Source organism: Pan paniscus, chromosome X, assembly GCF_029289425.2.
Source record: "Pan paniscus chromosome X, NHGRI_mPanPan1-v2.0_pri, whole genome shotgun sequence".
Taxonomy (NCBI): domain Eukaryota; kingdom Metazoa; phylum Chordata; class Mammalia; order Primates; family Hominidae; genus Pan; species Pan paniscus.
The window spans coordinates 2,746,326-2,818,414 of NC_073272.2; the positions used below are offsets into that span (position 1 = coordinate 2,746,326).

The 72,089-nt window shown below is 40.9% G+C and overlaps 1 protein-coding gene across 1 annotated transcript; it reads left to right on the top strand.

Moving 5' to 3' along the window:
• Positions 1–1,046: 1,046 nt before the first annotated feature.
• Positions 1,047–29,079, top strand: ARSH (arylsulfatase family member H). Its single transcript, XM_034951350.3, has 9 exons — positions 1,047–1,205; positions 4,534–4,655; positions 7,540–7,665; positions 9,471–9,894; positions 13,044–13,180; positions 18,267–18,401; positions 21,551–21,713; positions 23,489–23,610; positions 27,229–29,079. Exons 1-9 carry the CDS (start codon positions 1,114–1,116, stop codon positions 27,594–27,596), a joined length of 1,689 nt encoding a protein of 562 aa, XP_034807241.1. The 5' UTR covers positions 1,047–1,113; the 3' UTR covers positions 27,597–29,079.
• Positions 29,080–72,089: the final 43,010 nt, after the last annotated feature.

Consider the following 72,089-nt stretch of genomic DNA (forward strand, 5'->3'; position numbering starts at 1 on the left):
GCAATCCTGACCTCTCAGGCTCAAGCAATCCTCTCATCTCAGCCTCCTGAGTAGCTGGGATTATAGGAATGCATCACTATGCCCAGCTATTTTTGTATTGTTTGTAGAGATGGGGTTTCACCATGCTGCCCAGGCCAGTCTCAAACTTCTGGGCTCAAATGATCCACCCGCATTGGCCTTCCAAAGTGCTGGGATTACAGGCATGAGTCACAGCACCCGGCAAAATTCAATTTTTAGAGCTTACCTTCAACTGTAACCACTGTTATAAATTTTAAGCCTCTGATGTCACTAAAACAATATCAAAAGATGTTATAAGAGTTAAACCTCATCATGCTTGCAAAATGAATTGGTAAAATATGATGCCATATTCGTATAGAACAATGGTCTCCAACATTTTTGGCACCAGGGTCTGGTTTTGTGGAAGACGGTTTTTCCACAGACAGGAAGGGGGTGCAGGATGGTTTCAGGATGATTCAAGCACATTACATTTATTGTGCACTTTATTTTTATTATTATTACACGATAATATATAATGAAATAATTATACAACTCATCGTAGTGTATGATCAGTGGGTGCCCTAAGCTTGTTTTCCTGCGACTAGATGATCCCATCTGGGGGTGATGGAAGACAGAGAGATCATCAGGCATTAGATTCTCATAAAGAGCACACAACCTAGATCCTTTGCATGCACAGTTCACAATAGAGTTCTCGCTCCTATGAGAATCTAATGCTGCTACCGATCTGACAGGAGGTGGAGCTCAGGCAGTGATGCAAGCAATGGGGAGCGGCTGTCAATACAGATGAAGCTTCACTCATTTGCCCACCACTCACCTCCTGCTGTGTGGCCTGGTTGCTAACAGGTATAGAACATTAGTTTTTGTTGTTGTTGTTTAATCTAGTTTCTGAGTAAGACAACACAGGTACGTTGTACAGTGAGAACTGATAACGAATATCACTGTTTCATATGTTAAGTTATCTAAAATGCAAATGTTAATTGATAGTGCCTGGTTTTTTGCTTGCTTGTTTGTTTGCTTATTTCTAAAAATGCTTTCAGGAGCTGCTGGCTGTCAGTGTCCTTGTGCTGTTTGTTTTGCGGTGTTGATGGCACATTTATGACAAGAAACGCCAGACCCAACATTGTCCTGCTGATGGCAGATGACCTTGGAGTGGGGGATTTGTGCTGCTACGGTAATAACTCAGTGAGGTAAAGATGGACTCTGACCCCCTCCCTGTATGTGGGAGTCTCCCTTACCACAGTGTTCATGTCTTTGCCGTTGCAGAGAAGGGTTTCTGGAGAGAAGTCATTGTCTGATGTTATCGGCAGGAATAGCAGAGGTCACTGGGGAAAATTGCAAAATGTCAGGAGACCACTTAACCTCCCAGTTTCCTTAGTTTCTAGCTGTTGGTGGTGGCGTTTTCATTGTTGGGCAAAATTTACATTTAAAAATTGGCCTTTTTTGATCAGGCATGGCGGCTCAAGCCTATAATCCCAGCACTTTGGAAGGCCAAGGTGGGAGCATTGCTTGAGCCCAGGAGTTTGCGATCAGCCTGGGCAACACAGGGAGACCCCGTCTCTACAAAAATAATAAAAAAAAATCTACTGGGACATGGTGGCGTGTGTCTGTGGTCTCAGCTACTCAGGAGGCTGGGGCAGGAGGATTGCCTGAGCAAGGGAGATTGAGGCTGCAGTGAGCTATGATCCCACCACTGCACTCCAGCCTGGGTGACAGAGGGAGACTCTGTTTAAAAAAAAAAAAAATCACCTTTTAACCATTTTAAAGTGAACAATTCAGTGGCATTTGGTACATTCACAGTGTTGGACAACCGTCACCTCTGTGTAGTTGCAGAATTTTTCACCCCCACAAAGAAGACCCCCATTTCCCATCCTATCCCCATGCCCTGTTAACCACAAATGTACCCTCTGTCTCTATGGATGTGTCTCTTCTTAGAATTTCATATACAAGTAATCATATAAAGTATTTATTTTCTCAGGCTGCCGTGACAAAGGTCCACAGACTGGTTGGCTTAGATAACATCAGCTTATTCTCTCACAGTCCTGGAGGCTGGAAGTTCAAGATCAAAGTGTGGGCAGGGCTGGTTCCTCCTGAGGCCTCTCTCCTGTCCTTGTAGATGCCGTCTTCTCCCTGTGTCTTTACAGGGTCGTCCCTCTGTGTGGGTCTGTGTCCTCATCTCTTCTTCTTATGAGGTGTCTTAGTCTATTTCAGGCTGCTATAAAAGAATACCATAGACTGGGTGGCTTAGAAACAACAGACATTGATTCTCCCACAGTCTTGGAGGCTGGAAGTCTGAGATCAAGGTGTCTGCAGGGCTGGTTCCTCCTGAGGCCTCTCTCCTGGGCTTGGAGATGCCGTCTTCTCCCTGTGTCCTCACAGGGTCATCCCTCTGTGTGTGTCTGTGTCCTCATTTCCTCTTCTTATAAAGACCCCAGTCCTATTGGATAAGGGTCCACTTTAACGACCTCATGCTACCTTAATCACCTCTATAAAGACTCCATCTTCAAATACAGTCACATTCTGAGGTCCTGGGGGTTAGGACTTCAGCACAGAAATTTGGGAGGGACACAATTTAGCTCATAACATATGGTATGTGGTGTTTAGTGACTGGCTTCTTTCACTTAGCGTAATGTTTTCAAGGTTCATTCATATTGTAGCATGTGTCAGTACTTCATTCCTTTCCATGGCTGAATACTTTTTCATTATATAGATACACCACATTAGTCTACAGTTTTAAAAATATCTTCCTTGAATTACTTCTAAAGTCTCTGGTACCCGGGGCTCTTTATTTCTCTACTCTCTATCGATAGACCAATCTGGCTCTTGTAAAAATACATAGCATCTTTTAGTGTGGATTTAAATAACATTGTTTCTTCTTGGAATGCAGATCACAGTCTAGTCCTATATTTTAAGCATATATTTGTTGATTGAAAGGCATTGGTCTTCTTCTTATTATTTTCTTTCTTTCTTTCTTTCTTTCTTTCTTTCTTTCTTTCTTTCTTTCTTCTTCCCTTTTTCTTTCTTTCCTCTATCTCTTTTTTTTTCCTTTTATTTTTAAGACAGGATCTCATTCTGTCATCCAGACTGGAGTGCAGTGGCATGATCTTGGCTCACTGCAGCCTTGACCTCCCAGGCTCAAGTGATCCTCCCTCCTCAGCCTCCTGAGTAGCTGGGACTATAGGCATGAGCCCCCACACCCGCCTAATTTTTGTGGTTTTTCTTTTGTTTTGTTTTTTTTTTGTTTTTTGTTTTTGTAGAGGTGGGGTTTTGCCATATTGCCCACCCTGGTCTGAGCTCAAGTGTTCAGCCCCTCTTGGCCTCCCAAAGTGCTGGGGTTACAGGCGTGAGCCATCACACTCAGCCTCCATTATCATCTTTCTGTGGGATTATGGAAAAAAAAGTTATACCCATGGGATCAAGATTGGATATGGTTTAGCTTTTAGGAGAACAGGCACGTCTTTTTTTTAACCTATAAGTTTTACAAAATTTTTGCAATGTATTAGACAAAAAAAAATGGGAAATAAATTAAACTCCAAAATGTCACAATTTGGTCATAAAATAGGTCAATTTTACCGTAAGATATATATTAACGGGAGGCTGAAGTGGGAGGATCATTTGAAGCCAGGAGTTTGAGACCAGCCTGGGCAAAATAGCAAGACATGTATCTCTGCATAAAATTTTAAGGCCAGGTGTGGTGGATCACACCTGCAATCCCAGCAGTTTGGGAGGCTGGGGAAAGTGGATCACTTGAGGTCAGGAGTTCAAGACTAGCTTGGCCAACATGGTGACACCTCATCTCTACTAAAAATATACCACTGGGCGTGGTGGCTCATGCCTGTAATCCCAGCTAGTCAGGAGGCTGAGGCAGGAGGATCACTTGAATTGGGAGGCGGAGGTTGCAGTGAGCCGGGATCGCACCACTGTACTCCAGCCTGGGTAATAGAGTGAGACCACGTCTCAGAAAAAAAATTAAATTAAATAGAAATTTAAATAAATTAGTAGGGCATGGTAGCACACACCTGTGGACCTAGCTACTTGAGAGGCTGAGGTGGGAGGATCACTTGAGCCCAGGGAATTTAAGGTTGCAGTGAGCTATAACTGCACCACTACACTCCACCCTGGGCAACAGAGCAAGAGACTGTCTCTTAAAAAAATATGAAACACATTAAAATTTTACTTAATCTAAATTACCCATTAATTTTAGGTCCTTGATAAGAAGAAATTGGCTAATTTTTCCATTGAAATACATTTTTTTCTCAGACTCATAAAACTGTATACCGAGTGACCTGTATTCATTTGTAATAGTTTTGACTAAAGATATATTTTAAACTTATGTTTCCATTTGCTTCTAACCATCAATGCATATAAGGAAATAGACAGATTAAAGTTTTAAAAAGATGGATTTTAGGTTTACCAGAAATAGAGTCAACTTGACCCAAAATAGAATAGCTTTGATCCTTGATCATTGTATTGAGAATTTTTAGAAACTCACCTGCTGAATTCTTCTTTGGTCTGCAGCACACCTAATATTGACCGCCTGGCAAGTGAGGGAGTGAGGCTTACCCAGCATCTTGCAGCTGCTTCCATGTGCACCCCAAGTCGGGCTGCCTTCCTGACCGGCCGGTACCCCATCAGATCAGGTGAGGCAATAAAAAGGCAGCAACATTTCAGTCTCACCAGAATGCATTCTAATGATTAGTTTTTGCAAATCTTTATAAGAATTCTCAAAAGGTCACTCAGAGTATTAGGGATCTAAATTCAAAGGTGGTTGTTATCCCTGGGCAGCTTAAATATGTGTGCCTCTCACCAGGTACCACTGCACCTGCTCATCTCTGTGCATATAGCGACAGGGTTTAGGCCTCTTGGGGGCAATTTGCCAACTTATGGTCAGCACTCCCATTTTCAGGTACTTGTGCTAAGATTTCTCAAGAGACCCCTGATGTCTTTAAGCTAGCAGAGACCATGCAGTGGTTCTGAGATAAGTGGATCAAATCCGCCTCTGCGGATGAGATTGGAAAACTAGACACAGTTGGGAAAAAAGGTATAACTGAGAAAACAAAAAGGAAATGAAACTTTTACATACTCCCTTACTTGACCCCATCATTTCAAGATTTAGACTTACCAAGTTGATATAACGACAATTAAATGTGTTCCTTTGCTGCTTAGCTTAGGATCAATACCTACAAACATCCACTCAAGATCAATATTATGAACAACAATTTTTATACCCAGCTAAAATATAGTGGTGCCCTTAGACACTATTGAAGTGTTCATGGTTATCAGACTCTATGTGAAATATCGTGTCGTGCTGTTGCATTTTGTTTAATTCTAGTATTTGCTTGTCATAATTTTAGTATACCTGCCTTCACAGTTTAATTTTTCAGTGAAAAATTTTTCTGTATGAATTTTCTTCCTCCTAAGTAGTAGATTCTCATCCAATACATTCAAGGAATGAACTAATTAGGTTAATGAGAATTATACTAAAATTAAGAGTAAACATTAAAAGTTTTTGTCCCATAAATATTGATTTATTATTATCTTTTTTTGTTGCCTAATGACCTTCTTTCATAATTCAAGGTTCTCCATTTTATTCAAAATAGTTTGGTTTCTAGATAAGCAGTCTCTATATAACACAGTACCGTGTATGAAGAGGGATAAAGATATGAATTTGTATGAGTTTCCAAAAAAAACTACACTTATAATTTCAGGATTTCAGGATTTTTTTTTTCTTTCTTTCTTTTTTTTTTTTTTTGAGACAGACTCTTGCTCTGTCATCCAGGCTGGAGTGCAAGGGTGTGATCTCAGCTCACTGCAATCTCTGCCTCCCTGGTTCAAGTGATTCTCCTGCCTCAGTTCCTGAATAGCTGGGATTACAGTCATGCACCACCACACCCGGCTAATTTTTGTATTTTTAGTAGAGATGGGATTTCACCATGTTGGCCAGGCTGGTCTTGAATTCCTGGCCTCATGTGTGATCCACCTGCCTTGGCCACCCAAAGTGTTGGGATTACAGGAGTGAGCCACCATGCTCTGCCTAATTTCAGGGAATTTTAAGTATTGATTATGGTGAAATAAAATTTATTTTAAAAAATTAAGAAAAAAATTAGATGATGGGTGGAGAGATTTCAAGTCATTGCCATGTGTATATTTTTAATCATTTGACACAAACGGTTCAGTTTAATTCATTCTACTTATCAAAAATTTCAGCAAAACAGTTCAACAGCAAGATAATGGTCTAATGCTTCCCTTAATAAAACTGTTTCTCTTTCCTATCAATGACACTATCTAGAGTCTACTTTCTTCTTCTTCCAAGGTAGGATTCTTGAAATATACTTTTTTCTTTTGAGATGGAGTTTCCTTCTTGTCACCCAGGCTGGAGTGCAATGGCATGATCTCAGCTCATTGCAACCTCTGCCTCCCAGGTTCAAGTGATTCTCCTGCCTCAGCCTCCTGAGTAGCTGGGATTACAGGTGCCTGCCACCAAGCCCAGCTAATTTTTGTATTTTTAGTAGAGACAGGGTTTCACCATATTAGCCAGGCCGGTCTCCTGATCTCAGGTGATCCAATCACTTTGGCCTCCCAAAACACTGGGATTACAGGCGTAAGCCACTGAGCCCGGCCTGAAATTATCATTTATTTATTTCTTGCTGATCTTCACTTGTGGTTTTCTTGTGAATTCCTTTTAAACTATAGGTGTATAATATTGTCCACCAGTATAAATCTACATAAAATTATATGGAGGCCAGGCACGGTGGCTCACATCTTTAATCCCAACACTTTGGGAGGCTGAGGTGGGTGGATCACTTGAGGTCAGGAGTTAGAGACCAGCCCGGCCAACATAGTGAAACCTCGTCTCTACTAAAAACACACACACAAAAAATAGCCAGGTGTGGTGGCGCACATCTGTGATTCCAGCTAGGGAGGCGGAGGCACGAGAATTGCTTGAACCTGGGAGGCGGAGGTTGCAGTGAGCCGAGATGTTGACACTGCACTCCAGCCTGGGTGACAGAGTGAAACTCCATCTCAAAAAAAAAAAAAAATATATATATATATATAATATATATATGTATATACACACACACACATATGAAAAAGAAATTGTCACTCCTACACTTCTTCATTTCAGATTCTCAAGGATACTTTTGAAAAATGTATTTATACCCAGCTAAATACTCGAGTATTTATACCCAGCTAAAATGCAGTAGTGTCCTCAGATACTATTGAAACATTGAAGGTTAGCAGCCTCTATATGAAAAACTAACGAAGGCTATTTGTTGTTAGTCTGAAATTTAAATGGATATAACGAAGTGTCCCGTATTTATTCTGGCAACCCTAATTCCAAGGGAATGTTTGCATTTAGCAAGTGAAAAAAGGAGGGTCAAGGACGTACAGCCAGAAAGCAACAAAAAACTTGGGGAAGAATGGCTTTGAGGAGGTGCGGGAGGAGAGGACTTTAAGCATGTCGGGATAAATTCGGTATTAGCAAAGACTATGGTGCTAACTTATTGACTTCTGTGAATTTAGGGATGGTGTCTCCCTACAACCTGAACCGTGCCTTCACGTGGCTTGGTGGGTCAGGTGGTCTTCCCACCAATGAAACGACTTTTGCCAAGCTGCTGCAGCACCGTGGCTACCGCACGGGACTCATAGGTATGGCGCCGGAACTCTGCCCGTGGAAACGTGATCCTGCAGCCTCTCTGTCATCGTGTCTAAGGTGTTTCCGGGGATGTTGGCTTTGTGCACGCCAGTTTGACCGACTTCTCTTTGAGATAAGACACTTGGAGAAGGAAATGATCACACATTGATTGAGCATGTGTAGAATCGAGGGCATAATATTGGAAAAACAATGAGAACAGAAAGCAAACAAGTGTATCCAAAGTTGCCACTAAAATGGAATGTTGTGTTGGAGGGATACGATGTTTGTGACACCAGTATTAGCAGAAAAACTAGTAAATTTGTAGAGAAGTACTGTTGAAATGGAAAACTTACAGCATTAAGAGTTGTCAAATGGAGGCAATTGCTGGTCGATTTAGATCACTTAATATTCTATGCCCTTTTGGCGGGGGTGGGGGTTTGGGGCGGGGGGACATGAGCTTGTGAGGGAGCCTTTCACTGAAAAATAAGTTTGTAGAATTCCAGTCCTAGAAGATAGTCCTCTAAGAATAACTTGTGTGATCAAATCCTTTTGGGAAATGCTACTCAAAAGCATTGTACGGTCCACCATTTTTGAGGATTCCTAATGTGAATTGTAAGCCACAGCTCCGAGATATCCTCAGTTAAAAAAAAGGTTAAGAAATTTTCCATCAGTAGGGCATGTATTCCCATGCAACTCCCAGCAGCGTCCAGTGAGTGGGAATTCTCTAGATTAGCTTTGAGCAGCGTTCTTACATCATTAGAGCACGGGATTCAGATCTGACTCTGCTATTATTTATTAATGTGACTCAGGCTTCTGAATAAATCTAGATAGCTGGGCACAGTGGCTCAGACCTGTAATCCCAGCACTTTGGGAGGCTGAGGCAGAAGAATTGCTTGAGGCCAGGAGTTCAAGACCAGCCTAGGCCACCATAGCAAGACCCTGGGTCTACAAAAATAAAATGTTAAAATTAGCTGGGCATGGTGGCACGCACCTATAGTCCCAGCTACTCAGGAGGCTGAGGCAGGAGAATTGCTTGAGCCGAGGAGTTCGAGGCTACAGTGAGCTATAATCATGCCACTGTGCTCCAGCCTGGGCAACAGAGCAAGACTCTGTCTCTTAAAAAAATAATCTAGACAATGTGTTTTTTATTCATAATAAAGGGTCTGGGAAGTGTTGAATATAATAATGTGTGCGGACAAATCAGAACGTGACCTGGCCCCCTAGAGTATGTGCTTGATAAAAGGAATTACTTGCATTATCAGAATCATTTGGTTCTTGATGAAATTCTTTGGCTACTTTGTCATCCCTAGCTTGAGGACCTAGAAGAGGTGTTCCATCTATACATAAAATCTCGGTTACCTTTCAGTGAGATGGAATAAGAGGGTCGGAAGGCACTGCTAGATAAAAGCATGAATGTGCAAGGTGCACTGAAAGTCCTTGGTATTGTCCCCACCAAACAACCAAGACATCGATTCTGCCCTCCTAGCAAGCTCCAGATACCTGGAAAGTTTCTCATTGTTCATGAGGTTGTTTGGTACCAAGCAAAAAGTTTCTTCTGAATGAACACTAGGCTCCTCTCCTTGTCGCAAGCAAAGAGGCTCCTGCTGCATGGCTTTTGTCTGAAAGAGGCATATTGTAGGGAGAAGGCTGTTGGTGGCATGTCTATACCAGGGAGGTATTTGGGGATACCAAGAAAAAACCATGATGACAACAGAATGAAAGTTATATTTGACTTTTCCAAAGGGAAGCCCACATTCTAGAAACAGACCGGCATTGAATGCTGCCATGCTGCCATGGTACGATTCTATTTTACTTTTAGGCAAATGGCACCTGGGTTTGAGCTGCGCCTCTCGGAATGATCAATGCTACCACCCGCTCAACCATGGTTTTCACTACTTTTACGGGGTGCCTTTCGGACTTTTAAGCGACTGCCAGGCATCCAAGACACCAGAACTGCACCGCTGGCTCAGGATCAAACTGTGGATCTCCACGGTAGCCCTTGCCCTGGTTCCTTTTCTGCTTCTCATTCCCAAGTTTGCCCGCTGGTTCTCAGTGCCATGGAAGGTCATCTTTGTCTTTGCTCTCCTCGCCTTTCTGTTTTTCACTTCCTGGTACTCTAGTTATGGATTTACTCGATGTTGGAATTGCATCCTTATGAGGAACCATGAAATTATCCAGCAGCCAATGAAAGAGGAGAAAGTAGCTTCCCTCATGCTGAAGGAGGCACTTGCTTTCATTGAAAGGTATTTAGCCATTTCTTGCCTGATTTCCTGCATGGAAATTTTATTTTTATTTCATAGCAGGTCATCACACCTTGATAACATGGGCCTTTAAAAGTCTTTTGGAGAGAATGTGCGGCATTTGGCTTTCTGTTCCTGTATTAATTTGCTTAGAATAATGGCCTCCAGCTGCATCCATGTTGCTGCGAAAGACATGATCTCATTCTTTTTCATGGCTGTGTAGTATTTTGTGGGATATAATGGGAGCTAAACATTGAGCCTCCATGGACATAAACATGGAAACAATAGACTGCAAACTTCTAGAGGAGAGAGGGAGACAGGGGGACCAGGGGCACATGGTTGCAAGACTACCTATTGGGTGCTCTGCTTACCCCCTGAGCGCAATAGACTCATGTAACAAACCGGCACATGGAGACCCTGTATCGAAAATAAAAGCTGAGGAAAAAAAAACTTTAGGTGACATTTGTGATAGACTTGAGTCTCCTCTTAGGTAGAATTAAATAGTTAAATTTCCTGCAAATTTTGAATGCTCAAAAGGCAAAAAAACAAAAACCAAAACCAAAACAAAACATAAAAACATATTTTGCTCACCTCCCCATTTTTAATGTTTTAATTTTTTTTTTTTTTTTTTTTTTTTTTTTACTTTTTGGGACAGGATCTCACTCTGCCACCCAGGCTAGAGTGCAGTGGTGCAATCATGGCTCACAGCAGCCTCGACTTCCCAAGCTCAAGTGATCCTCCCACCTCAGCCTCCAGAGTAGCTGAGACTACAGGCACCTACAGGATGCCTGGCTAAGTTTTGCATTTTTTTTTAGAAATGGGGTTTTGTCATATTGCCCAGGCTGGTCTCAAGTTCCTGGGCTCAAGTGATTCACCCACTTTGGCCTCCCAAAGTACTGGGAATACACTATGCCTGGCCACTTACCCCTTTTTAAAAATGAAAACTGGAGTTGCCATATTTTAATCTATATTGCTTCAGTGTGGATTGTTATGTAAATTGATTAAACCTGAGGGGTAAAATTTTTTTTCTCTGTCTCAGACACAGCCAGAAGAGCTCTCTGTCCATAAACTATTGGATAGTGGCTCTGTATTTACAGATACCTAGTTTTAAGTTTTCTGTGTTCAACATAAGCTATGCAGGCATAACTATAATGAGCTCTCATCATCCCATACCAGCTCACTTCTACGTTACAAATTATTACTATTATTATTTGGAGACAGGGTCTCACTCTGTCACTCAGGCTGGAGTGCAGTGGTGCAATCATAGTTCACTGAAACCTCAAACTCCTGGGCACCAGTGATCCTCTCACCTTGGCTTCCTGAGTAGCTGGGACTACAGGTGCACATGACCACACCCAGTTAATTTTATAAAATTATTTTTCCATAGAGACAAGGTCTTGCCGTGTTGCCCAGGCTGGTCTCGAACTCCTGGGTTCAAGCGATCCTCCTGCCTTGACCTCCCAAAATGCTGGGATTACAGGTGTGAGCCATTGTGCCCAGCCTGGGTTACAAATGAGAGGCACATTAAAGTTGTTGGTGTGGATTCTCATTGACACTGTTTGTCACCTTCCTTAGTGGGGTTGGCAGGGAGTGGAGAGGGGAGGATATTTTGTTACTCCACCAGGCTGAAGGGTATGCAGTGGAATATCATTCACTCATATGCCCCTGTGCCCATCAGATTCATTATTTATTCCAACACAACCATGAGAACAGTGATCAGCCACCCACTCAGCTCTCCATTCATCTTACCTGCCCTTCCCGTCCCAACCCATTTGCTTGGGCTATCTTTTTGGGAATATATTCAATCTCCATCTCCTTCCCTTCTTTCTATGCTGGTTGTGAAAAATGTGTAAAGGAGTAGCTTTAGAATGACTGCATGTGACATTAAAATGCAAAACACAAGGTCAGGTGTGGTGGCTCATGTCTGTAATCCCAGCACTTTGGGAGGCTGAGGCAGGAGGATTGCTTCAGCCCAGGAGTTTGACACCAGACTGGGCAATATAGTGAGCTCCCATCTCTACAAAAAATGTACAAAATTAGCCAGGCTTGGTGGCGTGTACCTGTGGTCTCAGCTCCTTGGAAGGATAAGGTGGAAGAATCACTTGAGCCCAGGAGGTTGAGCCATGATTGCACCACTGCACTCCAGCCTGGGCAACAGAGTGAGACTTTGTCTCAAGATAAATAAATACATAAAATGCAGAACACAAAAAGCAAGATGTAAATGAGGGGAATTTATTTCTCTCTTGGGGTAGGCAGGCTACAGATACAGTGAGGTTATCTTGTTCTCTGCCATCCTTTGTGAGCAGCCTCATGGCCCAAGGTAGATGCCAAAGCTCCAGCCATCAGACTTATGTTCCAGGAACCATGAAGGAGGTGGAAGAAAGAAAGAAGGGAAAATGGAGAGTAAGGAGCATCAAATCCTTACTGTGGCACATCTGAGTCTGTCCTTAAGATATGATTCTTCTGAACTCATACCTAAAAGAACACTTTGAAACAATAGATGAGGAGAATTCATACTTTTTAACCCATTCAACAAAGATTAAAAGATTTATTAAGCTGCTACTTTATGTCAGATGCTAAACTGGACACAAGAGAGTATAAAATGAACTGCGTTAAACATTTTTGTTGTTGTAGTTAAGACAGGGTCTCACTGCGTTGCCCAGGCTGGAGTGCAGTGGTGTGATAATAGCTCACGGCAGCCTCCACCTCCCAGGCTCAAGCGAACCCCTTGCCTCAGCCTCCTGAGTAGCTGGGATCACAGGTGTGCCATTAAGCACAGCTATATTTTTGTATTTTCTGTAGAGACGAGGTCTTGCCATGTTGCCTGGGCTGGTCTCACACTCCTGGGCTCATGCAATCCTCCTGCCTCAGCCTCCCAAAGTGCAAAGAATATAGGCATGAGCCACTGTGCCTGGCTACATGAAACATTTTACTGGGAACACAAATGTTCTGTTATCCTTCATTCCTCCTCATATCCTTTCAACATAAATCTTGTGGTATTTACGACTCACAGGAGCGGTATTGTCATCTAAAGTACATAGAAAACCTCCACCAGCTATTATGAGATCTTTTCATCAGTGCAGAATCGCATTTAAATGATGGAAATGACTTCATATTTGTGAAGGTAATTTTGGTAACTTTCTACCCCTTAGGTACAAAAGGGAACCTTTTCTCCTCTTTTTTTCCTTCCTGCACGTACATACTCCACTCATCTCCAAAAAGAAGTTTGTTGGGCGCAGTAAATATGGCAGGTATGGGGACAATGTAGAAGAAATGGATTGGATGGTGGGTAAGTATTCAGTAACAGAACTGTAAATATCTGAAGTACGGGCTACAGAAAAACAAATCTGTACTAACTGTCTCAAATTATGTCCAGCCCCTTGCATAGCATAGATACCTGATAAGTATCTGTTTCATCCCTTAATTGGATTAAAAGCTGGCTTTTAATTGTTCAGCAATACCAGTGAAATATATTCCCCAAGATAAGTCACAGTTTGTAAATACAAGTTTTCCCATCTTTAAAATAAAGGCAGCCACTTTTCTGAAAAACTCATTGGCAAGATAAAGAAAGCTGCACTGTAAAGTATATTGTAATTCCTGGCCGGGCACGCAGTGGCTCACACCTGTAATCCCAGCACTTTGAAAGGCCAAGGCTGGCAGATCACTTGAGGTCAGGAGTTCTAGACCAGCCTGGCCAACATGGCGAAACCCCATCTCTACTGAAAATACAAAAATTAGCCAGGCATGGTTATGCGGGCCTGTAGTCCCAACTGCTCGGGAGGGTGAGGCAGGAGAATCACTTGGATCCAGGATGCAGGGGTTGCAGTCAGCCAAGATGAGACCACTGCACTCCAGCCTGAGTGACACAGCGAGATTCTGTTTCAAAAAAAAAAAAAAAAAAAAAGAATATTGTAATTTCAATTCCCAATTATTTTGATGGATATAAAAGGGAACGTTATTCTGATTAGTCAGTTCTACAGGAAATACATAGAAAATTGGGATGGGGATTTAACACAACTAAAGCAACTTATTTCAAAGGCATAGTGTTCACTATAAAGAAATGCTAAGGATAATAAATGAGCAGGTGGGAAGAGGTACTGTATGCATTCCAGAATAATAAATAGCTGTGCTAGTTGAATTGCATTCTCCCACCCCCGCCTCTATGTACGTGACAGAGTTGTCCTTCCTCTCAGCGATGGTGTTTCATTTTGGAATACAGTACTTTTCTTCTTCTTCTGAGTGCAAACTTCTGAAAACGGTGCTCTGCCAAACCATTGAAACGAACAATCTCCCAGTTATCAGCCGCCTCTGTTGACTTATATGGAGCGCCTTTGAAAGAAACAGAGCTATTTTAATTTAAATGCATTTAAGGGGTGTTAATCAATCACATTTTATTATAAATAACTTTCTTTTCTCTGAAAACCACCATCTAAGTGAGCTATAAAATACTAGTTAAAATTACTGAAGAACTAGTGGTGTCGGATAGGACAAAGAGGGGAATCTTGTCATGGGATAAATTTCTCTTGTATATTTCCACTATGTGTGTTTACCTCTAATTATAGGTACCATTGTAACATTTACTGTCTATATTTAATCCCAAAGAGGAGATAGAATACAGAGAGGGGCCAGGCGTGGTGGCTCATGTCTGTAGCCCCAGCACTTTTGGAGGTTCAGGCGGGAGGATCACTTGATCCCATGAGTTTGAGACCAGCCTGGGCAACATACCAAGGCTCCATCTCTACAAAAAAATACAAACATTAGCCAGGCATGGTGTCACACGCACGCCTTGTAGTTCCAGCTACCTAGGAGGCTGAGGTGGGTGGATCACTTGAACCTGGGAGGTGGAGGTAGCAGTGAGCCGAGATCGCGCCACTGCACTCCAGCCTGGGCGACAGAGCCAGACTCCGTCTCAAAAAAAAAAAAAAAAAACAAAAAAAAGAGTACAAGGAAAGTCAGTGCTGCCAGGCTGCCAGTAAGGCATTTAAGCAGAAATGGGGAGAAAAAAGGGATGTGTTAAAGGGAAAAGCTTATGGGCTTAGTTAAAGGGAACTAACCCTGACATCCAAACCCTTTTGAAGCTTGTTGAACTAAAGCTAAGCTCTGTATTTCTTAATTTAATCTTTGCTGTGGGATGTGTATGTGTGTGTATATATATACACACCCAGCTGCAGTTATTTTATTTGCACGGTATAAATTACAAATCACTTTTATGCATAATACTATAGCCAGACTTAATATGAATTAAGCTATATACACACACACACCATATGTTATATACATATATATATACACACACCCCATATGGTTTATATGTATACACACGTTATGTTTTATACATATACACACATAGCACTGTATGTTGCATATATACACATTTATTATATATAGTTTAATTCCTTGGTAACGAAATACAAACACTGAAAGGTGTTACAGTTAAAAATAGCTATAACATTGTAGCCTTTATGGAATTATATAATTGGGATTTTTTTTTTCTCTGCTTCTTTTGAAATCGCTTACTATAGTTGTACTTAGTCAAAGGACAGTTTCCTGTAAAGGGATTTTCTGTTAAAGTCTGTATCTGAGTGTTTATCACTAAGAAATAATTATGTTTGTTTTACAGTATATGTAAATACATGATGAAGACGTGTTACAAAAGCTAGCAATTGCATTATTAAATGGCTAATATTATTTGACACAGGAGAAATGATGAGTAGCTATTTTTCTGCGTAACATCTCCCAAATATTCTGAGTTTTCTCTGTCATTTCTTATAAAAATTCTACCAAAATAAAGACATATTGAAAGTCAGACAGGTATCTCTGTGGGTATTATTTTACTATTTAACAATATGAGTATAAAACTCAAAGGTTTAGTAACTTATTAACTTTATTCAAAAATAAGCCATAACAATGCTATACTCATGCAAATGCAAATACAACGTGCAAAATGAACTTAATGAATCTTCGGGAATTCAGTAACATTTTAAACTTTCCAATGAAAGAAACTTGTGCCTATTAAAAAACACTTTTAGTCCTTTTTTTTTTTTTTTTTTAAGACACAGGGTCTCACTCTTTTGCCCAGTCTGGCTGGAATGCAGTGGTGCGATCACAGCTCACCACACACTTGACCTCCTCGGCTCAGGTGATCCTCCCACCTCAGCCTCGTGAGTAGCTGGGACTAAAAATGTGCACCACCATGTCTGGCCAATTTGTGTGTGTGTGTGTGTGTGTGTGTGTATCTCTGTGTGTTTTTTAGTGAAGGAGTTTTGCCATCTTGCCCAGGCTGGTCTCGAACTCTGGGACTCAAGCAAACTTCCCACCTCGGCCTCCCAAAGTCCTGGGATTACATGTGTGAGCCACCAGGCCCAACCTTAATCACTTTTCATTATTGGTTTCTTTCCAGGTGTCTTTGGTAGGAGGTCTTATAAGTGACCTATTACCATTAGTATTTATATATTCATATGCATCTGTGTGTTTTCACTTTAGACACTATACAGACAATTATTTGCAAATATATTTGTTCTGGAACAGAAAAAGAATTTGCAGCTACTATATTTGCACAGTATAAATTACAAATCACTTTTATGATTTTTTTTATACTATAGCCAGATCTAATGTGAATTGATAATTTACATATAATTATGCTGTTCCCAGAAAGCCTTTACAATCTTTCATCTTACAAACCCTGGGCTTTAAAATATCTTAATTTCTAATTATAGCATTTCTAAAAAATAGTATATGTCACTTCTAAAACAAATCACTGAGTTTACGTATAAACAGTTTTCTGTGCAGCTAGTTAAGCTAGTTACATTTTCTTTTATCTTTGAATGGGACAAGAGCATAGCACAGAGATGATCTAGTGTAAACTAGAAATGCAGTGTGACCTCAGGCCCAGGACGATGTTATCTGTTGATTAGCAAATGCTCAACAGACATCAGAAAGGAAATGAATGTTGTTTGGAATTTTGCTAGAACAGCTTTCTACTTATTATTTTAAAAAACTGTCCTCCTGAGGGATTGTCAACACATTAAAGACAGTGTCTGCTGAGTCTAGCGCAGCATTAATTGTCATTAGATCTTAACCATAACCCAAACAGCAAGAATAACCTGCAATTTCCATGTAGACTTCAGATAGCAGCCAGGACAGCAAGTCTCTAAGGGAGGTGGTGCTATGCCCTGGAGTACGGGGATGGCTTTGCTCATATGTTCCTGGAGGTGTCATTTTGCAAACTGTATTTTTTTAAATTAATGTTCATCAGTTTACTTAACTGCTGGGCCTTCTTGGCACTGTCTATTTGAATCGTTTGGGGCAATGATGACCTTATGTATTATTACATGATTTGTATAATAAAATAGATTTTATTATATATTCAATAATAAAATAGATTTTATTATATATTCAATAATAAAATAATGAACACATTATACAATAAAATTGTATAATAAACCAGTACTTTATATATTGTATATGAACTATTCTACATTTTAAATTAATATAATTAATGTATCTAGTATATTTAATATAATTTATATAATTACATTAATATAATAAAATTAATTAAAGTAATATGTGACACATATCATTCAATTATATAAAATAATATAGTATATATTTATATAAAGATATAAATTTATGATAAAATTTAATATATTAATTAGACATATATTATAAAATTTAATATGTTCATTATATATTATACATTTATTACATATACTCATATTTTATCTTATAGTTAATATATTTTCCTATGTCAATAAACATATTTTTACATATTGCATTGATATACAAAATACTATATAATAAAATAATAGTTACATGTTATTATATAATTACATAACAATTTTTACACAATGATAAACTATTATATAATGATATGTTTCTAGTATTGTAAAGTCATATGGTATAATAATACATAGTATGTATTGATTATACATATTACAATATATTTTGTTCTATTCCATAATTGATTATATTTTAATATATAACAATTCTTTATGCATTTTTAATACATCATGTTATATATTAATATGTATTTTTAAGAAATATGTACTATATATCATACAATATATAATAAATATATAATTAGTAATTCAAATGTATAAAAGTATGTATTATAGTAAATATAGCATATATTATACATTATTACATTATATATTAAATATTTTAACTGCTGGATATAATATATATTATATACACTATATTACATACAGTTTAAAATAGTATGTATTACAGTATTATATGATTAATTATACAATATCGTGTAGTGCAGAATAACATTGAAACGCTATGTGTAATAAATACATAGTAGCAGATATGTAATAAAGCAGTGGTGATCTGCATCAAGAGGTCAACGTCTTTGTGTCTCTGACCCTCTCCAGGTAAAATCCTGGATGCCCTGGACCAGGAGCGCCTGGCCAACCACACCTTGGTGTACTTCACCTCTGACAACGGGGGCCACCTGGAGCCCCTGGACGGGGCTGTTCAGCTGGGTGGCTGGAACGGGATCTACAAAGGTGATTGTGTGTAGAGAACCAATGCCTGTCCATTTTAAATCAGTAGTCTCTATTGGCTTTGTGTTTGCTTGAATTCATTTGCCATGATGTTCAGATATTTTGATGTGAGTTAGACTCTTATTAAGCTAGACCGAAAAAAAAAAAAAACTGCAAATTTTGGGGCAGTTTCCAAGAGCTTCAAAGTAAAATGTTTGAAGCAACGCCAACCCCAGGAGACAGCACAGCATCTCAATGACCATCTGTGGCAGATGTCCCAGCCTCCGCACGATTGACATTTGAGGCTGGAGGATTCTCTGGCTGGGGGCATCCTGTGCCATTGTAGGTGTTGAACAGCGTCTGTGGGCTCCACCCACACATGCCAGTAGCACCCACCGCAGAGCAGCGACAACCAGAAATGTCTCCTGACATTGCCCAGTGTCCCCTGGGGACAAGGTCATTTCTAAGTGAGAAGTGCTCCTTTAGATTAATCCTCACTTGGATTCTCAGATGCAGGTTTTTAATTCAATCACACCAATGATGCTATTCATTATGCTTTAACTAGTGTTATGTGGATCAGAAAAAAGAGTTTTTTATTTGACTGGGGTGCCTAGCTCCTCATGGCCAGCAGATTCTTCCAGCTCACTTTGATAGACTTCATGCCGGGTTGTTCAAGAACTCCATGGCACCCACTCTTAGGCATCACCAAAGGCATGCCAACAGAAAGAATAATTTAAAAAAGAATTCTGCATTCGCTATTTTCCCCCTACCCCCTAACCTTCCAAGTAAAACAAAAAAACTAAAAGGGTATCAAAATCATCATCATTATAAAATCAGAATGTTTGAACTTCCTTATATTTCATTAAAAAGTTCTGTGTGTGTGTGTCTTATATATGTATTTTCCTAGAGGTATAATCACTATGTATATATATTCACCGTATTAATTGTATGTAATATAATATAGAATCATATATATTCATCATATGTGATATATAATCCTATATATAGTCACTATGTATATATAGTTACTATATTCATTACACATAACACATATAATCCTATATATATTCGCTATATTCATTATATATAATACATGTAATTTTACATATTTACTACATATAATATACATAATCCTGTACACATTCACTATGTATATATAGTCATTATATTCATTATATATACACACATAATTCTATATATTTACTATATTTATTGTATAGATCATTATATATAATTTTATATATTCAGTATATATAATATAATATATAATACTATATATTTACTATGTCTATAGTCACATATTAATTATATATAGTATATAGAATTCTATATATTCACTGTATAGAGTATACATAACCCTACACATATTCACTATATGTACTCACTATATTCATTATATATTACACATAATCCTATATATATATTCACTATATTCATTGTATATATATAGGATTGTGGATACTGGATTATATATTGTAAATTAATAGAAGTGAGCTCCTGAAAGCATTCACCTCCTCTGGCTTGTCATGTGGACTTGCTGTAGTCATAACTGTTAATTAGCAAAGACTAAATTGGTGCTAAACCTAGTAGAAAAAGTGAGGAACAGATCTGAGTCACCATATATATGCTATCTAACGAAGTGTGATTATTACAGTCATGATGATTCTAGCAACTGTACCTATTATATATTATAATAATTATTATAATTGCATGAGTATGTGTGAGTGTAAAGCCCCTGTCCTTAAAAAGCACACATAACCCTGGAATAGGACTGGCAAAATTGTTGTGAGCATTTCTCAGGCTTTGGGACAGGATGCCTGTTTCTCAGGGTGCTTCCTGTGAAGCGATGAATTCAATGGATAGAGAGATTTAGATCTCCTGGGTAAGCAATGGGTTTTGTTCTAGTCTAGTTACACCTCGCAGCTCTGCCCCACAAAGACACAGGTTATTAAATACGATGAAGAAAACATCAGGATGGCTTTATGATTGTATGTTAAAAGCACATAGATTTGGTTCAGTGAGCTTGTCGAGTTTTTCTTATAATAAAGAATGGTGCTACTTGGGAGGCTCAGGAGGGAGGCTCGCTTGAGCCCAGGAGTTGGAAGCTGCAGTGAGCTATGATTGCGCCACTGCACTCCAGTCTGGGCGACAGAAGGAGACAGTGTCTTAATTAAAAAAAATAAAAATAAAAAAAGAATGGTGCCAAGAAGCTGAGCTGCCTTTCAACACTGGTTAGATTGGTTAGATCAGTGAATGTGTCAGCAGTGAATTTTACCTCATTTTCTGCTAGAGGCTTCCGGTTTTGTGTTTCTTTGTAATGCTGCCTGTCAGACAGGTGCGCACGTAGAAGACATTCAATGAACATTTCACATAGGAAGAGACGTTTTCCTCCAGAGAGGTTCCTATTTTTTCTTAAAGAGTCTAGACATATGGTCTTGACACTGGCATTTGGCATAGGGCCATTTTTCTATTCTGTAACAACCACCTCAGTCTCATGATTGATCGTACAGCAAGGGCTTCATTTTTGTTTTGTGCTCAGAAACACCCAAGGGGACTTTTGTCTAAGAAGTGATTCTCAACTCTGCCTCTGGCCATTTTTCTACTCACACTCCTCTCTTTCTTCCTCTATATGGGAAATCACGGGGTAAAGTTTTTTAGCTTTTTCCTCAAGGATCATTATAATGTGGATAAAACCTGTATTTTTCTTTTCTTTTTCTTTTTTCTTTTTTGGAGACAGAGTCTCACCCTGTCACCGAGGCTGGAGTGCAGTGGCACAATCTCAGCTCACTGCAATCTCCACTTCCTCGTCTCTGATCCCCCGACTTCAGCCTCCCGAGTAGGTGGGACTACAGGAATGCACCACCATGGAGTGCAGTGGCATGATCTTGGCTCACCACAACCTTCGCCTCCTGGGTTTAAGCGATTCTCCTGCCTCAGCCTCCCACATAGCTTGGATTACAGGCGCCCACCACCATGCCCAGCTAATGGTTTTGTATTTTTAGCAGAGACGGTGTTTCACCATGTTGGCCAGGCTGGTCTTGAACTCCTGACCTCAAGTGATCCGCCCACCTCGGCCCCCCAAAGTGCTGGGATTACAGGCGTGAGCCACCGTGCCCGGCCAATATGATTGGGTTTTAACTCATCTTTGGTTGTGTCGTAATCTTTGGTTTTAGGTGGCAAAGGAATGGGAGGATGGGAAGGAGGTATCCGTGTGCCAGGGATATTCCGGTGTCCGTCAGTCTTGGAGGCTGGGAGAGTGATCAATGAGCCCACCAGCTTAATGGACATCTATCCGACGCTGTCTTATATAGGCGGAGGGATCTTGTCCCAGGACAGGTATGGAAACAGTGTTTGCTCCTAACCTAGGGTGATATATTTGAACATAAGTGGATATACTTGATAATTCTATGTGTGTGTGTATGTACATAGTATATTACTTAATTATCAATATTCTGCCCATAGGGCCAGATGTCTTTCTCCCCTTGGTGCATGGTGGAATATTTTGTTTTCTTCTTAGCGTTTACCTTAATATCCTTTGTCATATTACACTTATGCCTGTGTGTGTTTGACTGTTCTCATGGATGGGATCTGATTCTCATACATCATCACATCCCTCACAGCTTCTAGACCATTATGCAATTAAGTGTTAAATGATTACTGAATAAAAACATGTATGCATAGAGCAGGTGCGGTGGCTCGTGCCTGTAATCCTAGCACTTTGGGAGGTCGAGGCTGGCGGATCACTTGAAGTCAGGAGTTCGAGACCAGCCTGGCCAACATGGTGAAACCCCCATCTCTACTAAAAATACAAAAATCAGTCTGGTGTGGTGGCACGTGCCTGTAATCCCAGCTACCTGGGAGGCTGAGGTGGGAGGATCGCTTGAACCCGGGAGGTAGAGATTGCAGTGAGCCGAGATCTCGTCACTGCACTCCAGCCTGGGTGACAGGGTGATGCCCTGTTTCAAACAAAAACAAAAACGACAACAAAACACGTATGTGTAATTGCATGTGTGCTAAATGATATTATTCTTTCTGGTTTGCACTTTGTCTATGAGCTTATTTTTAATTTAATTTAATTTAATTTTTTTTGAGACAGAGTCTCGTCCTGTCAGCCAGGCTGGAATGCAGTGGTGTGATCTCGGCTCAGTGCAATCTCTGCGTCCCGGGTTCAAGTGATTCTTCTGCCTCAGCCTCCTGAGTAGCTGGGACTACAGGCGGGCGCCACCATGCTCAGCTAATTTTTGTATTTTTAGTAGAGATGGGGTTTCAGCATGTTGGCCAGGATGGTCTCGATTTCTTGACCTCATGATCCACCCACCTCGGCCTCCCAAAGTGCTGGGATTACAGGCACGAGCCACCGGGCCTGGCCTTGTCTATGAGCTTTAAAATGAACAAATACATCCTGTGCTTTAACGATTTAATTCCATGTGTGTGGGGTGATATCTATTCATTAAATGTGAAGTTTTATTGGAATCAAAAGAGCGTAAATAGCTTAATTTTTCCAATCCACAACAGTAACTCATATTGTCTTGCAAGGTATCAGGATAATAGTTCTAGCTGTTCTCTTCTTCCATGACCTCAGAAAATGAATGTTTTGTTTCTCTTTCTTTTTGTTATAAAATGAGGGAAAAGGAGAAAGTTTTAAGAATTCCTCCTTCCGCCAGGCGCCGTGGCTCACGCCTGTAATCCTAGCACTTTGGGAGGCCGAGGCAGGCGGATCATGAGGTCAGGAGTTCGAGACCAGCCTGGCCAACATGGTGAAATCCCGTCTGTACTAAAAATACAAAAATTAGCAGGGCATGGTGGCGTGTGCCTGTAATCCCAGCTACTTGGGAAGCTGAGGCAGGAGAATTGCTTGAACCCGGGAGGCGGAGGTTGCAGTGAGCAGAGATCGCACCATCGCACTCCAGCCTGGGTGACAGAGCAAGACTCCATTTCAAAAAAAAAAAAAAAAAAAGAGAAAAGAAATTCTTCCTCTTTATCTTTCGCCTCCTTCTCTTCCTCCCCTTCCTTTTCCTCCTCCTCCGCCTCCTCCTCTTTCTTCTGCTATAAAATGCGTGACTGAACCATGCCTCTCTCATCACCTTCTACACACCCCCTTCTCTCCCAAGAGTGATTGACGGCCAGAACCTAATGCCCCTGCTGGAAGGAAGGGCGTCCCACTCCGACCACGAGTTCCTCTTCCACTACTGTGGGGTCTATCTGCACACGGTCAGGTGGCATCAGAAGGACTGTAAGTATGAAGGCTGTGGACACGTGGAAAGACGATAAGGGTCCGGTTCCGGTCTCCTTCCTCTCCTGGCGGAAGCTGCACCATGTGCAGATATTGCCCAGCTATGATGGTTCTTTTTCGCTGAGAAAGCCACATAAACAGTGCACTGCAGTAGGATTTTATTGTATTTTATTTTATTTTGAGATAGGGTCTCACTCTGTCACCCAGGTTGGAGTACAGTGGCGCAATCTCGGCTCACCACAACCTCCACCTCCCAGGTTCAAGTGAGTCTCCTGCCTCAGCCTCCTGAGTAACTGGGACTACAGGCACCTACCACCATGACTAGTTAATTTTTGTATTTTTAGTAGAGATGGGTTTCACCATGTTGGCCAGGCTGGTCTCGAACTCCTGACCTCAGGCGATCTGCCCACCTCAGCCTCCCAAAGTGCTGGGATTACAGGCGTGAGCCACCGTGCCTGGCCTGCAGTAGGATTTTAGAGAGATGTGTTTGTGAGAGAGATTTGTGCCCAAAGGGTTTTATTTTAAATTTTTAAAATATTTATAAAATAGAGACAAGATCTTACTATGTGGCCCAGGCTGGTCTCGAACTGCTGAGCTCAAGTGATCCTCTCTCTTTGGCCTCCCACAGGCGTGACTCACCACAGCCGATCCACTCAAAGCATTTTAACTTAGGGAGGTGAGTGTTGACACAGACAAACCAATGCCATTGCAATATTTTCATGACTTAGATTTCCCGAGAGAAGGGGATATGCCCTACCACACAGGTTCACGGTGGGAAGCACCAGGGCTTGGCTTGGAAGCAGAGGCAGGAAGGAATGAGGAGCCCAAGCAACAGCCTTTATTATTAGGCTTTCCAAGGGAAAGGTCAGGCAGGGCAGGGTGAACAGCTTCACACTGGTAGTTTGAGTAATTACAGTAAGTTTGGAGCAACAGAGACTGCCCCTAGCTGCCTGGTACCCGGTGCTGGGTTGATTTAGGACAGAGAAAATATCAGCTTACTGTGTGAGAGTTAGATAAAGGAGGTGGATGCTTGCATAGGTAGGGTGTGTTCCTAAGTGAGTTGTTACTATTTGTATTAGTCCATTCTCACGTTGCTAATAAAGACATACTCAAGACTGGGTAATTTATACAGGAAAAAGTGGTTTAATGGACTCACAGTTCCACATGGCTGGGGAGGCCTCACAATCATGGTGGAAGGCACATCTTACATGGTGGAAAGCAAGAGAGAATGAGAGCCAAGCGAAAAGGGAAATGCCTTATAAAACCATCAGATCTCGTGAGACTTATTCCTTACCATGGGAACAGTATGGCAGAAACTGCCCCCATATTCAATTATCTCCACTTGGCTCTGCCCTTGACATATGGGGATTATTACAACTCAAGGTGAGATTAGGGTGGGGACAGAGCCAAACCATATCGCTACTTTTAGGAATCAGCTAGTCCTGGGAGGAGCAGTCTTTCCCCAAGTCTATGAGGCCCCTCAAGCTGTCAAAATACTAGCCTGGCACAGTGGCTCACAGTTGTAATCTCAGCACTTTAGGAGGCCAAGGTAGGAGGATTATTTGAGCCCAGGAGTTTGATATCAGCCTGGGCAACATTGCAAGACCCTGTCCCTACAAAGAAAAAAAAAAGAATTAGCCAGGTATGGTGGCATACAACTGTAGTCCAGCTACTCAGGAGGCTGAGTGGGAAGTTTGAGGCTGCAGTTGGCAATGATCGTGCCACTGTACTCCAGCCTGGGCAACAAAGTGAGACACTGTCTCAAAAAAAAAAAGTCAAAACATTATAGGATACAGAAAATTAAGACAACATGATTCATGTGTGTGTGTAAGTATGCATTAGCTTGTGTGAATGTGTACATGAGAGAGAGAACAAGAGAGAAAGAGAGACTATGAATACCCACAGCTTAGGGATGACTGAAGTAATTATTCTAGCAACGAGGAGTAAATTCTTCAACGTGACCTGCCGGGTGGTTGCTTATCTCCACCTTCCTTCCTTTCTAACATCCTAGTGATTGTTTCTGTCCCACATTCGCGCTATGGAAGTCATGCAAACAAATATAAATTAACAAATAGTATCGTTTGCCTTAGACCTGTAAAGAAAGGTCTTTTGGAGTCATTGCATGAAATTCCAGAATTCTTACTTGGTTGGATTTAACTTTATTTGCAGGAGGAATTTTCTCTGATGGGATCAGTCACTTGTGGTGTGATGTATCTTCATTTTGATGTGGATAGTCCCACATAAAACAATTAAAAAAACAAAAATAAGTAAATAAAAATCTATGTTTTTAAGATTCTATATGAGTGCAGGACATGATCAATGATAAATAAAACAGCCCCGTAAACAGCACAAGCCTCCCGAATTTAACTATAGAGGACTATACAGTAGAATTTTTTGTTATTATTTTTTCTCATCATAATTTCAGAAGTTGGGAGCATGGGGCTGACACAGTGCTCAGTGCCACGGTCATGGGACCAGGGTTCTTTTTTTCCACTTGGCCACCTCTGACATGCTAGCTTTCATTCTTGTGCATCTCACCCCATGGTTGCAAAGTGGCTGCAGTTCCTCCAAGCATCACACCTGCACTCCATGCAGTAAGGAGGGAAAAAACCAAAGGCGGTAAAGAATCCAGTTAGATGATTTGATCCTATTTTAGTAGGAAAGCACAGCTTCTCTGCAAGACCCCACCAGTAGACTTCGGTATAATCCTCATTTACCAGAGGCTGGGGAATGCTTATGTTTTCTATCTAAAATTGATCTCTGCAGCCAGGCATGGTGGCACATGCCTGTAAATCCAGCTACTCGGGAGGCTGAGGTGGGAGAATCACTTGAACCCAGGAGGCAGAGGTTGCAGTGAGCTGAGATGTTGCCACTGCACTCCAGCCTGGGCGACAGAGTGAGACCCTGCCTCAAAATAAATAAATAAGTAAATAATAAAAAATGAAAAATAAAATTGATCTCTGAAAATAGATTTGGTAACGATTTCATATCAGAAGAAAGAAGAAAGGAAGGGAAGGAGGGAGGAAGGAAAGGAAGGAAGGAAAGAAGGGGAAGGGAAGGAAAGGAAGGAGGAAAGGAGGGAGTGAGGGAGGGAGAGAAGGAAGGAGGGAAAGAAAGAAAAGAAGAAAACAGAAATGGAGGAAAAAAGGAAGGAAAGAAGAGAGTGAGAAAGAGGGAGGGAGGAAGGGAAGAGGAGGGAGGGAGAGACAGAAGAGGGAGGGAGAAAAGGATAAAGAATGATTAACTTTGCCAAATTACTTTTGTCAATTTCAGATGTGAAAGTGGCATTCAGCCTTGGATCATTTTTAATTTTGTTTGTACCTAATCAGATTGAGGTAGAATTTTAATTTGGTATTCCCAGAATTACCCTATTCCCATCTGGGTCATCATTATTATCTCCAAATATTCTCATGACAAGATTTCTAAAAATGTCTGCAAGTTTGCAGTGAAATTGTGCATTGTTCTTAGAGTTGAAGAAATGCTACTGTTGCTGTGTAATTCTGTGCAGAAGAGTATTATCAATCACTAGAAAAAGCTTTTGAGAAAAACATCTTTAACGAAAAGAGTCCTAAAAGCACCACAAAGACGGTATCATACATAATGCAACTTGTTTTTTAGGTGCAACTGTGTGGAAAGCTCATTATGTGACTCCTAAATTCTACCCTGAAGGAACAGGTGCCTGCTATGGGAGTGGAATATGTTCATGGTCGGGGGATGTAACCTACCACGACCCACCACTCCTCTTTGACATCTCAAGAGACCCTTCGGAAGCCCTTCCACTGAACCCTGACAACGAGCCATTATTGGACTCCGTGATCAAAAAGATGGAGGCAGCCATAAGAGAGCATCGTAGGACACTAACACCTGTCCCACAGCAGTTCTCTGTGTTCAACACAATTTGGAAACCATGGCTGCAGCCATGCTGTGGGACCTTCCCCTTCTGTGGGTGTGACAAGGGAGATGACATCCTTCCCATGGCTCCCTGAGACCATGGGGACCACGTGTTACCCACCACAAACTTACTGTTACAACGGTCATAGGAGCAGAGCTCACCTGACTGATTCATTCCATTTGGGATAAAAACTGATGGCCCAACCCATTGTTTTATCCTCAGAAATCAGTTCTTTCAAGAGCTCGGTGAAATTAAAGTGGGCCCATAGAACAGTGAACCTGGAGGGGAGCATTTGTTGTATAATTTTTTTCTGGTATATAATTGTGCCATTGCCCAAGGAAAAGAGCAAATCAAGGTGACTTCAGCAGATTCTTGTAGAGCTTTTGTTCCTAGAATTCATGGAAGCATCAGGTCCAATGTCATAAGTTAGAAACTTCTGCTTGCAGATTCTATACCCAGGCATGCTAGCTTTCTAATAAATCATGATAAGTACTTAATTTTTTCATGAAGCAGAGGGTCACATAAAACTTGAAGTAGTGCTATTATAGTCAGTTTGACTTCTTGATTTTCTCTCTTTCCTTCTTTTCTCTTCCTGTCCGATACACATCTGGTTATGAGAAAAAATGCTGGGCTGAAGTTCTTGACTTTGCTTCCTCGTAGCTATATCATCGTGGAAATGTCTCTGTGATTTGGTTTCTTCATGTGTAAAATAAGGAAAACCAGTGTCTACTTCACAGAGTAGCTATGAGGATTACATGCATTAATTAATGTGAAATCGCCTTGTGTAGAATAAGCAGTCAATAAATGTTATTATTACAAATGTTGTTGTAAGCATCATCAATTGCAGTTAATCATGATTCCTTAAACACAAAATAAGAAAAATGGCAAAGAGTCAACATTTAAGAAAAAATAAAGAAACATGGCTAAAACAATTATTTAATTGAAGAAAGACATTTGGCAATACACATAGGAAGCAATTCAAAGCAGGATAAACAAACATAAATCCAAAATTTGAAGCATTTGTGACTGCAGACTACAAAAGACAAAGAAAGGATCTACAGATGGATGCAGGGCAGGTGAGCCCCAAATTGGGGCTTAGCCTGGGAGGGTTCTTGGCTTCCCTCAGGAAATAATTCAAGAGTAAGCCAGTGGTGGAAGCAACAGCTTTATGGAGAAGGTAGTGTCACAGTTCTGTGACCGCTCCTGCAGAGAACAGGAGCTCAGGGCACTGCTGCAGTCATATTTATACCCACTTTTAATTGCATGCAGATTAATGGGCAGTTTATGCAGAAATTTCTAGGAAAAGGGTGGTAACTTCTGAGTGCTCAGGTCATTGCCATAGAAGAGGCCAGTAATGCCCAGATGCTGCCATGGCAACGGTAAACTGACATGGCATGCTGTTAGGCATGTCTTATGGAATGCTGCTTCCATGTTTTAGCTAGTCCTCAGTTTGGTCCTCTGTCTGCTTCTGCTTCTTCTTCTTACCATTCCTGGGCTCAAGCAATCCTCCTGCCTTGGCCTCCCAAAGTGCTGGGATTACAGGTGTGAGCCACCACATGTGGCCAACAATGAATGTTCTTTATTTTATTATACTTTATATTTTGAGATAGAGTCTCACTCTGTCAGCCAGGCTGGAGTGCAGTGGTGCGATCTCAGCTCATGGAAACCTCTGCCTCCTGGGTTCAAGTGATTCTCCTGCCTCAGCCTCCTGAGTAGCTGGGATTACAGGCACACACCACTACAACCAGCTAATTTTTGTATTTGTAGTAGAGACAGGATTTAACCATGTTGACGAGGCTGGTCTCGAACTCCTGACCTCAAGCCATCCACCTGAATCAGCCTCCCAAAATGCTGGGATTATAGGCGTGAGCCACCGTGCCAGCAACAATGAATGTTCTTAATATCACCAGCCTGTGCACTTAAACATGATTTAAAATGGTAAATTTTGTTATGTGTTATTTTACCGTAATTAATTTTTTATTTTTATTTTTTTGAGATGGAATTTCCCTCGGTCGCCCAGGCTGGAGTGCAGTGGGAGATCTTTTCTCAAAAACAAAACAAAACCCCAAAAAACGACCGAACAAACAAATGCAATAACAACATCTTTTGCAATTTTTGAAGTTTGAAGATTACTTATTTCACTCAGAGCTCCCTTGTATTACTTGTCTTTAATGCTGTTCTCAAATTTGTGTGTGTGTGTGTGTGTGTGTGTGTGTGTGTGTGTGTGTGTGTGGAGAGAGAGAGAGAGAGAGAGAGGGCAGCTAGCAGGTCCTACATCACCCCAAATCCATCATTTTCTCTTTATTCAATTCTGCAGTGGTGCGATCTCGGCTCACTGCAACCTCCGCCTCCTGGGTTCAAGCGATTCTCCTTCCTCAGCCTCCCCAGTAGCTGGGATTACAGGCGCCTGCCACCACACCCAGCTAATTTTTTGTATTTTTAAGTAGAGACAGGGTTTCTCTATGTTGGCCAGGCTGGTCTCGAACTCCTGACCTCAGGCGATCCACCCGCCTCGGCCTCCCAAAGTGCTGGGATTACAGTCGTGAGCCACCTCACCCGCCCCCATTCTGCTATTTCTTATCCCTCTTTACATTGCCGCCACACTGCAATGTAAATGAACCTTTGACCTAAATGAACCAATTAATTATGCCCCCACTTCACTAATGGGCCAGTAGAGGGCGCTAGACAAACATTTCTCAACTACTCGGTCAATGCGTTCAAGCATGCCACAGGTGTTCTTGCCAGAGACTTGTCATTGATGTTTTCTTGAGCCATTAGAAGGAAATGGCCATGAGGAAAAGACTCGGTTTGTTTTATGTTAATCCAGGGGATATGATGGTAGACAGGTACCAACCAGACATGTCCATTTCAGACAGTCAAAGTAGCCAATCTGTCCTCCACAATTCAGCATTTTTAGAGAAATAAAAAATGGTGCTGAAACATGCAGAGTCTAAAACTGAATGTCTGCTTTTCAAGTTCTTTCTAATTATTGGCTAGGGAAAAATCAGTGTCACTTAACTTCTCTGTAGTGCAATGTCTCAACTTTAAAATGACTACAATAGCAAATGCTTCATAGAGTTGCTGCAAAGATTACATAGATAAATATGCTAAAACACAAGAGGCTGGAACGAGCACTTTAAGATGACAGTAATTTTATTTTATTACAAGAAAGACTGAGGTTGAATTTTCTTAACCCAGAACTTAGATTAGGAAGAAGTGGTCATTAAAATATACCATGCATTATTACTTATTATGGTCACCATTCTGTGCAATAGATCACTAAGCTTATTGCTCCTGGGAGGGGATAGATTTATTAACTTGCCTGATGTAATCATTCCACATTGTGAACATATATCAAAGCATTCCATGGTACTCTCTCTATATATAATATTATATATAATGATATATATAAAATATTATATATGATGTTATATATAAAATACTATATAAAATATTATATAAAATATTATATATAATGTTATATAAAATATTATATATAATATATTATATATAATATATAAAATAATATATAATATATATAAAATTTATCAATTAAAAATAAAAATAAAATGCTGACAAAATAAGAGGTGTTAAATGAATGTATAAGAAACATGAGGTAGCTGAAGTAGGAGTCTTACTCAAACCATCTGCCCTGATCTGTCTATCATCCCATGCTGGGACATGAAAAGGCACATATTCAGAGGACTGGGGGAATTGAGAGAGAGTGAAGGACAGACAGAGTCTTCATCAGGGACGCTCCCACACGGCAAGCCTCCTACCATGAACCTTAAAGACGTGAGTTCTGGAAGGTGTCTGAGAAGAGATTTTCTGCGGTTTTGCCAGAGAGCTGGCAACGAGGTGATGGGAGCAAACCCTTCCTTCATTATTATATTTTCCAAAACTCACAGCATTATTTTGGAGAATTGTTAAGGTAGTAGGAGGGAGATTTAAGAAATAGCCCCAGAGTGTCTTTGTGTTCACTGCCCTGCATGTTTGCCAGGAAGAACATATTCCTCAGGTATTAGTCTCGTGCTGCTGATAAAGACATACCCAAGACTGGGTAATTTATAAAGGAAAGAGGTTTAATGGACTCACAGTTCCACATCACTGGGGAGGCCTCACAATCATGGCAGGAGGCAAAAGGCACATCTCACATGGTGGCAGGCAAGAGAGAAAAAAGAGCCAAGTGAAACCTCTTATAAAACCATCAGATCTCATGAGGCTTACTCACTACCATGAGAACAGCGGAAACCACCCCCATGATTCAATTATCTTTCACTGGGTTCCTCCTGCAACACGTGGCAATTATGGGAGGTACCACTGAAGATGAGCTTTAGGTGGGGACACAGCCAAACCATATCACCTTAGGTATGGAGAGACTGAAGAAATGAATGTGCCATTTTTGATCTTTACAGAGGGTTTCAAATTTGCAAATGTTCAAAAATGTTATCCCTCAAAGACCTTTGAGGAAAAAGTTAGTTGATTGACTCCAGCAAAATGGAATGTCATCCAAGAAAGGTGAGAGTAGCCAAGCACAGTGGCTCATGCCTGTAACCACAGCATTTTGGGAGGCTGAGGTGGCAGGATCGCTTGGGTCCAGGAGTTCAAGACCAGCCTGGACAACATAGTGCAATCTCATCTTTACTAAAAATTCCTTTAAAATTGCTGAATGTTTACTAAAAATTTGTTTAAAATTGCTGAGTGGCACATGCCTGTAGTCCCAGCTACTCAGAAGGCTGAGGTGGGAGGATCACTTGAGCCCAGGACATTGAAGCTGCAGTGAGCTATGACTACACTACTGCACTCCAGCCTGGGTGACAGAGCAAGACCCTGTCTCAAAATACTACTACTACTACTAATAATAATAATAATAAAAAGAAGAGAGTACACAGGAAGCAGTGCTGAATAAATAAATGTATAAAACAAAGTCTGAATGTGTTAGTGCACAGTTGTGAAAATAATCTGGAGTTAACATTTCACATGGGAGGTAATTGAAAGAGCAGAGAAGAAAGAGAGAATGAGCATATGTTCATGTTTTTGTTTCGTCTGGGAAGAAGACATAGGTAATGACTATCTTTATACTTGATAGAAAATATAAGCTTAAATACGTGTGCTGACAGGTGAAAGGTGGTTACCACCAGAAAACTAGAAAAGATGTGTACAAGTTTCAGAGCCTTAATGGGAAATGCGTGGATTGAAGAAAACCTGATTCATGCAATCAGAGGTGGGTGGGAAAGAATTACACCGAAGAAGCAGAAAATCTGATATATGTAAAAAAGGGAAAATAATATAAAGTGAAACTGCAGGACTCAATCCAAATATAACCATGATCATAATAAACATGGATGGATTAAAATTCCTTTAAAAAAGATAGGCTTTCTGAATGGGAAAATAAACATAAAATCCAGACATACAGTAGTGTAGGAGGCAGCTTAATTAAAAACAAAATGTTGAAAATAAATGGATGCATTTGATATGATTCTGTTCCACTATCCAATCTAAGTAATGATCAATTATTTTATAGATTGTTCTTCAGTTTTTTTGTTGTTGTTGTTGTTTTTTTTTGAGACAGAGTCTCCCTTTATCCCTCAGGCTGGAGTGCAGTGGCGCGATCTTGGCTCACTGCAACCTCTGCCTCCCAGGTTCAAGCAATTCTCATGCCTCAGCCTCCACAATTGCTGGGAGTAGAGGCACCTGCCACCACGCCCGGCTAGTTTTTGTATTTTTAGTAGAGACGGGGTTTCACCTTGTTGGCCAGGCTGGTCTAAACTCCTGACGTCAGGTGATCCGCCCGCCTCAGCCTCCCAAAGTGCTGGAATTACAGGCTTGAGCCACTGTGCCCAGCCTTCAGTTTGGTTTTGTCCAGTGTTTTCTCATGATTAGACTGAGGTTATGCATTTTTGGCAAAAAAATCATCAGAATTGATGTAAGTTTTCAGTGTGTCATGTTACGGAGTGCATGATGTCTGTATGTCCTGTCCTGGTGATGTTAAATTTCATCACCTGGATTAAGTGGTGTCTGTTGGAATTCTCCACTGTGAAATTATTATTTTTTCTGATCCAGGAAAGGTTAAGCAAGAGTCTGGCACCATTTGAAGTCTAATAAGAAACATTTACTACCTGATTTCTCTGAAGCCTGCTACCTGCGGGCTACATGTGCATAATAAAAACTTTGGTCTCCTCAACGCCTTATCCTCACCCAGACATTTCCTTTCTATTGATTACAGGTCTTTAATCAGAAAATCCTGGAATCCACCTACGACCTGGAAGTTCCTCACTTTGAATGGAATCCCACCTTTCTGGACTAAGCCAATGTACGTCTCACATGTGTCGATTGATGTCTCCTGTCCCCGTAAATTGTATAAAGCCAAGCTGTCACCCAACCACCTTGGGCACTTGTTCTCAGGACCTCCTTGGGGCTGTGTCGTGAGCCATTGGTTAAATGAATAACTCTTTTCAAATATTTTACAGAGTTTGACTCTTTTCATGGACATTAATTGGTGCCCTACACGTGGGGCCTCAGAAAAGACTCAGAATCCTTGACGAAGTTGCCCGAACCCGGAGCTAAGTTACCCGCAGGGCCATTGGAAGCCCTCCCTGGCTTTAGGTTTCTCCTCCAGTGGAACCGGTGAGTCCTCTGCAGCTCTGGACCTTCCATTTGGTGGATGGTCCTTGGTTCATTCTGAGCTGTTTTTCTACCTCCTTTTAATTTTTCTCCTAGGAAGTTGTTGTATAGGATCCTACTTTACGTTTGGTGGTGCATTCTAAATGGTCTTCTCCACTGCCCTTTCCCCCCCAAATTAATGTCGATTGGCCTGTGAGTACATTTGCGTGAGAGACTGAACTGCCACTTTTGTGGCGTAATTTTGAATTGCCAAATGAGAGGCTGACCTCCTCAGCTTGGAAAAGAAAGGGAGTTTTGCTCCTCCTAGCCAAAAACCACCCCTGGGTGGTAGGGGTTGAGTGGGAGTCTCTGGGGGACTGACTCCTGCCATGATGTGCAGTGACCCTACAGGGAACCGCACAACAAAATTAATTTTAAGAGGCTCATCCAGGAGACAGGTGTAAGAGCTGATCACTTGCTATGTTGAGCCCTGTCAGAGGTCTAGACCTCTGGAGAGAGAAACTCAGACACGTGAAAGGGTAGAAAGACTCAGTGGTGACACACAGTGTAGTCCCTCTCACAGCCAGCACACTTCAATCCACCCTACTAAAACCCAGGCCACAGTTTAGTTCCTCATTTTTAAATAAAAGTGGGAGACATAGCATGTAAGGATGAGGAAAGGCGGAGACAGCGACCCCCATTTGGGCACCCCTTTTGGTTCTCTGCTTCCTCTACTTGCAAGTATTTGTGTAAGTGGGAAAAGCTTGAGGGCATGCCAGGTCAAACAAGAAGCTTCCTGTTACATATTATGTCTGTGCTTGTTCACACTTTAAACTGCTGCACACATTACACCAGAGAAAATTCCAGCCCAAAGGTCAACCTGCAACCAATCAGTTCCTAAGTCCTCTATTTTGCTATTTTCTTTTCTGCCTACTTTAAATCTTCTGTTTACTTTTTGTTCTTTTCTTTTCTTTTTCTTTTTTTTTTTTTTTTTTTTTTGAGACAGAGTCTTGCTCTGTCACCCAGGCTGGAGTGCAATGGCGCTATCTACTGCAGCCTCTGCCTTCCAGGTTCAAGCGATTCTCCTGCCTCAGCCTCCCCAGTAGCTGGGATTACAGACGTGCGCCACCACGTCTACGTAATTTTTGTATTTTTAGTGGAGACAGGCTCTCACCATGTTGACCAGGCTGGTCTCGAACTCCCGACCTCAAGTGATCCGCCGGCCTCGGCCTCCCAAAGTGCTGGGATTACAGGCGTGAACCACCACTCCTGGCCCTTCTGTTACTTTTCCACTGCTGTTGAGATAGAAGTCACTGTTGGGATCCAACCTTTTTGTTTGTATAAACTGGTGAGTTTGTGTTGATATCTCTTGCTAGAGTTCTGAAGTAAAAGCTATAGGATCTTTGTGTGAGTGTGCATGCGTGTTTAGATGTGTTTATGTACATGCACATATGTGTGCACATACATACATTTTTTACGTGCTTTAGCCCTGAAGTGTCCAATTGGCTTCAAGTCAAAGAGTACTCATAAATTAAATAATAAGCCAAAACGCTTTTCAAGTTCACGTGACTTACATAAATCTTTAATAAATAAGCTGGCTTTAAAATTATTGGTACGATAGTATTAGAAATATCTTAAAAATTGTCAGCATACATGTTTGTTTGCATTTACTGATCAAGCAGTTTCATATTTACCTCTGACAGATATTATCAGGTGTCAAAATTTGCCATAAGGCTTACAAAACTATAAACCCAGCAACCCAGCATGAAACACAATAATCTTTGTTTCTGTACTTTTTGAGAAATAAGACGTTTAATGTTATTAGTGTAGTAAAAAGAGCTAAATCCCAAGTTATCAGTAAAATATCTATATATTTAAAATTTTTGTTTAGGCAAACACAGAAAATTCGTAGACTATAAAAATGGTTAACAAGGAAATAACTTTAAATGATGACTATGAGAGTTTTCACAGATAATCTAGGTAAAAGATTTTATAAAATTAATTAGGTAAATGTAATGAAACAAATGCCTGTAAATAAATATAATTTAGAATCTAAAGTTAAATAATAGATATTCACTAAATGTCTGGGCCATTTTCAATTTAAATAAATTGTATTATAGAAAAACTTTTCTAAAAAATATGTTCTTATTCAAAGCTAAGTTATTTTCATCTAATTCCATGTTTATTTATTTATATTTTTTGAGATGGAGCCTCGCTCTGTCTCCCAGGCTGGAGTGCAATGGTGCAGTCTCAGCTCACTGCAACCTCTGCCTCCCAGGTTCAAGCGATTCTCCTGCCTCAGCCTCCCTTGTAGCTGGGATTACAGGTGCCCACCACCATGCCTGGCTAATTTTTGTAATTTTAGTAGAGATAGGGGTCTTGCCATGTTGGCCAGGCTGGTCTCGAACTCCTAACCTCAGGTGATCCACCCACCTAAGCCTCCCAAAGTGCTGGGATAACAGGTGCAAGCCACCGCACCCGGCCAGATTCTAGGTTTATTTAAGGGTTATTTATGAAATATGGTAAAAGGAACCAAGAAACAAGAGATGTAAAGAAAGTTAGGCTGCGTGCATTGGGTCACACCTGTAATCCCAGCACTTTGGGAGGCTGAGGCAGGCGGATCATGAGGTCAGGAGTTTGAGACCAGCCTGACCAACACAGTGAAACCCCACCTCTACTAAAAATATAAAAATTAGTCAGGCATGGTGGCACGTGCCTGTAATCCCAGCTACTCAGGAGGCTGAGGTAGGAGAATTGCTTGCACCCGGGAGGCAGAGGTTGCAGTGAGCCAAGATCGTGCCACTGCACTCCAGGCTGGGTGACAGAGCGAGACTACTCCATCTCAAAAAAAAAAAAGAAGAAGAAAGTTACAAGGAGGTATTTTTGGTAAGAAATGTTAAAAGAAAAATAATTTTGTATGAGAAAGAATCTTGTTGTTTAAGAGAGATGTTTAGGACAGAACAGAAAATCCAAGCAGGATGTATATGGTCTGTGCAAGTCATAATACAGTCTGTAAAAAAGGAATTCAAAAAAATTTTTATGTAATTAAGTTTGCTATAACTAAAAGGAAATTATAATCATTCTAGGTATTGGACTTCAATAATAAAAATACAGTAATGCCAAAGGAGATCATTGGTTAGAACAAGATTTTCTTAAAATACTGATGTACTCAGTGAAATTGCAAGAAGTTTTTTATTTTTGAATTCCATAATCTCTTCTTGAAATTCTTCAGATGGACATCCTAGGGGTTCCACTTCTGCTGCATCCTGCTTGCCTCAGAGCTTTCCCTCTTTTGAAAAGGCCTGGGATGGTAACTCTCTCCTTCAACTTTTGCTGGCTCCCGTAATTTTTTAAAAATTAGTAGTCTAAAGGAAGAGAGAGAATTTTTGAAAAGAGGCAAGTGAAAAATGTTATAGGATGTGCCTCTATCTGTGTGTCTGTCTATAAGTTTATTTATTGTCTGTTTGTTTGATTGATTTGTTTATTTTGGAGACAGGGTCTCACTCTGTCACCCAGGCTGGAGCGCAGTGGTGTGATCTTGGTTCACTGTTCCCTTGAGCACTGGGCTCAAGGGATCCTCCTGCCTCACCTCAGCCATCCATGTAGCTGGAACCACAGGTGCATACTATCTCGCCCAGCTAATTTTTTGTATTTTTTATGTAGAGATGGGGTTTTGCCATGTTGGCCAGGCTGGTCTCAGTCCTGAGCTCAAGCGATCCACCCGTCTTGGCCTCCTAAAGTGCTAGGATTACAGGCGTGCGGCACCATGCCTGGCCTTGTCTGTAAGTTTCTATCTGTCATGAGGAAGTAATATTTCAGTACCAAATTATATGAAAGAACTCTAATCAAATGGCTTACAGAAAAGCAAGTGCTTATCAGACAACCAAAAGCTAGCTCAGATGCTTTTAATTGACATTCCTTTAGTAATCTTTGGTAAGACTAATTTGGTAAATTTAATTTCAAAATCCTGTCCAGTGGTTTAAAATCTTAGAGTCACGTTAGATGGGACTGTTCCCCTGACCTTGACCCCCTTCGTGGGCAGGAACTGGAGTGGCTCATGTTACTCAGCCTGCAGTTTGTGGACAGCTATGTGTTAACAGCTCAGTGAAGGGTCAAGGTGACAGCCTTCTGCACCTGTCCTTTTGGACACCGACTTCTTGTTTGGTGTCCAAGAATCATCAGGTCACACAAACTGAAAGATGATGAATGTGGAGGACTTTATTGAGCAGTGGAAGTGGCTCTTGGTGGAAGAGGAGCTGGAAAGGGGATGGTGTGTGAAGAAGGTGATGTTTCTCTGAAGCCTAGCCTTCTCTGGCTGGGCTCCCCTCCAAAACCACACCGTCTGAAGTTAGTCATGTTTATCTGTAGTCTCCAATGCTCAGTTACTTCTCTGCTCGCCACTCAGTAGCTTGTATCCCTGCCGGTCAGCTGCTTGTGTTGCTTTTTTCGTTTTCTTTTTCTTTTTCGTTTTTCTTCCTGCCAGCTGGTCTGGTCCTTATGGGCACAGGATAGGGGGCAGGGCAGGCCAAAAAGGCAATCATCTGGGCAGAGAAACGAGGTCAGCTGCTTTCACTAGGGCCGAGCTTCCAGACTTGAGGTTGTAGTTTAGCCGGGAGCCCAGCCATCCTGTATCAATGTTAGATTAAATTAGGCAATCCTAGGTTTTGCACTGGAAATTAGGGTTACTGGGAGTTGGAATAGTAGGAGAGTAAGATGTATTTTTGGTGAGGTTTATAAAAACACAAAGATGTGGTTTTTGCCAAAGAAAATGTAATGTTTAGAGGCTATTTAAAGGTCACTTTAAAATAAATGGAAAATTATGTAGATAAAACTCATTGGAGAAAGAGAAAAATAAAGAGGTGGGGAATGAGAAACCTTTGACTTTTGGGTGGCCACGTGGTCACACATGGTAATGAAGTGGCATCATTGTCTGGGGTAAATACCCGAGATTCATTGTCTCATGGCCACAGAAAACGAGGACGTGGACACACAGAATGAGGTTGAGAGCAGAAGTTTAGTAGGCAAAAGAAAGAGAAGAGCTCTCTGCAGCAGAGCGGGGTCCTGGAGAAGTGGGTTGCTGCTTCTTTGCTGAAATGCAGCAAGTTTTATAGATGAGCTTGAGGAGGCAGTGTATGATTTACACAGGACGCAAAAGATTGGTTGGACCAGGTGTACCATTTGCATAGGGCACGTAAAGCTGGTTAGGACTAGATGTGTCATTTGCATAGGGCATGAAAAGCTGGCCTAATCTTTTTTTTTTTTTTTTTTTTGAGATAGAATTTTGCTCTTGTTGCCCAGGCTGGAGTGCAATGGCGCCATCTCGGCTCACTGCAACCTCCGCCTCCCGGGTTCAAGTGATTCTCCTGCCTCAGCCTCCTGAGTAGCTGGGATTACAGGTGCCTGCCACCACACCCGGCTGATTTCGTACTTTTAGTACAGATGGGGTTTCTCCATGTTGGTCAGGCTGGTCTCAAACTCCTGACCTCAGGTGATCTGCCCAACTCGGAGCCTAATCTTTTATTATGCAGATGGACTCTTTACCTGGCTAGTGCCATGTCGCCTGTTTTTTTTGTTTGTTTTGTTTTGTTTTGTTTTTTGAGACGGAGTTTCACTCATTTTGTCCAGGCTGGGGTGCAGTGGCGTGATCTTGGCCTAATGCAACCTCTGCCTCCCGAGTTCAAGCAATTCTCCTGCCTCAGCCTCCTGAGTAGCTGGGATTACAGGCATGTGCCACCACGCCTGGCTAATTTTTGTATTTTTTTAAGTAGAGACGGGGTTTCACCATGTTGGCCAGGCTGGTCTCGAACTCCTAACCTCAGATGATCCGCCCGCCTCGGCCTCCCAGAGTGCTGAGATTACAGGCGTGAGCCACTGCGCCTGGCCTCTGGTTTTTTACTGTACACGTGGTGACAAAGAAAAGGGAAGACGGAGCCTCCATGTTGAACATACCTGGCTTCCAGGTAGCCCTTTCCCATTGGCACAGCTGCCAGCATTTACCCATGCAAGCTTCCAGCTTGCTTATTATCTATGCCTGCAGCTCTATTTTCCAGGCTGCTCTTTGTTAAAAAGAAATGATTTGGGGGCTCCTTTTTAAAAAGGGAAATTCTGCCAAGGACTCTTTTACCCTCACTATCTGCCTGAATAATTTCTTTCTAGTTCCTCTATCAGTAAGGAGATGCAGCTGGCTTGTCTTCAGTCACTAAAGGTCAAAGCCACCAGAGGAATTTAGAGATGGATCCTACTCATAGTCCCAGGGAATTTAGTTCACTGGATGTATAGCAAATGCAAATTAATAAGGAAAAAGTGAACTATTCAGTCCCTTGCTTACTGCCTATGTAGTTGCTAAAACCAAAGTAAAAGAGTGCTGCCTTGGGCGTGAAGGCAGCACCAAGCTCAGATGTGGGTCGGTCTCAGATCAGGCCAGTGACCTCAAAGCTTCCTACACAAGGAAAAATTAAGCCACGTCAACCAAAAGTTACCTCTGAGACCTGTGATTACCAAGAAGATAGACATGTGGAGAAAGGGCAAAACCAAGTTAACTATTAAACCCAGAGGGTATTTACGGGGCTGTTCAATCTTTTGGCTTCCCTGGGCCACACTGGAAGAAAAATTGTCTTGGGCCATGCATAAAATACACAAACACTAATGATAGCTGATGAGAAAAAAAAAAGGCAAGAAAATGTCGTAACATTTTCAGAAAGTTTACACGTTTGTGTTGGGCCACATTCAAAGCCGTCCTGAGCCACGTGCGGCCCGCGGGCCGTGGATTGGACAAGCTTGAAAAGGAATTGGTTCATCTTCTAGATTGGTATCGTCAGCTTCCCGAGTTCCCTTTTCTAAAATGGGTTGTAAGAATGACTACTTTAAAAACAGTATGTTTAATTTTTTTTTTTTTTGAGAAAGGGTCTCATTCTGTCACCCAGACTGGAGTGCAGTGGCATGATCTCAGCTCATCGCAACCTCCACCTCCTGGGTTCAGGTAATTCTCCCACCTCAGCCTCCTGAGAAGCTGGGATTACAGGCACACGCCACCATGCCCGGCTAATTTTTCTATTTTTTGGTAGAGATGGAATTTCACCATGTTGGCCAGACTGCTCTTGAACTCCTGACCTCAGGTGATCTGCCCACCTTGGCCTCCCAAAGTGCTGGGATTACAGGCGTGATCCACTCTGCCCAGCCGAGATGTTTAATTTTTAAATGCCACAGAAAGAAAGAGCATGTTTGGGCTGGTGCAGGGCCCGCAGCTCACTCACTATTAAACACTTGCTGATGAGTGTATGGGACCCAGATGCACAGAAAGTTTTTCCTGAGGAAATGGCCAGCCTGGTGGACTAGGTAAACACCCTACAAGGTCTGTTTATCCTGAAAAGGGGACTGCCCAGCCCTCCCTATAGAATGCCAAGTGGAGCACCCTAGATAAAGCAGCCGATGTGCTTCATATGCAAGCCATGTGGGATTGGCTTCATGATGACCGGGATATTCATCAGCTGAATATGCCCATTACCCAATGTATTAGTCCGTTTTCATGCTGCTGATAAAGACATACCCGAGATTGGGCAATTTACAAAAGAAAGAGGGGTAATTAGACTTACAGTTCCACGTGGCGGCGGAAGCCTCACGATCATGGTGGAGGGCAGGGAGGAAGAAGTCACATCTTACATGGATGGTGGCAGGCAAAGAGAGAGAGCCAAGCGAAAGGAGTTTCTCCTTGTAAAACCATCAGATCTCGTGAGACTCATTCACTACCACAAGAACAATATGGAGGAAACTGCCACCAGAATTCAATTATCTCCCACCAGGTCCCTCCCACAGCAATGGGAATTATGGGAGATACAATTCAAGATGAGCTTTGGGTGTGGACACAGTCAAACTATATCACCGAGGTCATAGTGTGAAAGGAAAATAAATCTCAGGTCCCCAAAATCACTAAGCCAAGGGAAAAGTCAAGCTGGGAACTGTGTCAGGCAAGCCTGCCTCCCATTTGATTCTTAAATAAGACAGCTACAAAGATAAGAAGCTACATACCCCCCTCACAATTTGTGCTTAACGAAATTCCTTGTGGACAAAGGACAGACGGAACTCAAAGTCATCCTTCCAAGGCTCCCCTGAGACAAATGCTTATCTGATAACTTCCTCTGCCCCATTGCTTATGTAAAAGTACAGATTCACGGAGCCAGCCTAAATTGTGTATTCAGTGGAAAGCTGATCAAGGACTCAAAAGAATGTAACCTTTTGTCTCGTGTCTACTTCTAATCTGAAAGCTCCCACTTCAAGTTGTCCTGAATTACTGAACTGAGCCCATGTATGTCTTACGCATATTGATTGATGTCTCATGTCTCCCTAAAATATATAAAAGCAAGCTGTGCCCTGAACACCTTGGGCACATGTCGTCAGGACTTCCTGAGGCTGTGTCACAGGTGCACGTTCTCAACCTTGGTAAAATAAACTTTCTAAATTGACTGAGACCTGTCTCAGATATTTTGGGTTCGCAATAGATTCTCAGTGTATTAATGATGTTAGCTGAAGAACTGTGAAGCTCATAAATTTGGAAAGGAAAGGTTTATTTCTATAAATGTTGTGGTTCAAGGGTCCCCTTCTACAAGAGCACCCCAGGTGACATGACTCTTGCAGAATCAAACAATGGTTTGAGAAACCTTATCAAATTTGCAGTTGTAGCTTTCCCTCATGGGTCTTACAGATGCTACCAAAAGACTAGGGTGTCAACGAGAAGAGACAAACTGTAAATTTTTTTAAGAGGTTTATTCTGAGCCAAATAGGAGTGACCATGGCCGCCCATGACGCAGACTTCAGGAGATCCTGAGAACATGCGCCCAATGTGGTCTGCGTACAGCTTGGTTTTCTACATTTTAGGGAGACATGAGACATCGATCAATACATGTAAGACGTACATTGTTTCCATTCAAAAAAGGTGAGATAACTCAAAGTGGGGGATTCCAGCTCATGGATGGACAAGACACAAAAGGTTGCATTCTTTTCGGTCTTTGATCAGAATACACAATTTACATGTGACGGAGGTTGGGGGGTGGGGGTGGTGGGTAGAGGAATAGTGACTGATGCCTGTTCAGTGAATCTGCATGTTTGCGTAAACAATAGGGCAGGGGAATCTATCAGATATGCATTTGTCTCAGGTGAGCAGAGAGGGCTGACTTTCACTTCTGTCTCTCCTTTGACCCACACCTGTGAAGATAAGCCAAGGTGAAATTGAACAGATCTGTTTTAGGGTAAAGATCTTGAGGTCCACAAAAAATTTCTTTGTGGGCAAATCATGAAAGAGGTATGCAGCTTTTTGTTTTGTTTTGTTTGTTTGTTTGTTTGTTTTTGTCTCCATAGCTGTCTTATTTAGGAGACAATGGGAGGCAGGTTTTTCTGATGCAGTTCCCAGCTTGCCTTTTCCCCTTGGCTTGGGGATTTTGGTTTCCTTGCACTAATTAACAAACAAAATTAATAAATTAACAAACAAAAACAGGGAAGGGAAAAGTGAGTCAAAGGGCTCATGCCAGAAGGGTGGAAATCTTTAGATAATTATTTTGTTATTATTATTAATTTTTCTTTTTTTGAGATGGAGTTTCGCTCTTGTTGCCCAGGCTGAGATGCAATGGTGCCATCTCGGCTCACTGCAACCCCGCCTCCCAGGTTCAAGTGATTCTCCTGCCTCAACCTCCTGAGTAGCTGGGATTACAGGCACCTGCCACCACGCCCAGCTAATTTTTTTGTATTTTTAGTAGAGACGAAGTTTCACAATGTTGGCCAGGCTGGAATCTTTAGATCATTGTTAAGAAATAAAAGAAAAGGAAAATTGATGGAGTTAAAACAAAAGACTTTACAACATGATCAAAGGTTGGGTAGGCCACAGGGAGCCCCAACTGGTCCCCCAACATGAAGGGGCCCCATGCCAGTTTTCTTCATTTGCCTCAGATTGGAGAAGTTTAAGAAAACTTGAGGCTGGGCATGGTGGCTCAAGCCTGTAATCCCAGAACTTTGGGAGGCCAAGGCAGGCGGATCATCTGAGGTCAGGAGTTCGAGACCAGGCTGGCCAACATGGTGAAACCCCGTCTCTACTAAAAATACAAAAAAATTTGCTGGGCGTCGTGGCACGCACCTGTAATCCCAGCTACTCAGGAGGCTGAGGCAGGAGAATCGCTTGAACCCAGGAGGCAGAGGTTGCAGGGAGCAGAGATCATGCCATTGCACTCCAGCCTGGGCAACAAGAGCGAAACTCTGTCTCAAAAAAAAAAAAAAAAAAAAAAAGTTTTAGAGCAGGAATGAAAAGAAGGAAAGTACACTTGGAAGACGGCCAAGTAGCTGACCTAAGAGATCAAGTGTATGGTTGACCTTTAGACTTGGGGTTTTATAGGTTGGCATGCTTCTGGAGTCTTGTGTCCCTTCTCCGCTGAGTCTTCCCTTGGGGTTGGGCTGTCCACATGCACAGTGGCCTGCCAGCACTTGGGAGGGGAGCATGCGCAGTGTGTTTACTGGAGTTGGACGCATGCTCACTTGAGGCGTTCTTCCCTTACCAGCTGAATGTTCCTAGAAGGTTACAGACCAGTTAAACTCCACCGTTTTGCTTCTCAGTGTGCATGCTTGAGCCCACTCACTCACCTCCTGAGATCGTATTGGGAAACTGCTGACCACCAGTTTTAGGTGTTTTCTATTTACTGGGAGACGGCCTTTCCCTGGTGCTGACTGTGACCAATTATTATTTTAGAGAGACACTTTAATAACCGCCTGATGCTCGCCTGACATTCCTGGTGGGGCTGGGGAGAGCCTTTCCTGCCTTGCTCATGCCTGACTAGCTACCTACTGTAACAATAACTGAACTCTTTCTACCGATTTCCAGTGAGAAAATCTATGCATCTATCTATGACCTGCAAGCCCCCACTTTGAAGTGTGTCACCTTTCCTGGCTGAACCAATGTCCATCTTACATGTATTGAGGGGTGTCTTATGTCTCCCTAAAATGCATAAAGCCAATCTGTAACTCAACAACCCTGAGCACATGTTCTCAGGATCTCCTGAGGGCTGTGCTATGGGCCAGTAGTCACTCATATTTGGCTCAGAATAAATATCTTAGAATAGTTTACAGAGTTTGACCCTTTTCATCAGCAGAGGCATACACTCTTGCTATGGGATGTTAACCGAAGCTAATGGAAATAATGGTGTCCAAAAGAGTTCCGTGATGAAACATAAATGGTTCATGTAGGACCTGCTACCTGGGGAATGCAAAGATAATATACAAGGAGGGAGCTTCTTTTTCCTCTTCAGACTGACTCTGTAACTATGTGAGAAGATTTTTGCCTTCCAAAGTTATTAGTGTGTTCATTTTTATCTCTTAGGAAAAAAGTGGCAAAGTTGGAGATGGTGTACACTTTCCTTTATTGCTTGACTGAGGTTAAAAATTTGGCCAGGCATGGTGGCTCACTCCTGTAATCATAGCATTTTGAGAGCCCAAGGCCAAGGATAGCTTGAGCCAAGAAGTTCAAGACCAGCCTGGGCAGCATAGCGAGACCTTGTCTCTACAAAAAATAAAAAAATTAGCTGGGTGTGGTGGTGAACACCTGTAATCACATCTACTTGGGGGGCTGAGGTGGGAGGATTGCTTGAGCTCAGGAGCTGGAGGTTGCAGTGAGCCAAGATTATACCACTGCACTCCAGCCTGGGCAACCAAGCGAGATGCTGTCTCAAAACAACAACAACAACAAAAAGAACAACAAAAAACAAAAAAACTTGTATTCTATTGTCATCCATCAGATTATTTTTAACTAATTTTATTTTAATCACTTACTGTTGAGTCACCTCTGAGATTTTCTATTCCAGTGGCATCCTTATAAAATGAAGCTTCCTTGTCAACTGCACTCGTGATAACACCGAGCTTCTGCTAAGAAAAAACAAATGCATAACTCTGTATAACCTATCTCCCATGACAGGGTCTATGCCTCGCTGTATTTAAGCATTCATTTTAGTTTTCAGCAATGTAGTACTTTCACCTACATTTTGTCAAATTCAAACACTTGCAATACTTCATTTATTTTTTCTGCATGTCCTTCATATTTTGGCTTTGCTAGTCCACTTTGGCCAAAAAGCTTTGATTCTTTAAGTATAGGCCTAAATATCCTATCTTAAGCATGGGTGTAATTTTCTTCTATTACCAACAGAGGTTCTTTTATAGTTTTTGAAATCACTGATTAAAAAGAAACAGCTCAAATTATATTCTACTGTAAAAATGATACATTCAGCCTGGGCACGGTCAGTCACATCTGTAATCACAACACGTTGGGAGGCTGAGGCAGGAGGATCACTTGAGTCCAGGAGTTGAGGCTGCAGTGAGCTGTGATCACACCATTGCACTCTAGTGTGAGTGACAGTGAGACCCTGTCTCAAAAAAAAAAAAAAAAAAAAAGATACATTCAAAGAAGTCAAAATAAAACAGTATAAAACCTATCTCCCTGATTGCAGCTACCTTGTTTTATGCATACGCCTGCAATCCTTTTACACCTATCACACACTAAAAATGTTTTACAGTTATTGTTATTGCACACAGAAGGCATCTAGGAATGTTTTAAAGAACCTGTCTCTCTGAAGTTCATCCTGCTTATCTAACTTGTCTATCAAGGAAATTATTTTCTTGATTATTATTGCTGAGAAAGACTGGGTGAGGTCGCTACCCCAGAATTAGCAGATGCAAATCAGGAGGAAGTGAACAGGCTGCAAATTAGCAAGTTCTGGCATGGGGTGAGGCAATGGCAGAAAATCGGTTTCCTGGGAACTATGCCCAGGAACTAGCCTGACATTGTGAGAAAGCTCCCAACATTCATAATGAGTTGCATATTAAATTCCAGGGGAGGGCACTGTGGGTAAGATGGACCACATTTGGAAATACACTTTTTCAGACGTTTTATTTAGGGAGAATTTCTGACATGTCCTCCGATAATCTGAACTTCCTTGATTTGCAGTTGTACATTGAGAGATCATTTCTTGGTCAAAATAAATGTTCAGCAGGTGTGAATGCTGTATCCACAACTTTTTTTTTTTTTTTGAGACAGTCTCACTCTGTTGCCCGGGGTGAAGTACAGTGGTGTGATCTCAGCTCACTGCAACCTCTGCCTCCCGAATTCAAGCAATTCTAGTGCCTCAGCCTCCCGAGTAGCTGGGATTACAGGCATGTGCCACCATGCCTGGCTAATTACAACTTAATTTTTAAATTTGGGCAGATTTACAAAACTATCAAGCTATTACCCTGCAGCATCCTTAGCCCTAAGCTTGTCACTACTTGTAATGTATTTTTATTTTATTTATTTATTTTTTGAGACAGAGTTTCACTCTTGTTGCCCAGGCTGGGGTGCAGTGGCATGATCGCGGCTCACTGCAACCTCCACCTCCTGAGTTCAAGCGATTCTCTTGCCTCAGCCTTCCGGACCACAGGTGCATGCCACCACGCCTGGGTAAATTTTTTTTTTTTTTTTTTTTTTGAAATGGAGTTTCGTTCTTGTCATTCAGGCTAGAGTGCAATGGTGCGATCTTGGCTCACTGCAACCTCCACCTCCCAGGTTCAAGCGATTCTCCTGCCTCAGCCTCCCAAGTAGCTGGGATTACAGGTGCCCACCACCACACCCGGCTAATTTTTGTATTTTTAGTAGAGACAGGGTTTCACCACGTTGGCCAGGCTGGTCTCGAACTCCTGACCTCAGGTGATCCACCTGCCTCGGCCTTCCAAAGTGCTGGGATTACAGGCATGAGCCACTGCACCCAGCCTACCTACTGGACTTTTTTTCGGAGACACACTGTAGTTTCTCAAGAAAGAATGCCTGTTCCTGGTCCCAGCTGCACACTCACTTTACAGTGTGTGCTGTACTTGGTCAAGTGTATTGATATTGAAACACAAGCCAGAGTGGATGGACCTTGGTCATAAATCATGGGGCAGCTCTCCTTCACTGTCAGATAAAATCCAAATTCTCTATTACTACCTCCAAGGTCCCAGCATTGACGATCTGTTCTTTTCTTCCTGAAGGGACATCACCCCCGGTTCTCAGGGTGTCTCCTCACAGGCTTCTTACAAATGCCTTTCCTCAGGAATGTGGCTCCACAATGACTTTTTTTTAATTAAAAAATTTGCAGCCTACAATCAGCCTCCTCAATTATTATTATTATTATTAATTGTTATTATCATTACTTGAAATAGGGGGAGAGTCTCACTATGTGGTCCAGACTGGTTTCAAACTCCTTGTCTCAAACCATCCTCTTGCTTTGACCTCCCACAGTACTGGGATGACAGGTGTGAGGCCCCGCACCTAAGTGTCCTCTTAAAACCCATGAAGTCTTTCAGGGCTGTCTACTTTTCTCTATGGAATTCAAATCGCTAAGCATTCATGAAAGTTTAGATAAGGTGGAAATAAATCCAACCTTTAGGATGGATGCATGAAACTGCTCTCTCTTTTTTTTTTTTTTTGGTAGAGTTTTGCTGTTGTTGCCCAGGCTGGAGTGCAACGGCACGATCTCGGCTCACTGCAATCTCCGCCTCCCAGGTTCAAGCGATTCTCCTGCCTCAGCCTCCCGAGTAGCTAGGATTACAGGCATGTGCCACTACGCCTGGCTAATATGTTTTGTATTTAGTAGAGACAGGGTTTCACCATATTGGTCGGGCTGGTCTTGAACTCCTGACCTCAGGCGATCTACCCACTTCAGCCTCCCCAAAGTGCTGGGATTACAGGCATGAGCCACCACATCCAGCCAAAACTGCACTTCAAATCCAATCTTTGGCTGGGCGCAGTGACTCATGCCTGTAATCCCAGCACTTTGGGAGGCCAAGACGGGCAGATCACCTGAGGTCAGGAGTTCGAGACCAGCCTGAACAACATGGAGAAACCCCGTCTCTACTAAAAATACATAATTAGCCGAGCATGGTGGCACATGCCTGTAATCCCAGCTACTCGGAAGGCTGAGGCAAGAGTATCACTTGAACCTGGGAGGCGGAGGTCACAGTGAGCCCAGATCGCGCCACTGCACTCCAGCCTGGGCAACAAGAGCAAAACTCCGTTTCAAAAAAAAAAAAAAAAAGAAAAAAATCTAATATTGTCCCCAATTCCTACTTTTGGGAGTAAACTATGCCTATTTCAAACTATTGCTGGACAAGATTGCCTGGTTTCTGCTTCCCCTTATCCCTCTTGTTCAAGTCAACCAGTCAGGAAATATAAAGAATGATCAAGGAAACCTCCAAGTTAACACAGAAATACGTATATATGGTGAATGCTGTCTGAAGACAGCTTATGGCCCCATGGTTCTAGCCGTCATAGCACATGGCAAAGTTGTCCTATTGACTCTGCTGTCAGCCCCTGCGTGGAAGACCAAATAAAGGTGCTGGGACAGAAGGATGAAAAGGAATCCTAGGATAAATATCTCATCTTCATCGTCCCTGGGTTGGATAATTCTGAGGGTCTGTCGTTGAATCTCAGTGTTTCTGCACAGGACTCAGCTTCAATAGCCCAGTGGCAAGCTGCTTCATAAGTACAACCTCTACTGGCTTCCTGCCTTTCCCTGTCTCTCTTCCTCTTTCCCTGACCAATGCTCCCTCAATTACCTCCCTAATAACCTACTTGGATTTAAGGTTTGAAAAAGAAATGCGGCATCATTCTTTTTGTCTTAAATTTTTAATTAAAAAAAATTTTTTTCGAGATGGGATCTTGCTCTGTTGCCCGGGCTGTAGAACAGTGGTGGAATTACGATACGGCTCATTGCAGCCTCAAACCCTTTGGCTGAAGCAATCCTCCCACCTCAGCCTCCTGAGTAACTGGGACCACAGGTGTGTGCCACCGTGCCTGGATAATTTTTGTAAAATATTTTTTGTAGAGACAGGGTCTCACTAGTTGCCCAGGCTGGTCTCAAACTCCCAGGCTCAATCAATCTGCCTGTCTCAACCTCCCAAGGTGTTGGGATTACAGGCGTGAGCCACTGCGCCGGGTCGCACCATCATTCCTATTTTTTTTTTTTGGAAATGAAGTTCCCTCTGTCACCCAGGCTGGAGCACAGTGGCGCTATCTCGGCTCACTGCAACCTCTGCCTCCCGGGTTCAAGTGATTCTCCTGTCTCAGCCTCCTGAGTAGTTGGGATTACAGTCATGTGCCACCACACCTGGCTAATTTTTATATTTTTAGTAGAGACGGGGTTTCGCCCTGTTGGCCAGGCTGGTCTCGAACTCCTGGGCTCAAGCCATCTGCTTGCCTCAACTCCCAAAGTGGTGAGATTCCAGGCGTGAGCCACCACTCCCGGAGGAAGCATCATTCTTAATTTCAATGTCTAGTCTAGACATTTAAAAGAATTGAACATATTGGATCGTATCAAAACAACATCTTGTTGAAGAGAATGACCCTCTCCACCCAACCTGAAACAGATGGAGGCAGTGCTGACTTTATCTCAAATCTTAAACAAAATCTGCTTCACTCAATTTTCTTGTAGACAGGCCGACTGCTTTATTAGAAAACGGGAGAACATTGATCTTTTTCTATGATTCTCTTCCGATCACCCTAGGTAGAATTCCTTTCACTTTCTAACCTGTGTCTGTTTCAGCCCAGGATACATTAAGCTTGTTGTCTGTGACACTTTATTGAACTTTTTAATAGCCACGACTGACACTGATCCTCTGTGCTGAGAGAGGAGCTATTCTGATTCCATTCATTGTGACTCCAAAGTCTACCCTGGAAGTCAGATGCTCAGGTGGGATTTTATAAATATTCCATGAACAAATGAACTTTGGCTTTGGGGTAAAAGAGTGGGTTGCCCATCATTTGATAGATCCCTGGATATTTTTTCATAAAAAACACCCTAGCAGGTTGCTTATTGCAAAATGACATGTGTCATATCTTCTCTGGAGCTGAATATTGTTAAGCAAAATTTATATTAATGAGAAGCAAAAAACAGTTTGTTTGTTTTGCTTTGCTTCAGCAAGAATTATCTGTTGCATCAGAAATGCAGGGAGCACTTTTGCTCTTTATTAGCGTTTTTTTCCCCAGAAACTCTGACATTACTAGGACACTTGGTCATCTGTGATCTGCTTAAAAGCTCCCTTCAGCTCCTGGAAGAGTGGGTGGTTCTGATTCTCTTTCGGTGAGATGCTTTATGGAGCCCTCTTCATCCCATAATTCTGAAGAGTAACAGGCAGAACGTCTTATTAGGGGGCAGCTGAAATCGTCTAGGGAATGTGGCTAGGGAGTGTCGTCATCTTTACATCAAAGGCTATGCACAGATAACACGCCAATCCTGATTTCACCCATGAGAAAAGTGAACTCCAAGAATTTCAGGAATGTAGATGTGTCGATGATAAACATTGCATTTATTACAATTTCACTTTATTTCCTAGAAGAGGGGACATTATATTTCCTGGCCAGATGCTACCCTTTGAAAGAAATGCAAACTTTGATAAAATAGACATGCTATCAATTTCCTTAGGGGAGCTTTCTCTTCACTGGGTCACTATACCCAGCATGACAATAAAGTCTGCCATGTGTTTCTTGTCCCACTGGAAAAAATACATAGAAAAGCTATGTACAAGGACTGTATTAAGATTCATCTATGTCTTTCAGAGATGGCAGGCAAGTGCCATTTCTGAACAATTTGGGTGAAGTCAGACACATGCACCTTACCCCGACAACCACTCAATGGACAGCAGAACATTGCAAATCATGACCTGTAATAGGACTGTCTTTGACTTACACAGCTCAGGAAACAACACTTGGTTTGGTCAAAGGTTTGTTCCTTTTCATTTTGTGTTCTAGTGTTTTCTTTTCCTGCCCTTATGACAGTTGTGTGCAATGGCATTATTGCATTAAATAGACACGACTGATTAGGTAGCATGAACCATAGTTTAGAATTTGGCTAAGTGTGGCTATGTTACTGTTTGTTTTTTCTTTTTCTTTTTTTAGGAGATAGGGTCTTGCTGTGTTGCCCAGGCTGGAGTACAGTGGCTATTCAGGCATGTGATTCCACCACTGATCAGCACGAGAGTTTTGACCTGCTGCATTTGTGACTTAGGGTGGTTCACCAGGCCTTAGGCGGCCTGGTGGTCTTCTGCTCCTGGGAGGTCACCATGCTGGTGCTGAACGCAGTGCAGATACTTGATCAGCCTAGCGCACCATAGCCCAGAACTTCTGGGCCCAAGCCATCCCCCACCTCAGTCTCCTGAGTAGCCGGGACCACAGGCAGGCTACTTGCTGTTTTTGTCAACATAAAAGGGAGTCAGAAAAGGCAGAACATATCAAGATCAGTAAATCTAGGCTGGGCATGATGGCTCACACCTATAATCACAGTGCTTCATGAGGCCAAGGCAGGAGGATTCTTTGAGGCCAGGAGTTCAAAACCAGCCTGGGCAATATAGGGAGACCTTGTCTCTACAAAAAAATAGAAAATAAAGAAATTACCCAGGTGCAGTGGTGCATGCCTGTAGTTCCAGCCACTCCAGAGGCTGAGACTGGAGGATCTTTCGAGCTTAGGAGGCTGAGGCTGCAGCGAGCTCTTATCACACCAGTGCACTCCAGCTTGGGTGACAGAATGAGACCCTGTCTCTAAAAGAAAAAGAAAAAAAGAGATTAGTAAATTCTTTAGAAACCAAGATTTTACCACGAGCAGTTGCACGAAGGTGGAAAACCTTTCTGTGATTATAAGTAGGGATTCTGAAAGAAGTCCTCAAAGTGAATACTTATTCCATGGAGAAACAGAATGAATTGAGAGAGTCCTGGAAGCTGGGAGGAGAGGAATCTGTAGAAAGCAGAGTCACTTAACTAATTCACCAATGAGACTGCAAACCGATGGTCATGGAGCTGCCATGGGAATCTGAATTACAGTCACTTTTATTCTTTGTATTTTATTGTTTGGGTTGAAAATGCGGCCAGGCACGGTGGCTCATGCTTGTAATCCCAGCACTTTGGGAGGCTGGGGTGGGTGGATCACCTGAGATCAGGAGTTTGAGACCAGCCTGACCAACATGGTGAAACCCTGTCTCTACTAAAAATACAAAAATTGGGATTCCATTCCAAGATGGCCAAATAGAAACAGCTCCGGTCTATAGCTCCCAGCGTGATCAACACAGAAAACGGGTGATTTCTGCATTTCCAACTGAGGTATCTTGTTCATCTAATTGGGACTGGTTGGACAGTGGGTGCAGCCCACAGAGGGCAAGCCAAAACAGGGCAGGGCATTGCCTCACCTGGGAAGTGTCAGAGGATTTCCCTTTCCTAGCCAAGGAAGCTGTGACAGACTGTACCTGGAAAATTGGGACACTCTCGCCCACATACTGCACTTTTCCAATGGTCTTAGCAAAGAGCACACCAGGAGATTATATCCTGCACCTGGCTCGGCAGGTCCCACGCCCACAGAGCCTTGCTCACTGCTAGCACAGCAGTCTAAGATCGAACTGTGAGGCAGCAGCCTGGCTGGGGGGGTGGGCATCCGACATTGCTGAGGCTTCAGTAGGTAAACCAAGCGGCCAGGGAAGCTCGAACTGGGCAGAGCCCACTGCAGCTCAGCAAGGCCTATTGCCTCTGTAGATTCCACCTCTGGGGGCAGGGTATAGCTGAACAAAAGGCAGCAGAAACTTCTGCAGACTTAAACGTCCCTGTCTGACAGCTCTGAAGAGAGCAGTGGTGCTCCCAGCATGGTGTTTGAGCTCTGAGAATGGACAGACTGCCTCCTCAAGTGGGTCCCTGACCCCCTTGTAGCCTAACTGGGAGACACCTCCCAGTAGGGGCCAACTGACAACTCATACAGGTGGTGCCCCTCTGGGACGAAGTTTCCAGAGGAAGGATCAAGCAGCAATATTTGCTGTTCTGCAATATTTGCTGTTCTGCAGCCTCCACTGGTGATATCCAGGCAAACAGGGTCTGGAGTGGACCTCCAGCAAACTCCAACAGACCTGCAGCTGAGGGACCTGACTGTCAGAAGGAAAACTAACAAACAGAAAGGAATAGCATCAACACCAACAAAAAGGACATCCACAGCAAAACTCCATCTGTAGGTCACCAGCATCAAAGACAAAAGGTAGATAAAACCACAAAGATGGAGAGAAACCAGAGCAGAAAAGCTGAAAATTCTAAAAACCAGAGTGCCTCTTCTCCAAAGGGTTGCAGCTCCTCGCCAGCAACGGAACAAAGCTGGATGGAGAATGACTTTGACGAGCTGACAGAAGTAGGCTTCAGAAGGTCGGTAATAACAAACTTCTCCGAGCTAAAGGAAACATTCAAACCCATCACAAGGACGCTAAAAACCTTGAAAAAAGATTAGACGAACAGCTAACTAGAATAAACAGTGTAGAGAAGACCTTAAATGACCTGACGGAGCTGAAAACCACGGCATAAGAGCTACGTGATGCATGCACAAGCTTCAATAGCCGATTCGATCAAGTGCAAGAAAGGGTATCAGTGATTGAAGATCAAGTGAATGAAATAAAGTGATGAGAGAAGTTTAGAGAAAAAAGAGTAAAAAGAAATGAACAAAGCCTCCAAGAAATATGGGACTATGTGAAAAGACCAAATCTACGTCTGATTGGTGTACCTGAAAGTGATGGGGAGAATGGAACCAAGTTGGAAAACACTCATCAGGATATTATCCAGGAGAACTTCCCCAACCTAGCAAGGCAGGCCAACATTCAAATTCAGGAAATACAGAGAACGCCACAAAGATACTCCTCGAGAAGACACATAATTGTCAGATTCACCAAAGTTGAAATGAAGGAAAAAATGTCTGCTCTTTCAATGTTTTTCCTACACTGTCTCGGGATTTCTGAAATGTCTGATCATCTCAGGGTGGCTTATTCACATTTAAGATTAAATCAGGCTGGGTGTGGTGGCTCATGCCTGTAATCCTAGCACTTTGGGAGGCCCAGGTGGGTGGATCATGAGGTCTGGAGTTCAAGACCAGCCTGGCCAATATGTTGAAACCCTGTCTCTACTAAAAATATGAAAATTAGCTGGTCCTCGTGGTGCAAGCCTGTAATCCCAGCTGCTCGGGAGGCTGAGGTAGGATAATTGCTTGAACCCCAGAGGCGGAGGTTGCAGTGAGCTGAGATTGAGCCACTGCACTGCAGCCTGGGTGACAGAGCGAGACTCCGTCTCAAAAAAAAAAAAAAAGAAAAAGATTACATCCAACACATACTCGTTGAGAGCTCTGTTTGACTCTTCTTATTGAGGGACCACTGAATGTCAGTATCTGGAAATAATTTTTATGAGGTCAGTCAGTTTCTCAATAGAAAAATCCACCAATGTCATCTCAGGGTGCCATAACCTAGTGTTCTGGGAAGAAGAAATTGATAGACACATAGGAATCTCAGTATGCACGTCTTCACTTCATCCTTTTTTTTTAATCCACTCTGGATCTTGCCACTGCCAGCCAGTGTTAGGTGTCTCAAAGTCTAGAACTTCACAAGTTCAACTTTCAGAAGGAAAACATTTAGTCTCTTATCTGAGAGGAGCAGAAAGTGGAGGGTAGCAGAGGGAGACCTGGAAGTCTATCACCTATAAACACAGACTTTCAACAACTCTCTCTGTTTTAATTCCAGCTTTCCATACCTGTCTTCTGCAGTATCTGATGCCTCAAGACCTGACCTATCCTGGCTTCCGTGTGGCAAATTGTCTCACCTCCTTTTATGTCTGCCCCATGTTGACATTTTTAACTTCCTCTACTTTGCTAAATCAATCGCTATCCTTCCATCACTTTCAGGCTTCTTTTGAAAATGTGCTCTGGCCGCTAGAACATTGGATACGTGATGGCAGGAATTTTTGTCTGTTCAGCTTACTGATTTGTTGTCAGCGTTGAGAAGAGTACCTGGCGCATAGCAAGGCATCCCGGACATAGTTGCAGAAATGAATGAATGTTGAAATCTCTTTTGGGCCAGTGACTTCTCTTATTTTCTTTATCCTTGGGTTTTATACAATTTTTATTCCTTTACAACCATTGAAACAATGTTTTTGAAGAGACATGGTAAACATGAGAAGTTAATCCACCATATGAATAAGAAATAGAACTTTTCTTTTTCACGGTAACTAAATCAGACCTTCTGAGTATCCTCTTGAAAGACATCAAAGGAGTTCATTTTCCTGACTCCTTAGGAGTTACATCCTTAGCCCAATCTGGCCCTTGCTGCTTTCCAGCCATTCTAACTTCTATTCTTAATACTGTATTCATTCATTCATTTATTTATTAACTTATCCATTCATTTACTCATTCCTTTACAGTTACTTACTCATCTATTTTAGAAACACTTACTGAGCACCTACCTTGTCAAATATCTTTGCCAGGTGCCAGGTATATAATGATAGGTCCAGTACAGGCCACACCATTGAAGTGTTCAAACTTCCAGAAAGGAAACCAGCAAAGGGTTGAGAGGCCCTCCAACTCTGTATTTTTAGTGAGCCTGTGCTCTAAGGATAAAATTGAGATTGTGTCCAGGTCCTTGTTCGCAAGAGGACTCTCGGTGGTTAAATGGAAAGGTTCCCTTCTAAATAAATGCATACACACACACACACACACACACACACACACCCCACAGACAACCTTCTTCCACCAGTATTGTTGACATACACTATTTTTAGACCAAGAAGATACTGTTCCTCAAGTTACTATACATTTTGATGGAAAAAGAGCAAACAGAGACCATGCCAAAAAAAACCAATTTGGTACAAAATAATGGATTGAAATTCTGGCAATTTACTTTAGAGAAAGAAAAGAATAATGAGTGGTTCTTCCTAGTTATACACCCAAATAATCTCCTGCCTGTTCCCATCGGGAGCCCATGAAGTTGAAATTTCCAGCAAAGTGCAAAAACTAACAGACTGTTTGGAAAACATCCTTGCTGCTGGAAGAATTAGAGAATAATGTGTAGACAAATGAAAAAGGAAATGAAAGCAATGCCTCTACAACAGTAGCTTTGTTTAAGGTATCTGTCTATTTGCAAGGCTGCTCGAAAAGACTCACAACCACAACAAATCACAGATTTTCTAGACCTTGTGCTGAGTATAGAATAGGTTCAGTGGAGAGAAGATGTTTAATATGAGAACAAAACCTGCTTAGGTAGCTCCACCCTAAATCTTGCACCATACAAATAAGAAGAACATCCAACAAAGTCACTAACACTGAAGCCAAAAACTCTGAGTACTCGTATTATCAATTATTTATTAATTTATTCCTTAACAAACCTTTATGTTTCATTTTAGTGAGACAGTGTGGAAAAATGGAAAAAGAAGGAATTTGGAGTCAAACAGAGTCAAATGGTCTTCCACCACTTGATGGTGTGTGATTTGTAGCTAATTATTTGAACTCTTTGAACCTTGATTCTTCCTTATGTTAAAATGGAGATTATAGTAGCTTTGCTGTTTTTCTGGTTTGTTATGAAGTTTATATGTGATAATGCATGTAAAAGTGGGCCAGTAGTAAATATATTTGTAACTGACATTTTATATACACGGCTAGTACAATCAATCTGCAATAATAGTTCCCAAATGATTAAAATCCTAATAACTTAGGCCCTGCATTTGTCAGAGTTCTCCAGAAAAACAAAACAAATAAAAAACATATATAATAATATAAGATTCTTATATATGTAATAGATTTGTAATATAAGATATTTATATATCAGCCTCCAAAATCAAATGAGTCAATTCCATATTTTATTGTGAGAAGTCTCACAATCTGCTCTCTGCAAGCTAGAAAACAAGGAGAACCAATGGTGTAAATTCGAGTCCATGTTTAAGATCTGAGAACCAGGAGTGCTGACTATGTAAGTCCCAGTACAAGGGCAGGAGAAGACTGATGCCCCAGCCCAATCAGTAAGGTGGAGAAACAATTCTCTTACTCTGTCTTTTTGTTTTATTCAGGCCCTCAATTGATTGGATGATGCCCATCCACATCAGGGAGGGCAATCTGCTTTACTCAGTCTACCCACTCAAATCCATCCCAAAACACCTTCACAGACAAACCAGCATAATATTTAACTAAATATATGGACACCCAGTGGCCCAGTCAAGTTGGCAATTAAAATGGACTATCATAGACCCCATCTAAGCTTCAGGTATAAACCTCAAGAATGGAATTGCTGTCTTTATAGTGTAGGTGCTTTGCAGGATGTATTAATTTGGAAAAGATGATCATTACTTTCTTATTACATCATTTATCACATTAGTGTTATAGGTCTGCTTAGCGTTCACCTTGGCTCTGAACTCTGCTCATTGCTACTCATAGGAACTCCTCAGACTTCCTGTCATTGATGTCTTATGTCCTCCAGGCTCCCAAGCTTTATCCCTTCATTAGGGCTTTATTCCATGCTTTTTTTTTTTTTTTTTTTCCAACTGGTAGAATTCATGCAGTAAATTGAGCTTAGCAGTCAGTAAAAGTAGAAAGCTAAGGAAAGTAGCACTGACTAAGGAATGAGGTCAAAGATATGAAGGTAAACAGAGATGTTTGTTACTTTGTAATAAAGTGAATCAAAATAAAGAACAGAGAGTCAATAAAATAAGGTAAATGATCAGTACTAGGATGTGCAAGGAGATTGTAGAATATGTGTTAGGTGTAAGGAATGTGAGAGGCATTTACAGCCACTACCTAACTTGAAACTCACAATTGACCTATGAGGGATGTACTGGCATTATGTAGCTGCAGTCTTCCTACTTAGGAAATAACCTTCCATAACACAGTGTCAGTCTCTAGATAACTCAAAGGCAGGACACAGACAGAGGCAGTGTAATAAAATGGAACAATGAACTTGCCTTGAGACCTGACTTTTATTCCCAGGTGCATCATATTTGCTGCTAGGGGGTTATTTTGGACAATTTTCTAACCTCTCTGAATTTTCGGTTCCTCATGTGGAGAACCTGGATGCTATGTCATGCTTACCTTACACTGCTGCTGTCGATCTCACGTGAGGTGACACGCTGCTATCATGGTTAAAGCTGTGAGCTCTATGGAATAGGGCTTGGCTTCCAACCTGGAGAACTAATTGTGTGACTTTGAGCAAATGTCAGCCACCTACATCTTTCAGTCCCCTTTTCTCTAATATTACGATAATAATGGAAACTTCCACTAGATTGTGGAAGAATTAAATTAGATAATTTATGTAAAAGTGCTTCTGACAGGGCCTAGTTAACACTTTTCTATGAATTCTTTTTTTTTTTTTTTTTTTTTTTTTGAAACAGAGTCTTGCTCTGTCACCCAGGCTGGAGTGCAGTGGCTCGATCTCAGCTCTCTGCATCCTCCACCTCTCGGGTTCAAGTGGTTCTCATGCCTCAGCCTCCCAAGCAGCTGGGATTACAGGTGCCTGCCATGACACCTGGCTCATTTTTTTTTTTTTTTTGTATTTTTACTAGAGACGGGGGGTTACTAGAGACAAGACCAGGCTGGTCTTGAACTCCTGACCTCAGGTGATCCACCCACCTCAGCCTCCCAAAGTGCTGGGATTACAGGCGTCAGTCACCACACCCAGCCCAGTCTTCCTGTAATAACTCATTTAGCTAGTAGAGAAAGAACATTTTAAACAGGACACTATCCACTATACAAGTGTACGAAATTATTCTTACTAAAACAATCTAACTTTTATGTATTCCGTTAATGGGTTGTATTCTTTACAGTATTAGCTTATAAAGAAGGTTTATATACACAATGTTAATTAATTGGTTTACTAAGTGACCTAGCTTCCAAATTTCTATTGATGAGAAACCCCTCACACAAATATGAATTTATTTAAATGTGTCATTACATAGATGTAGTTGACACTATCCCAAAGTCATTTCTGCCAAGCTGAATCTTGCCCATTAATTGGGACTGAATGGTGTACTGGTTAGCAGGGCAATTGAAAAAGACTAATCGAGGCCTCAAAATCTTCTCTAGAACTTCTGAGAAAGGAAGTGGCATAATTGCACACCAACAATGCTTCCTCTCTAACAGCCACCAAAACAAACAAAATAAATATACCTCCACGAAGACCAGGAAAAGTCACAAGGACATACTAGAATCTCCAGATAATATTACTGTTCAAGAACAATCCAGTTAGACCAAAAGGAGAGTGGATACAACAATTCAGACTCTGCAGGTTTTGAATGCCATATATAACTGATTTTCTTCAGTAAGTACGTGGAAGAAGTTATTAATATTTCCAGTGATAGGTCTCAGCTTAGAAGGCTGGGGAGGGAAGCAAAAGCAAATCATACGAAATAGCACACCCCGCTTGCTTTGTATTTCTTGACCTCAGCTCTCTACAGGGAAGGGAGGGCTAGAGGAACAGCCACATGACTAAATGCATCACCATGTTTTTCCTGGCCCAGCTTCCTAAACAGAGTCTTGAGGCAACTCTTTTAGAGCTACGAGTCAGGGGTTACTGTGTAGAAAACAATGTACTGACCCATAAAACAATTGATGATTATAGAATATATGTACACACACACACACACACACCCTTGAAAAATGAGCAAAATGGTTTATAAATAATTACAATGTAATATGTTATAAATAATTACAACATAATGGGGCCAATATCCCCAAAATTTCAAATAGAAAATGAGGAGACAGGGTATGAACACAGAGGAACAACTATGAATATCTGTGTACGGGCAGCTATTCTTTCATCTTTTCTTCAGGTTATAGTAGAAAAAAACTGCCTTTCTTAAGCATGCACCAAATTCCTTTCATCTTTCATCTTCTAAGGAAATTAACTTTTTAAACATTCACCCTTTTTTATCTCCAGTTATGTCATTGATCTGTCACATCTCCATATAAATATGCTAACATATTTTTCATCTTAACCTTTGCTTCTCTCCAAATCCCACCAGCTACTGCCCTATATCTTTCCTCTGTCTTAGCTGAAAATTGCTTCACAGACAACTTCCCACTGTAATTGGAATTCTGTTCCTTCCAGCCCTCTGAAACTATTCTCACAAGTTCATTAATAATATTTCTATATTTCTCAGTCTTTTGATCTATGGCCACTTCTCATTGTGCTATGAGCAAACTCAGCCACTCCAATGGATTCAGTTACCATTGATGAAATGTTTCAATACAAGCCCATAGAGGAATTATCAAAGTATCTAGAAGTGCATGATAGGGGAGAATACGTAGTTTGAAAAACACATATTACAAGTAGCAATCATTTTTAATATAGAATATTGAATATAAACAGTAAAAATATGAGATAGTAGATAAATAAAGTAGATTAAGGAAGATCACAAGAGTTACTTATTTAGAAAGGGTGAAAAACAATAATACTAATGAAAAGAAGTTCCAAATCCAAATTACCATTTGGACCAATTTCTTAATCTCCAACTCTTATACTGAACTGCCTCGCAGACATCCACTTGAAAATCTCACTAGCGCTTCCAACTCAACTGTTAAACACGAATTTATCTTCTCCCGTGGATCTGGTTTCTCCTCCTGTGTTCGTCAATATAGTGAATTTCAAGACTGTAATCCCTGTTACTCAATCCAGAGCCTTGGGTATTACGGTAAAGTGTTTTCATTCCCCATTCTCTCACATGAAATCACCAAATCTATCATCTCTTAATATTACTTGCATAAACTGTTTTCTATACTTTCTTGACTTTAACAGCTTTATTGAGGTATAATTAACGTACCATAAAGGTTATGAATTATAAATTGCGCAATTTAATATTTAATTTATGCAGTTGTGCAATCATCATGAGAATCCAGTTATAGAACATTTTCATTGCCCAAAAAGAGCCCTAAGTCAGTTGGGCTTAAGAGCCCTTAAGTCATGGCTGGGGAGACCTCACAATCACGGCAGAAGGCAAAAGACACGTCTTACATGGTGTCAGACAAGAGAGAATATGAGAACCAAGAGAAAGGGGTTTCCCCTTATAAAACCATCAGATCTCATGAGACTTATTCACTACCACAAGAACAGTATGGGGGAAACAACCCCTACGTTTCAATTGTCTCCCACCAGGACCCTCCCACCAGACATGGGAATTATGGGGGTGACAATCCAAGATGAGATTTGGGTGGGGACACAGCCAAATCGTATCAATTATTATAACCATTTTATAAATGTAAAAACAAACAGTAGGTAGAAGAGTAGGGAAATCCAGATTTTGAATCTTTGCCCCTCTCTCTCTCTCTCTCTCTCTCTCTCCCATTCTCTGGCTAGAGAGGTCATTCCTTTAACCAGTATAATTGCTACATATTTTAAACTGTTTCAGAGTGTGGAAGACAACAACACTTTTCTAATTGTTTCATTAAGGAAGCATAATACTAATACCCAAATGAACCTAATGGCAATAATGAATGCAGAGAAATCTACTGAAAAATATATCTTAACACAAAAGTCTGAAATAAAGTATTTGAAAATATTTGTAAAACTAATCCAACAGTATATCAATAAAATAATATATAATGATGAAGTGGGAGACATTCTAAGAATGAAAAGCATTCAAAATCAGGAATCCTGTAAAGAATTATGTAAATATAATTTACCATATTAATAAGCCAAAGGAGGGGAGAAATATGGCCATTCCGGTAGATGTCAATGAGGGAATTTATAAAGTTAAACCTTCATTTAAATATAAGTGCTTTCTTGAAATGTGTAACATATGATTCAAATTAAAAGCCTTATGTTTAATTGTAAAAATAATTGAAAAATTTAAAATTTATATATGAAGAAAATTAGGATGTGGCTTTTGACAGTTATATAAAATTGCTTTAAAATTGATAGATTTTATGCTGTATATGTGTATAACATCACATTTTATACCTTGAATATATACAAAAAAATATTTTTTAACAATTGCTACATAATACATTTAGAAAAGAAAAGAAAAAGCCCAGGCACAGTGGCTCATGCCTGTAATCCCAGCACTTTGGGAGGCCGAGGTGGGTGGATCACCTGAGGTCAGGGGTTCGAGACCTGCCTGGCCAACATGGTGAAATCCCGTCTCTACTAAAAATACAAAAATTAGTTAGGCATGGTGATGTGTGCCTGTAATCCCAGCTACTTGGGAGGCTGAGGCACAAGGATCGCTTGAATCTGGGAGGTAGAGGTTGCAGTGAGCTGAGATTACGCCACTGCACTCCAGCCTGGGCAACAGAGTGAGAGTGTGTCTCAAAAAAGAAAAAAAAAAGAAAAGGGTAGAAAAATTTTACATGTTTGATATGAAAGTGACTGTAAAATTAATATATAATGTCTAATATCTTCCTTTCATACCAACAAAAAGCTAAAATGAAATGAAAAAGCCCATTCACACAAGCAGTCAAAAGCAAAATGAAAAAACAATAACAAGGAATAAATTAAATAAGGGATGCATGAGCACTAAATGAAGAAAACTACCATATAAAACTTGACTGGGAGAGATTAAAAGAAAAAGGCCTGAATCAAAGTAGAGAAACATAGAAAAGGCAGTGATTTAAAGATATCAGTTCTTCCTGTGTCTATCAAGAGATTAAAATGAGATATTTGACCTTTCAAATTGATAACAAAAACATTAGCCAAAAGAAAAGAACATAAGGAAATCTGCTGTCAGGGATGTCATGGAATGTGGGCATATTTATGCACACTGTTGCAAATGCAAATTTTTCTAGCTTTTTGGATGGGCAATTAGCACTGTGCTTTCTTAACAACTTAAATATAGGACTCAAACTAAAAACAGCATATTTAATCATAAAAAATAAAGAAAGTTCAAAATTAATTCCAGAAACAAGTGAAGGATGCTTACTGTTATTAAAAATTCTTTTGGCCGGGCGCGGTGGCTCACGTCTGCAGTCCCAGCACTTTGGGAGGCCGAGGCGGGTGGATCACGAGGGCAGGAGATCGAGACCATCCTGGCTAACACGGTGAAACCCCATCTCTACAAAAAATACAAAAAATTAGCTGTAGTCCCAGCTACTCAGGAGGCTGAGGCAGGAGAATCGCTTGAACCGGGGAGGCAGATGTTGCAGTGAGCCAAGATCGCACCACAGCACTCCAGCCTGGGCGACAGAGCAAGACTTCATCTCAAAAAACAACAACAAAAAAATATTTTGAGAGTACTCTAATGTTTTTGGAAAAGACAACATCATTTTTTTTATACATCAGAAATGAATGCAACTGATAGCAAAATTAGTATATAATTATAATATCGTTCTTTCATTTAAAAAACAAGTTAAAAATATTACTGAATGGGATTCCGTGTGTGTGTGGATCTCAACTCAATAGTTCCAAAGTGTACCTGGAGGGTAATAATATGGAAGAATATCTATACAAAGGCCAAGTAAAGTAGAGTAATGGCAGGGACCTTGCCCACTAGACATTAAAAACTACCCTAAATGCTCTTGTAATTCAAAAGACGTTACCCAGATGCGCAGGCGGAACAATATGGCAGATTAGAGGGTTTAGACATTTAGACATATATCTAATCGTATATTGTAATTAAGTATGTATTGAAGATAACATTTTCAATCTTTGGGTAAAAGGTAGACTAATCAATAAATCGTTTGGGGAAAACTGTTTACTTACTTGGAATAGTAATAATAACATGACAAAGTCCAGCTAACATTAATAACATGCTTAATATGTTCCAACATTTGCTCTAAATTCTGTGACCCGTTATTTTCATCACAAACCTGTGAGTTAGGGAGTATAATTGTCCCTTTTCACAGATTAAAAAAAACAGGCTTCAAAAGGTTAAGTGATTTTCTTCAAGGTCACTTGGCAATTAAGTGATGGAGCTCAGACCTTAATACAAGTCTTTCTTATTATATAGCCTAACCACTAGTTACTAAGCTTGATGACAGTACCTCACTCCAAAGCTCTCAAATCAATTCCAGATAGATCAAATATTTAAATGTTAAAAATTAAATTACAGTTGAAGGAGTTATGTATGAATGCTTTTTATAATCTTGATGTAGGTCATGCCTTTCTCAACCTCACTAGCATACCAAGAACTCCTAAAAAATGATAAATATGATGACATAAAAATGTAAGCTTCTTTTTAGCTAAAAAATACCATAATGAGAGTTAAAAGGCAATCTGGGAAACATATGTGTAATACATTTGACAGACTAATTTTCTTAATATTCAAAGAGCTTGTATAAATTTAAACTAAAAAGATGAGTAACATTTTTTAAAACTGAGCAACAAACATGAAAAGCCAATTAAGAATTGAAAATGCCAAAATAAGAATTGAAAATTGTTAGTAAAAATGAAAAGATGTTCACCTTCACTATTTATCAAAAATGTAGATGAAAATGAAGTTTTTTTTACCCTTCATAGTGATAATTAAGAAAATATTAACAAAGCTGGAGGAGCCTGAGGTCTCCCGCTGTCAGGAAAGGTGTATGATGTGGGCATATCTGTGCACTGGTGGGAATGCAACTTGTCCCAGCCTTTCCAGAAGGGGAATTAGCATTGTGCTTCAAAACTGTTTAAATTAAATATTATTTGGCTTAACAGATCTTGCAGAAATATTTCTGAAGATGATAGCAAAAAATGCATAAAGAGTTTGCACCAGCGTGATCACTCCAGCATTGTTTTATCAGGGAAGCTCTGCTAACAAACCACCTAAATTCCAGTCAAGAAAAGCATAGCTTAGGAAAGAACTGTAAAGCCATGAACCATTCATCAGCTATGAAAATAGTGATGTAAGTGGAAATAAAAAGGCATTTACGAGACATTCATGAGTAAAAGTAGCAAAGTAGCAGATAACATATACATTATGGATTTATATGTGTAAAGGCGTGTGTGTGCACTTGTGTGCACATATATGAATGTATGACTAAAATAATCTTGACCTTCATGTTCTCTCATTAAAGTCTATTTCCAGTGTTTCTCATTCAAAGAAACAACAGTCGGCTGGGCACAGTGGCTCACACCTGTAATCCCAGCACTTTGGGAGGCCGAGGCAGGCGGATCACCTGAGGTTGGGAGTTCGAGACCAGCCTGACCAACATGGTGAAACCCTGTCTTTACTAAAAAATACAAAAATAAGCCGGGCGTAGTGGTGCATGCCCGTAATCCCAGCTACCCAGGAGACTGAGGCAGGAGAATCGCTAGAACCCGGGAGGCGGAGGTTGCGGTGAGCCGAGATGGCACCATTGCATTCCAGCCTGGGCAACAAGAGCGAAACTCCGTCTCAAAAAAAAAAAAAAAAAAAAAAAGAAACAAAGAAACAACAGTCTATCATTGCCAATATGCACAAAGCAACTTTATTTTTCATTTCCTACTTTTGAAAATGTGCCAGAGTGGAAAATATATTCATAATGCACAGAAGAGCTTATTACACAACTTCTTCCTCTTTTTGTTTATCTCTGTCTCCCTCTAGATCTTCAGTGCTTCTTCAATTCATGTAATCAAAAGTACGGCCTTAGAAATATCTGGTACATTGTGTATTATAGGTTTAGTCACCATAGGGAATGAAAGAGAGAGTAGATTCTCACTCCCAATGTCTTTCCCCAAATTTCCAGGGTCAAAGCTTATATTGAATTAACATGGCAGCTCCTCCATTACTCAAGTATGGGTAGCAAAGAAATGGAATAGAGTGACTGACAGCAGTTAATCGAAAAAAAAGTTCTGTGCAGATATAACTATGAAGATAACTACAAACAAAAATATATATTCTTAATCAAATCCTCCTGGTCATTTCTCAAGGAAAAATATATTAATTTGGGTGCATTGTAAGACTCCCTACTTTGCAACTTTCTTAATATAAGAGTAGATTGAATACCATCAGAAACAAAGCTTCTAGCACTTTCCTGTAAAACTTTCCCATATGTACTGTAAGGACTTAGGGCATGTTAAAGATTTGTGCTATGATATAGAATTGCTTGAATTATCTGTGTACATTTTTACATGCTTTTAGACCAGACCTGAATTTTTTAGACCTGGACACTATTGGTAACTTGAACTGGATATTTTTTTTTTTCCTTGTTGGGGATGAGGGTCTGGACTGTGCATAGCAAGACCATTGGCCAAATCCCTGACATGTACCCATTAGATGCAACTAGTATCTCTCCCTGTCTCCTCTCACCCCAGGTGGTGAGAGCCACAGATGTCTCCAAACATTTCCAAATGTGTGACGTGGGACAAAATTGCATCTCACTGAGAACCAGTGGAATTGACAGATTCTTTACACGGCACCAGATTGCAATAACAAAATGGATCATGTCAAAAGTAAGCACAATAATGTTGAAGCTCATACAATAAATACATATTTATTTATAAAATTCATGAAAGGTTGATCAGATAAAAAATCATGAGAAAAATGTCATTATTAGAAAAAAAACAAACACTGATAAAAATGTTATCCAGAACTGAAAAATGCAGCTATCAGGGGTAAGGAACTGACAGAATTCAATTAAATCTAATTAGAAATATTCTCCAGGGCAAATAGAAGACTACTTAAATTTATGTTTTAATCATTTTTGGTGTTTTTTTTTTTTCATTCTTCAAGGCAGAATATGCTTAAGCTCATACTGGGCTTATTTCTGTATAATTCTAGAATGATGAAATGAATCAGAGAATTGCATAAACTCCCTGGTGAATTCACCATCTGCCCATGCCCTCTGAATATTTCCTATGACTGAAGTCACTGAGCAAGTGAAGTTGAAGGCATAGCAGAACAGAAAGAAACAATGAGAATAGAAAATAAAGAGAACATGCAAATATCAAAACACTTGCTGATTTAGGAGCCCATACTGCAGTCTTGCTTTGGGGATATTTGTCAATGTGCCCAAAGCTTCCTCCAGCTTCAGAAGTACTTCTTGCTGTGATGAAAACCTTTGGTGATACACATTGCCATCAGATTCATCTTTAGCACAAAGAGCTAGCTGAATTAAACAACAGCAAAAGAAAAAGAAAGTTCTAAAGTAATGCTACCATTGTTGAACTGGCCAAGCCATACATAAAGAAAAACTTAGAGTACACAGACCTAAAGTTATATTATTGTTCAAATGCTGGCTTCGACAGTGATTTCCAAGTCACTTTCCTGTGACGGTTGCTTAACCTAATCAAATACCTTTAACAGGCCATCTGTCCATCTACCATCTGCAGAAATACATGGAAATTCTTAATTCCCCATCCTTTGTGAAAAATTTTCTTATAGCTAAGAAGCCTCATTAAAGATCTCTGTGCATTTCATAAAAGCAATATGTTTGATAACTTAAAATGCAATCCAATGTGTATTTTGATTGGTGTCAATATATTGGCTAGGATGCTGTGAGAATGTAATCACACATAAAAATTGGAACAAATAGGTGAGAGTAGGATCTTAAATCTATCCAAATTCGTAACTATCATATAACTTTTATTCATTAATGTTTTCTTCATTTCTGTCATGTTCATATGTAGAACACGATAGTATTCATGTATGCTTAAGATAGCCAATGCTCTTCTTAATAAGCTACAGCCAAAAACCTATTTACTTCTCAAAATTCCCAGCTTAATTCTGACTTGAACAAAAAAGATGGAAGCACATAAGTAAACTCCACTTCAACAGAGAGACACCTTTAGGCGAGGCATGAACAAAATTAGTTCTGACTATATTGATCCAAACAGAAAAAGGAAGAGTGGAATTGGTCACACACAAAATTCTTCATTGCTCCATAGACCACGGCTCATCAAACTAAGTTCTCTGGGCTAAATTCAGGCCACACTCTGTTTTGTAAGTAGAGTTTTACTCTAATGTAGTCATGCCAATTAATTTACATATTATCTACAGCTGTCTTTGTTCTGTACAGATAGAGTTGAGTAGTTTTGACAGAGACATTATGGTCTGCAAAGCCTAAAATATTTACTATCTGGCCCTTTGTAGAAGATAGTTGTCAATTCCTGGCATAGAATATCAAAGGGAAGGGTCTGTAGAAATAATCCAATCTTCTCATTTGAAGAAGGCAGCAGAAAGTGAGCCCTAATGGGACCACGTAGCTTGTCTAAAGTCACACATCTTATCAACAACAAAGTAGTTACTAGATGCCAGGTTTCCTGATGTCCTTTGGGAGAAATGGATATTGCCTCCCAGAATTATAGCTAAGGTTCACAGTTATTCAGAGTTCATATTTCAGCCTCTTCTATTATTATAATTCACAAAAGTTTTTGGTTTTTTAGATAGAAGAGTGAAAAGACAAGTCTGTGCACTAATGGTTCTTTGCTTTTTTCTGGAGATTAGATGAGACAATGTACATATATGTGTAGCCCAGCTCCCAACCCAAGTTAATTTCCTTTCTACCTTCATTTTTCCAGATGAGGAAACAGGTTTGACAGGTGGAGTGACTTGTACTGAGGACATATATGCAATAAGAGTTAAAGGTAGAATTCACCTTCCATGTTTAAGATTCCGAGTTCAGTCTTCATTCTATAATGCTAAATAAACAATTTGAATACAGATTATTAGGATTTAGGAATCAGTTGAATTAATGGTTTTTCTTTGTGCTGCTTATGAATGGTTTCTTAACTAGGAATGTCAAAAGTCCTCTCTCTTGCACTGTAATGTCCTGTGATGAGAACAGGAAGCAGAGAAGCACCCACATAACTGTAAGTTGTGGTGAGCATCTACATTCCTGTGCTTTGCACTTGTTGTAGTTTCTAAAAGTAAAGTATCCTGTCTGTAAGCAATAGCAAGAGTAAGTTAATGCATAATGAATGATCTAAATGAAACAAATCTCACGTGGAAATAGGGGGTAAAAAACCAACTTCCTTCACGCTGCTGGCTCTCGCTAAAGCCCCTCTCTTCTACTTCTACATACTCCCCTGTGTCATTGCATGCATTTTAGAATGATGGATCGCTTTGCACAAATGTGGACCAAGGCTTAAGTGTAGAAGGCAAGAAAACTAGCAAAGATAATACGACAAATATTCAGTGGAGAGAAAATGAGGTACTGAATTAAATGAAAATAAAGCTAGAAAAGATGAACTTTTTTGAAGATATTAACCCAGTAAAAACATTAAATCCTTTCTAAGACAACATGGTGGTGAGGGAGTGATAAGCCAACAAAAATTAAAGATAAAACCCACACAAATTTTCATTATGACATTGATAGAAATGGTGGAGAGGTACAAAGAAAAGTTAACGATGGCTATCAGTTTCCTAGCGTTGCTGTAACAAATTACCACAAACTTAGTGGCTTAAAATAGCAACAACGTATTATCATACAATTCTGGGAGTCAGAAGTATTAATGGATCCCATTGGACAAAAATCAAAGTATTTTGATTTTTTCCTTTTGAAGACTGTAGGGGAAAATCTGGATAATTTGCTATATTCCTTTTTGCTATATTCCTTTTGAAGACTGTAGGGGAAATTCTGGATAATTTGCCTTTTCCAACTTCCAGAGGCCACCCACATTTCCTGGCTCATGGCCCCATTTTCCATCTTCAAGCCAGCAATGTCAGACCATGGCCTCTCACAGTGCCATCTCTTTAATTATCTTTTATTCTGCATGCTTATTTCACTTTTAAGAACCCTTCTGATTACTTTGGCCATACCCAGATAATTTTCCGATCTATTGATTAGCAACATTAATTCCGTCTGTAACCCTAATTCCTCTTTGCCATGTAATGTAACAGATTTATAGACTACAGGGATTAGGACATAGATATCTGCAGGCAGGGTCCACTTTTCTGCCTACCAGAGTGACTTCTCAAATTCTTACTTGGGCAATTGAGATATCATTGTAGTATAAAATATACATTTCATGCTGAATCAAATCTAGAGTTCTGATAATGTTCTATATGGCTCTCTATGTAGTTAAGGACTATGACCCTGAATATAGACTGAATTTGAGTAATGTTACTGCCACTTAATAGTTTGGTAAATACATATATATGTGTATACATATATATATGTATACATATATATGTGTGTGTGTGTGTGTGTGTGTGTGTGTGTATATATATATATATCTCACAGCTTCGATTTCCTCATCTGTAAAATGTGAAAACCAGCTATCTCTAACAAATAAGAGTTATGGTGAAGATCAAATAAGATAATGATACAGTGCTTAGCCTAGTGTCCCACTCAAAGAATTTTAGATACTAATGAGCACTGAATAGTAATGCAGGTGAAGGAAAGTTGGGATTTAATTTTTAGTATATAGATTTCAGTTATGTGAAAGACATCCAATCCCATCTCCTGTATTATTTCATTCGCACACTGCTATGAATAAGTACCTGAGACAGGGTAATTTATAAAGAAAAGAGATGTAATTGACTCACAGTTCCGCATGGCTGGGGAGGCCTCAGGAAACTTATAATCGTGGTGGAAGGCAACTCTTCACAGGGAGGCAGGACAGAGAATGAGTACAAATAGGGGAAATGCCAGACACTGATAAAACCATCAGATCCTGTGAGACTCACTCACTATCATGAGAGCAGTATGAGGGAAACCTCCCCCATGATCCCATTACCTCCACCTGGTCCTGCCCTTGACACATGTGGATTATGGAGATTACAATTCAAGATGAGATTTTGGGTGGGGACACAGCCAAACCATATCATCTCCCTAGAACATACTTTTCCACTCACCTAGAGGGCCATATTATACTTTCTTTTCTCTTTTCCATTTTTTAAAAGCTCTTTGCCTATGCTCATCCTCTGCAAAAGACAGAAACAGCCAGAATTTTCCAAAGCTCTTACTTCTTCCTCTAGACACCCACCTGTGACTATGGCCATGTATTCTACCTTCTTTCTTGTTGCTATGTGTAATTGTCCATAATCCTGACTAACTACAGAGCTCACTGCCATTTACACACTAGATTCCGTGCCTTATTGCCTATTCAAGCAATAGCCCCTTTCTCGTCTGCATCACCAAATTCTTCCCTGCTATCATTTGAATGTGTTCCCAAAGTTCATACGTGGAAAACTTGGTTCCCAGTGCAATAGTGTTGGGCGGTGGGGTGTAATAAGAGGTGATTGAGTCAGGAGGGCTCTGCTTTTATGAATAAATTAATGTCATTATTACTGGAGTCAGTTAGTTATCATGAGAGTGGCTTAACCTCACCTTATCTTGCCTTTGTGCCTTTCACCAGG

What these genes read in the sequence shown, in the direction of transcription:
- ARSH (XM_034951350.3), top strand. Translation starts at nt 1,114, where the DNA reads ATGACAAGAAACGCCAGACCCAACATTGTCCTGCTGATGGCAGATGAC. An exon ending in TACGGTAATAACTCAGTGAG is followed by an intron (nt 1,206 to 4,533) that starts GTAAAGATGGAC and finishes TTTGGTCTGCAG; the next exon opens with CACACCTAATATTGACCGCC. An exon ending in CCGGTACCCCATCAGATCAG is followed by an intron (nt 4,656 to 7,539) that starts GTGAGGCAATAA and finishes CTGTGAATTTAG; the next exon opens with GGATGGTGTCTCCCTACAAC.